Source organism: Nicotiana sylvestris, chromosome 6 (assembly GCF_000393655.2).
Source record: "Nicotiana sylvestris chromosome 6, ASM39365v2, whole genome shotgun sequence".
NCBI lineage: Eukaryota > Viridiplantae > Streptophyta > Magnoliopsida > Solanales > Solanaceae > Nicotiana > Nicotiana sylvestris.
Genome location: NC_091062.1, coordinates 118,998,155 through 119,070,243, shown reverse-complemented (window position 1 = coordinate 119,070,243; position 72,089 = coordinate 118,998,155). Strand labels below are relative to the sequence as shown.

General features: G+C 36.7%; 4 protein-coding genes, 1 long non-coding RNA gene and 1 other non-coding gene across 6 annotated transcripts; 2 read left to right on the top strand and 4 right to left on the bottom strand.

The window, feature by feature from the left end:
- The first annotated feature begins 440 nt into the window (after positions 1–440).
- On the top strand, positions 441–1,007 carry LOC104209947 (histone H4). Its single transcript, XM_009758724.2, has one exon. It carries the CDS (start codon positions 522–524, stop codon positions 831–833), a length of 312 nt encoding a protein of 103 aa, XP_009757026.1. The 5' UTR covers positions 441–521; the 3' UTR covers positions 834–1,007.
- A 22,151-nt stretch (positions 1,008–23,158) lies between these two features.
- On the bottom strand, positions 23,159–24,082 carry LOC104209945 (uncharacterized). Its single transcript, XR_706740.1, has 3 exons — positions 24,008–24,082; positions 23,693–23,838; positions 23,159–23,257 (listed from the first exon to the last, which is right to left on the bottom strand). It is a non-coding gene; the product is annotated as an uncharacterized lncRNA (long non-coding RNA).
- Positions 24,083–25,700: 1,618 nt separating this feature from the next.
- LOC104209944 (NADH dehydrogenase [ubiquinone] 1 alpha subcomplex subunit 2) lies at positions 25,701–27,184 on the top strand. Its single transcript, XM_009758722.2, has 3 exons — positions 25,701–25,904; positions 26,092–26,198; positions 26,900–27,184. The coding sequence occupies exons 1-3, from the start codon at positions 25,819–25,821 to the stop codon at positions 26,995–26,997; spliced, it is 291 nt and encodes a 96-aa protein (XP_009757024.1). The 5' UTR covers positions 25,701–25,818; the 3' UTR covers positions 26,998–27,184.
- A 5,564-nt stretch (positions 27,185–32,748) lies between these two features.
- LOC104209941 (protein yippee-like At4g27745) lies at positions 32,749–34,302 on the bottom strand. The gene is made up of 5 exons (XM_009758720.2): positions 34,104–34,302; positions 33,404–33,441; positions 33,220–33,325; positions 33,076–33,131; positions 32,749–32,997 (listed from the first exon to the last, which is right to left on the bottom strand). Exons 1-5 carry the CDS (start codon positions 34,218–34,220, stop codon positions 32,913–32,915), a joined length of 402 nt encoding a protein of 133 aa, XP_009757022.1. The 5' UTR covers positions 34,221–34,302; the 3' UTR covers positions 32,749–32,912.
- A 786-nt stretch (positions 34,303–35,088) lies between these two features.
- Positions 35,089–35,868, bottom strand: LOC104209940 (probable histone H2B.1). Its single transcript, XM_009758719.2, has one exon. It carries the CDS (start codon positions 35,724–35,726, stop codon positions 35,280–35,282), a length of 447 nt encoding a protein of 148 aa, XP_009757021.1. The 5' UTR covers positions 35,727–35,868; the 3' UTR covers positions 35,089–35,279.
- A 34,338-nt stretch (positions 35,869–70,206) lies between these two features.
- LOC138872250 (small nucleolar RNA R71) lies at positions 70,207–70,313 on the bottom strand. The gene has a single exon (XR_011400717.1). It is a non-coding gene; the product is annotated as a small nucleolar RNA R71 (small nucleolar RNA).
- Between the last annotated feature and the right edge of the window lie 1,776 nt (positions 70,314–72,089).

Below are 72,089 nucleotides of genomic sequence, written 5' to 3'. Positions count from 1 at the left end.
TGAGGCCAATTATTATTATTCCATTTCAAAAGAAAATGTTAACCCCTGATCAATTTGGATTACTGTAATTTATTACCATAATAAACTGCTCTCAGTAGGAAAAGATCAATCGACAACACTAGTTCTTTACACCCAGTAAATTGTCCTCTTTTAATAATAATAATTCTTCTTAAGCAAAATATGAATAGAAGAAATTAGATTCCGCATCAAAGTAACCCTCTTTTATCTCATGGAAAAAGCACAATCCGCACCTATACACAAAGCTGCACTCCGCACCGTAGATTATATTTCAATCTACGACTCATATTCAGTTTCCGCCTTTCACACGGATCACCATTATTATCCGTCGATTAACAACCAAATCCCCCCAAAATTTAGCGGCTACGATTTTAGCCCCGCCACATTTCAAACCGCCCACGAAATATAAATATCCACCACCCTTCACTTCCAAACTCGTCGAATACATTTCATTTCTGATTTCAACTCAAACCCAAAACCCTAGTTCAAATTTCTGTGTGAAAATGTCTGGTCGTGGAAAGGGTGGCAAGGGATTGGGCAAGGGAGGAGCGAAGAGGCACAGGAAGGTGCTAAGGGATAACATCCAGGGAATTACGAAGCCAGCAATTCGTCGGTTGGCTCGTAGGGGAGGAGTGAAGCGTATATCTGGTCTGATCTACGAAGAGACACGTGGAGTGCTGAAGATCTTTCTAGAGAATGTGATCCGTGATGCTGTTACCTACACCGAGCACGCCAGGAGAAAGACTGTTACTGCTATGGATGTTGTTTACGCACTCAAGAGGCAGGGCAGGACTCTCTATGGATTTGGTGGTTAGGTTGTTTAGTTTGTGATTTTAGGTTAGTGTATTGGTAGTAATTGTAGATTTTCTGGAAATTTCTGTTGTCTCTGTGTTGGTTTCTCAGCAGCTTTGTTCTAGTTGTCGTTCTTAAGGTCTTGATATTGTAATTTCTCATTGCAGATTCAAGGAACAAAGATCATTTTCTAGAAATTATAATTGTTGAATTCTGGCTCGTTGTTGTTGTTAATTGATTGATTCACCTATCGAACGACTGTTCAGCTTTAAATTTCAGAAGGTTACAAATACATGAAATTGTTGAATTGCAAAAGAGCCGAAAACCCCAAATCAGTGTAATATGAGCACTGGAAATAAATTGACCATATGCTTGTGGTCATTACTAAAACAGTTTCTCAAGCACTATCCATAGCAAAAGAGGAGACAACAGAAACCAAGATGATTATGAATGTTCACACTTATTGTGGATGGCTAGCAGGAGAAAAGAATGCTAGAGAACGGTAGTACCAGAGCTCAAACATATAAAAGAATTCATTGTCAATTGCTTTATTCCAACCTGAAGTAATAATATGTACTGTAATCCCAAATCCAAAGAAAGAATATCACAGTTATGAATTAGTATGCCTAAAGAATATGAGCTTTAGTGAGTGCATTCAGTGGAAGTTCTATTTTCATAATGAGCTGCTTCTAAATTATGATCAGTGGTTATCATTCATATAACTGGATTTAGATCAACGTTATCCATTCCATCTGCCAGCTGATCAACATCTTGATTAGGAACCTGTTCAATAGCGCCTCCATCTTGATCATTAGGAACCTGTTCATTAGCGCCTTCACCTTGTTCATCATCAAGTTGATCTTCATTATTCCAGTAAATAAGCTTGTCCCTGCCACAAATATACTAATTTGTATTATCAGATATGCATAGAGTTGCATTTTGCATATTTGTAAGAAACTTACAATTTCATTAAGAATCTTCCTTCTCTAACATACAAGACCGGTTGGGGGACTCCAATCTGGAGAAAGGAATAAATTCTGTATATGAAAAAAATATAAAAACTGCACATCCGAAAATCAAATCCTCTTTGTTATTAGTATCTTACAAGTTTCCACCCTAGTAGCATTCCACATCCGACACAGTAAGCATCGGCTATGGTATATCCATTATTTAGTCCAAGATATTTCTCGTCGTCCACTACTTGTACATTAAACCTGCGTATATAAAGGTATTCAGAAAAATTGCATGAAATTAGGACACTTACACTTTATGGTAGATCCCTACGAGTGGATGCCTAATACTTTCTGAAATGCAGAAGACCAAATATAATGGGAATGACAAGAGAATGTTGATATAGAAAATTCAGTTCTTGATTCTTGAATCCAAGTTCTGTTTAAACCGTTAATTCAGAGAGGAGGGAAATTTGAACCCAATTGAACAAATGTTGATAAATTTCCCTTTTTCTTTCATTCTTAAGAAGATTTTACTCTAAATTATACATTATTTCAAATTTCTGCTGTCTTGTTGACATTTTACTTTGCCGCCTTCTCCATATGCACCGACTTAAAAATGTACTCCCTCCGTGTCAATTTATGTGAACCTATTTCCTTTTTAATCCGTGCAAAAAAGAATGACCTCTTTCCCTATTTGGAAACGATTTACCTTTATGCCATGATTTATAGCCACACAAAATATATGTGTTTCATTTTACACCACAAGTTCAAAAGTCTTTTCTCTTTTCTTAAACTCCGTGCCCAATCAAATGGGTTCACATAAATTGAAACGGAGGGAGTACTAAAGAATAAAATACCATTGTGTTTCTTTTTCCTTTTTTCTTTACTAACTAAAGAGAAATACAGTTATATTTGGACCCGTCTCCTTTCCATTATAGTTCTCTTAAATTCCTCAAGTACCTAGTTAACTGAGCGACACTTGTAAAATTTAAATTTGAAGGTCACGATTAAAATGATCTAACAAGCATTAGTTCGATAGATCTTATCTCTAACTTGATAATAATACGATGGAGATTCCTGCAAAATAATAAAACCACGTTTCAAGTTCTACAATTAAGTATAATTTAAGTCTCCCGCTTTGGTAAGAAAATGGTTGGATTCCTGTCAAGTTAAATACATATATACGGTCAAAATCGAGGAGCATGATTTTAAAGTTTTAAATCGGGCTATAGGTTCGAGTCCGGGAGACTCGAAGTGGAAGTCAGATCCGGCTAAGAGATACCCACCTCGAGGAAGCTGATCGAAGGCCTGGCATGACCTACATCGAGGGCAGCATAATCTCAAAGTCAATCAAGAAAGAGCGGAAATTTTTCAAGAACACGTGGATCAGGGCATTAATTAAAGGATAAGGTTTGTACGAAATGGTAAAGGTCCGTACTAGGTCGTTATACACATGTAGCAATAGAATTCTTTACCACAATGAAGAATGTACTATATTGGGGTTTTCTTCTCCTATATAAAGGGGACCCCAATCATTTTGTAGGACATCAGATTATTCACTGCAATAGAACATTCTATTCTTCTCTTGTTTAACGTGCTCAACAATTATTCTTCGGCTTTATTGCCTTTATATTATTGTTCATACTTTATTGGTCTTAGCCGGACCTCGAGGTCCCTGAATAGACGAGCTCGAGGCCCCTACTGCTTCAACAACATTGATTTGGTTCACCATTTCTTCTTACTTAAGTTCAATATTACTTGTATAATCACTAGTGTCACACTCCTTTTTTACATCTCGAGGGTATAAGGGAGTTTTTCCAATTTAAGTGACATTATTCGAAATGAGATTATTTATTTATCAGAGTTGCCACTTGGGATAGTTTATTTGGTGTCCCAAGTCACCGGTTTATTTTTAAATCCCAAATCGAGGAAATTCGACTTTCCTTTTGAAGTCTGCGAACCAGAAATTCTAAGTTAACCCGGGAGAAGGTGTTAGGCATTCCCGGGTTCCGTGGTTCTAGTACGGTCGCTTAAACTATTATAATTGGCCTATTATATGAGTTATTACATATTTTAGACTATTTGTACATTTTTTAACTTATTAACCGCTTTTAATGATCTTAACACACTTTTAGGAAGATTCAACATCATTTAAAACATGCCTTGAACCATGCCACATGAAATGCACCGCGGTTCGCGACACGTTCTATTTAACGTTGTTGGGAAATGAATTTGGGTCACATGAAATGTGCACCCGGAGTTGATAAATAAAAGAAAATCAATTTATATAACGCGCCTAAAGCAACTACGAAATTTCAAATTAATAACAAGGTTTGTGAGGGCCATGGAAAATTCAATTGATGGCACACCCCGACTCTTAAAGAATTAATATTAATTAAATGGGGGCCATGGGATTGAGGGTTAGATTCGGCATGGCACGCCTCAAATTATTCTATAAGATTTCTTGATCCAATCTTCGAGAGCCATAAGTTATAGGTTTTGCTAATACGACGTACCTCGATCTAATTAAAGGAGTCTAATTAATTGATTAAAAGACTAGAGGAATTCTAATTTATTTTTAGGCTAATGTTCAAACTAAACCTAATAAATAAAGGATTAGTGTTGAAAGAAATCGGCATTTGGTTGTTTGAAGGGCCCAAGCTAGCAGCAGGCCCGATTGCCTTTTAAAAGCTCACATGTCAAAACACAAAAGGGGGAACCGGGCTCGCATGAAGCTCAGTACGCACAAATGAGCGTCAAAGGGGCATTTGACACAACTGGGCCAACGCCAAAGGCCCAGTTACGTGATTCAACACAGTCAATTGAGCAAAATTACAATTCTTCATGGAAAACAAAATTTGAGATTAAAACAACTACTGACAAACTCTTGCAAATTTTAGACAGATGCAAGGCATATTTTTTATGCCAAGTTATATTCTATAATGAAGATGCAATCTTAACTTTATAATGGCTCATACACAATTATCTCATCATTTAAAATATAATGGAATTCAAATTTCAGCCAAAGACTAACATGATTTCAGAAAGAATACATCTACTAGCATGGATTTAAACCTGTCCAACTCCGGATCTTAAAAAGAAACGAATGCTTACTGATTTTATCAAAGCCAAATAAAACCCAAAAAATCTAATCTAAGATCCAAAGCTGATGTTTTTCGGCAGAATATCTAACAGTAAAGGCTTCAGACTTTTACCTTTGACATTTACAAACAAATAATAAACCTTGAATTCATTTGAAAACCAAAATTAGAGCAAACAAATTCATAGTAAGAGAACCTAACATCACCATATAACTTAAATGTTCTCCATCTAAGTTATGTCCATATCACAGCAGTCCAAGATCAGATATACAATGATAAGAGTCCAAATGACAAAACCCAAATTCCAGCTATAGTATACTTAATAAGAATACTAGACTCACATGCTAAGTGGAGACTTAATACAACCCTTAGAAGGATAATGTCAATCAACACATGCAAAATACAATGGATCAGACAGTAAAAAGAACAATGTAGTGCAAAAAATAAGGCTAAATTCTAGACAAATAAGTTGATGCTATGCTTAAACTCCACATTTCAATTTCATGCTTCAATTCGTGCTTCACATTCAGTAAGATCCAAAAGGAGTGCCTGAGCATCTAGAAAACCAAATGAAAATGGAGATTTCAGCACTAGCAACAGATTTGAGTGAGTCAGTAGATCAAACACAACAAAGTTCAAACTTCCTCAAACCATATGTAGTCCAGACACCAACAATACTTTGAAGGTTTAAAGCAAATTTGACTAACTATGAAGTTTAAGGGCAGAATCAAAGCCAATTTCAAACAAAGAAATGCAGGGAATTTCAGTGTTCTTTCAGGGTTTTTAAAACTCAGCCGTTTCTCAGTTTTCAATATTGTATCCTCTAAAATTTGACTTGAGAAGAAAGAAACATGCCTTTTATAGAGACCTCTAGGGCAGCAGAATTGGTTTCAAGCTTTACCAATTACCTCTTCTTTAATTTTCATTCTTGCATTTTAAACCTTGATGTTTAGTTCTGTTTGTTAAAATTAACCCCAACCCCACCTTTCTAGCAGCTTCCTAGGCAGTTACACAAGATTCCCCTTATCCCTTTCCCTAAACTACCCTTCAAATGCTTGTTAATTACCCTCATGAACCAGATATGGGTCAAGTTGACCCAACAATCAATCCAAAACCCTGGTCTTGCAAACCCGGATAGACCCTTCCCTCATTGGGCTTCTGACTGACAGAACCCAAATCTAATTCCAAAACCAACATAAAACCAATCAAGAAATTGGGCCAACGGAGTTATAGAAAACTCCTGAAGCCATGAATCCAAAGAAAATAAAATAAAAAGAAATTTGAGCAAAATCGACCAACAAAATCAAAGAAACTAAAACAATGATGACTAAAAAAAATAACTTAACGTTAGCATACATACAGAACGATTTGAGAAACATAAAAAACAAGAAAGAAAAAGAAGAAGATGATGAGAATAAAGCGAGAGATGAAGGAAAGAATAGTGGTCGGAAAAATACCTAGACTAGGCGGATGGACAGTGGACTTGGACATATCTTCAACGCCTTTGCTTTCGAGCCGAAATTGACATTAATCGTGTGTTCTCGTTGAGAACAGATGAATAAAACCAATTTTAACCCTAATCATTCATCGAACTTGACGATTTGGGGTTTTTAGGGTTTTGGCCGGATTATTTCAATTGAAGATTCGAGACACTCTAGAGGGATTCGAGGGAAATTGGTCAGAGATTGGGAAAGGGGAGGTCATGAGGGTCTTGTGGTGTTAATTTGGTGGGGTTTTGAGGTGGCGCCACCACCGGAGGTGGTGAGGAATTTAGGGCGGCGCTAGGGTTTGGGTGTAGATGGAGAAGATGAAGTGAAGAAGTACATAGGTTAGAATGAACGGTGTTTGGACAATTATAAGTGAATTTGGTGAGGCTTCTACAGCCGTTGGATGAACTGAAACGGAGGGCCCAGATTGACTTATCATAAACAAACTCCAAACGGTGTATTATTGACCCCATACTACGTCGTTTGAAGTGTCTAAGACCGGATGGCTTGGACCGGGTAAAAGGGTGTGGGTTTGGGCCGGACTGAACGGATTTTTGGGCAAAATCGTTTGGGCTGTGGCAAAAGGCCCAATATCAGCAGCCTTGCTTATTTTCTTTTCTTTTCCAAATTAATTTAAAACCTAAATTAACTCTTAAAACTAAATTAATTACCAATATATAAAGGTAAAACTGCAAATGCTCTTGTACGTTCAGGAAAAGGAATAAATTTTGGTGATATATATATATATATATATATATATATATATATATATATATATATCTTACAAGTTTCACCCCTAGCAACACCCCTAGTATCAGCTACGGTTTTCCCACTTACTTTTTTATGGCGATTCTCCTTGTCCGCTTCTACGTTAAACCTGCATATTACAAATCATCTTTATTACCCAATTTTTCAGAATTACTGCATGAAAAGCATGAGACTTACACTTTATTAAAGACCGCTCTTCTCTCATCTTCCACCTGCAAAATGTATAATAAGTTGCAAAAAAAACTCAGAACGATTGAACAAAGAGATAATATAAGATATATGCAATTCATGAAAGACGCAGAGCGAGTAAGAATTTGTACGTTATCAATGTGATCCTCGACTAATCCAATTCGGGTTTTGCATATCCGACAAAGGACGAAATCCTCTTCTGGAAATTCATCGCATTCAACAAGAAAGATCCTTCCCTTGTATCAACTTTGTCAATCAAGAAGCAACTTCTTCAGCTGGTGAAAAATGGAAAAGAATCAAAGTTGAGTTTATCAATGGAAAATGACTAGCTTCGAACCAGATAAAGAATGTAACAGGAACGTACAGAGCTGGTGGACAAAAGAAAGTAAAGGAAATGAGTGGGCTTTTTAATAGAGTAGACGCCTGCTTAATTTTCAAATATTGAGACCGAATTGATATAGAAAAATTAGTTCTTGATTCTTGAATCCAAGTTGAGAGGAGTTCTATCGTTGGCCGTTAACTCAGAAAGGGGGGAATTTTGAAATAGCTTCACGAACCCCGATTGAACAAATGTTCCTACCTTTACTAGGGATAAACTTTCTTCTTCTTTTTTTTCCTCAAGAAGATTGTACCATTTTACCCTCCAAATTATATTAATTCTCTTTTTCGTTTCTGACACTAGTCTTATTCACATTTTACTTTGCCCCCTTCATCATATAATGCAGTTATGCACAGACTTAAAATTGTGCTAGTATAAAGAAAAAATCCATTATGTTTCATTTTTCTTTTCTTTTCTTTTCCTTTGCTAATGAGAAATACAGTTTCATTTGGATCCTGACTCTTTTCCCTTACAATTCGCTCCATTTCCTCAAGTACCTATTGGAATGATTGACACTTGTTAGATTTAAATTTTAAAAATTGAGATTAAAACAATCAACCTAAGAAGCATCCTGATCATAGTTAACGGGTAGATTTTAGATCTCCAATATTGATAAGAAATGATTTGTGTGCTTTTTCGAAAACAACTAATTTTACTATACTTAGGATACTTATTAGATGAATTTAATTTAGATATTTATACTTAACCAAGACAAATTACACTACTCATCCATACTAAAGTTTGAAGATATGGAGATGAATCGAATCCATAACATTTCAAAAATGCTACCATTGAATGTTGAGGTGTCATCAAGGGCGAGCTTAAAATTCAACTATTGAGGCACCTTTAGGATTGCCTAAGCGGAAAATCATGATGCCCCGAAGCTTGGGACAGAACAAACAATATCTACCAACAATGTGTAGCTGAAGCAGAAGCTCTCGATATTCGTCTCCTAAAGTCTCATTCTCTCTCGTCTTTAATCAATATCTTGTAACCAGTCGATTATTGTCAAAGGCTTAAATCATAAAAGTTGAATTTCATGTAAAGAAATGTGGTACAAGAGCTCAAACATACGGTAAAAAGAATTCATCGTCAAAGGCTTAAATTCATGAAAGTTGAATTTCATGTAAAGAAATGTAGTACAAGAGCTCAAACATACAGTAAAAAGAATTCATCGTCAAATGCTTTGTACCAAAGCTGAAGTAATAATATGTACTTTAATCCCAAAACACCCAGAAAAATATATCATATAGTAATGAAGTAAGTTTTGAAAGAATATGAACTATAGTGAGTACTGCATGCAGTGAAAGTGTGTACATTTTGATTAGTGGGTTGTCAATCTCTGCATTTTCATCAATAGATGGTTCATATGGCTGGATTATGATCATGTTCATTAGCGTCGCCAACTTGATTATTAGGAACCTGATCATCATGTTCAATATTGTATTCTTCAAAAAAAATTGGAACATCTATCACCCCAATAAACAAGCTTGTTCCTGCCGTAAAAATACTTATTTGTATTAATATCTTACAAATCATTATCACATTGCATTTTGCATATTCATACAATTTCATCAAGAATCTTCCTTCTCTAACATACAAGGTCGGTTGGGGGACTGCAATCTGGAGAAAGAAATGAATAAATTCTGTTAAACAAAAAGAAGTGCAAAATACTCTTGTTCATTAAATGGAAAATTGGTAATTTAGTACTGTCACACCTCCTTTTTCCGCACCCGCGAGGGTGCAAGGGAGTTTTTCCAATTAAAGGACAATCGAGACGGGATTGGTTTATTTATTTCAGAGTTGCCACTTGGGAGATTTAGGGTGTCCCAAGTCACCAATTTTAATCCCGAATCGAGGAAAAGAATGACTCCATATTACAGTCTGCGTACCAGAAATCCGGATAAGGAATTCTGTTAACCCGGGAGAAGGTGTTAGGCATTCCCGAGTTCCGTGGTTCTAGCACGGTCGCTCAACTGTTATATTCGGCTTGATTGTCTGATTTTATACAAATATGAACTTATGTGCAAATTTTATCTTTTAACCGCTTTATTATTATTGTTTTTAAAAGAAATATGAACATCGCTTAAAACACGTCTTTGGACTGCGTTACATGAAATGCACCCACAATCCGGAACACGTTTTATTTGATGTTTTGGGATTTGGATTCGGGTCGCATGAAATGCACACCCAGGCTTAAGAAAGTAAAATATTAAACACGCGCCTAAAGAGACTATCGCGTTATTATTTTGGGGAAGACCGTGAAATTCGCTAAACGGTCCTTCCGAATTCTAATTAAACCATACATTTTGTGAGGGCCCCGCAATCTATACGTTTTATTTGGCGAGGCTCGTCTCATTTTTATTTTTACAGGATAAACCTACAATGACTATATTTTCTATTAAGTTCGTCTCTAAACTAAAAGAAAATCTCTTAATTATTTACATGCTGAAAAACGTAACTTATTAGTTATTAGTTTACGGCTAATGCGAATGGAAAATTGCGATCGAGTTTGTACAAAGAAAAACTGCTTTCATTTTATATTCTGTTATTCAATAATACTAGAACATGAGATTGACCATAATATCAAAAACAGATTAATTATTCTCCGTAATTTAAAATAACATTATTAGATGAAGAAAGTATACATATGCAACCTCATTATTCATTAATCATTCAACTACATCTTTATACGAAGAAAGAAAAATTATATTCAACCACAAATCTAAACAGGAGGAATTCAACAGGAACAAAGCCTGATTAATATTTCATTTTTTGCTTCAAGCCGAGATTGTACAAATGTGTACCTGGAAACAGCAGTACAAGAACAAAAGAAGGAGAAGTCAGCAGCAGTAATAACACAGCAACAGCAGATTCAGCAACATCGCAAACCAGTACAGTAGGAATAGCAGAAAACCCAGGAGACTATAAACGACTCCAAGTATAGTGAAGAAGTAAAAGGCAGGAAGGTTCTGACTATTTCAGATCTTAAGCGAGGCAATAAAGCAGTAACTATTTTTTTTCAACTTCAAAACTCTCCAAAATGAATTCTGCCCCTGTATATTCAGTGTATACAGAATGTATATCGGGTGTATACTTCTCACTCCGCCCCCTCTTTTTTTCTTCTCTCTATCTAGTTTTTCCTCTCTTTTTTTCCACCCTTCTTCCTAAATTTTCTCTTCTATTTATAGCAAAATTTTCGAAATTTTCAGATTTGTTTTTTATTATTTTATTATTTTTTTAATTAAAAGAAATCCCACTTACAAATTGCTTTTATTTTTTTAGAAAAAGAAATCCCACCTTTATTTACTTTTATTTTTAAAATTCCAACTTTAATTACTTTATCTTATTTAAAATCCCACTTTTTATTTTTTTAAAAGAGAATCTCACTTTATTTAACTTTTCTTTAAAAAATAAACCACTATCTTTTCTTTTTCTTTTAAAAATGCTACTTTCAATTACTTTAAATTTTTTAAATTTTCAGATATCTTTATATTTATTTTTTAATTCCAACCTTCTTTTACTTTTAAATTTTTTAAAACTTTTTACTTTTTTTTTAAATTTTCTACATTCTTTTACATTTTTTTATTTTTTTATTTTTTATTTTTTTAAAATCATTTCCGAAATTACTATATATATATATATATATTTTTTTAAAATAAAAATAATAAATAAAATAAAATATTTTCGGATTTTTTTTATATATATAAAAAACAAAAAATAAAACTATTAATAGTGATAATTCACTTTTTTTTTATTTTTTTTTTGGTTTTGTTTTGTGTTGGACAAAAATGAAGAAGGGGTGTTGGGTTAATGGACTGGGTCGACCCAGTTCGAAATGGACTGGGTCGTAGGGAAGATTGGGCCATTTTTTGGGCCTATAGCTTGAAATTGAAGAAGAGGTCCAATTCCGACTTTCTTTATATTTTCGCTCTCTTTTCTTCTTTTATTTTTCTAAAACTAAATTATAAAAATACTTAAACTATTATTAAGAACTAAATTAAGTTATAAAGGCGCAAATTAACTCCCAATAACAATTAACGCACAATTAAGTATTAATTAAGCATAAAATTGTATATTTGGACATTAAATGCTAAAAATGCAAACGATGCCTATTTTTGTAATTTTTAATTTTTGTAAAACAATTTTAATTACTAACAATTGTAGAATTAAATCCTACATGCAAAATGCGACATATTTTTGTATTTTTTATTAATTTAGCGAATAAACACGCACAGACAAATACAAATAATTCTTCAAAATATCACAAAATTGTACACCAAAGAAAAATCATTTTATTTTTGAATTTTTTGGGAGTAATTCTCATATAGGGCAAAAATCACGTGCTTACAGCTGCCCCTCTTTGCCCGGAGACACGAAGGGTTTTCGTGCAAAGATAAAGCGAGCGATTTTTGCCCATCCGAGTACTCCGTTGAAGCATTTTTTTGAAAAAGATTTGACCGAACCTTTGCTTCAAAGGTTTCCTACATATCCTGGGCTAAACAGGAATCAGGTCAATGTAGTTCGAGAAATTTTGGTAGCTGGGACTACCGTTGGACTGCAATGTTACTGTTGTTGCATGTTATTACTACTGCTTACCGATCTCCTTGTTACACCGTGCTTAAAAAAACAAGAAGCTAGGCTAGAGTACAATTTGTTTTTGTTGCCTTGCTTCCTTGTCTGCTTGCATTTCTTTCGGTGCTTTACTTCTTTTGACACATGTACTTGAGTTTGTACTGTGACCTCTTGTTGCAACCTTCTGTTTCCCGGTGCCGGGGAATTTTATTGTTTCCTGCTGGGGATTCCTATTGTAACCCTCTGTTTTATTGTCCTCTGACTTGATTTTGAAATGTATGCCTCTGTTATCTGGGCGGGCTCCCAATTTTAATACTTGAAAATTAAAGACTTGAAATGTATGCCTCTGTTATCTGGGCGGGCTCCCAAGTTCAATGCTTGAAAATTAAAGACTGAAATGTATGCCTCTGTTCTATGGGCGGGCTCCCAACTTCAACAACAACTTTAAAAATGAATGTCATTCCTCTCTTCAACCAATACATCGCCATTCTGTTCTTCAGAGGGGGCTCCTGATTTCAACAACTTTAAAAAATAAAATCCTATTCGAGGGCGGATGAACCCGAAATATCCTATTCGAGGGCGGATGAACCCAAAATATCCTATTCGAGGGCGGATGAACCCAAAATATCCTATTCGAGGGCGGATGAACCCAAAATATCCTATTCGAGGGCGGATGAACCCAAAATATCCTATTCGAGGGCGGATGAACCCATATATCCTATTCGAGGGCGGATGAACCCAAAATATCCTATTCGAGGGCGGATGAACCCAAATATCCTTCTTCGAGGGCGGATGAACCCAAAATATCCTGTTCGAGGGCGGATGAACCCAAAATATCCTGTTCGAGGGCGGATGAACCCAAATATCCTATTCGAGGGCGGATGAACCCAAATATCCTATTCGAGGGCGGATGAACCCAAATATCCTATTCGAGGACGGATGAACCCAAATATCCTATTCGAGGGCGGATGAACCCAAAATATCCTATTCGAGGGCGGATGAACCCAAAATATCCTATTCGAGGGCGGATGAACCCAAAATATCCTATTCGAGGGCGGATGAACCCAAATATCCTATTCGAGGGCGGATGAACCCAAATATCCTATTCGAGGGCGGATGAACCCAAATATCCTATTCGATGGCGGATGAACCCAAAATATCCTATTCGAGGGCGGATGAACCCAAAATATCCTATTCGAGGGCGGATGAACCCAAAATATCCTATTCGAGGGCGGATGAACCCAAAATATCCTATTCGAGGGCGGATGAACCCAGAATATCCTATTCGAGGGCGGATGAACCCAAAATATCCTATTCGAGGGCGGATGAACCCAAAATATCCTATTCGAGGGCGGATGAACCCAAATATCCTATTCGAGGGCGGATGAACCCAATATATCCTATTCGAGGGCGGATGAACCCAAAATATCCTATTCGAGGGCGGATGAACCCAGAATATCCTATTCGAGGGCGGATGAACCCAGAATATCCTATTCGAGGGCGGATGAACCCAGAATATCCTATTCGAGGGCGGATGATCCCAAAATATCCTATTCGAGGGTGGATGAACCCAAATATCCTATTCGAGGGCGGATGATCCCATTTTCAACATCTTGGAATTGTCTTACCTCCGACTGTTTTTCTCCAAATCTTGTTGTCTTGCTATCTCTTAAAACTTGAATTGATTTCCTTGTTCTTCTGAGAAAATTTTCGACCATGGCAGAAAATCTTCTGCCCCAGTTTTGATGCTTTTCCTTGTTCTCCAGGTGGACGCCTGACTTCTGATATTTCAACTGTTCTTCCTTGTTCTCCACGTGGACGCCTGACTGTTAATTCAATTCTTCATCCTTGTTCTCCAGATGATTGCTATTTCTTTTCTTCATCCTTGTTCTCCAGGTGGACGCCTGATTGTTGTTTCTTTCATTGTTCTTCCTTGTTCTCCAGGTGGACGCCTGATTTCTGATATTTCATTGCTCTTCCTTGTTCTCCAGGTGGATGCCTGATTACTAATACTTCAACTACTCATCCTTGTTCTCCAGGTGGATGCCTGATTGTTGTTTCTTTCATTGCTCTTCCTTGTTCTCCAGGTGGACGCCTGATTTCTGATATTTCATTGCTCTTCCTTGTTCTCCAGGTGGATGCCTGATTACTAATACTTCAACTACTCATCCTTGTTCTCCAGGTGGATGCCTGATTGCTGGGGATAATACCACTGGGGAGTCTCCTTTCTTTCCTTCCTTCAAATTCAATTTTTTTTCTTTTTTTTCTTTCTTAACACTGCTGGGGATAAAAGTGTTATCTTCTTGGGATAACGTTGTTGAGGATAACGCTGCTGGGGAATTTTATCCCTTCAAATCGATGCTTCATTCTTCTGGAAGCTGCTGAGGATGATAATGGTTTTTGCTTTTCTGAGCACAAATGTCATCCCTTTGTTCTGTCTGCTGGGGAACAAATTCTTTTATTAAAACTTGTTATGCTGGGGGTAAAACTGGTTCAAAGACCACTTCCCTTGAGACTGGTGCTATATTCATTTTACCCTGAATGGGTATCTGACTTCCAGAAAATTTTCCAAATGAAAGGAAAATTTTCTGCCCCAGTTTGACAGTCTCCCTTATGGCCCGCATTTCTGTCATCAATGCCACTTCCTTTACCTGTTTCAATTTAAACAAAAATTGTTAGTTTAAAACGCGGTGGTTGGTTGTGATACTCCCACTGGGATGGTTTTCCCTTTTCCCTTCCTTGCTCTGCATTCCACAACTTGTTGGGGATGATATTATTTGCTGGGGATAATCCTTTTCTGCTGGGGATATCCCTCTTCTTTCGTGGCATGGCTCGGAAACTTGCATTTTCCCGACCTTTTAGTCTCGCATGAATTTCCCAAATCATGCTTATTGTTTTTCTTGTTTTGTCCACGGGCTCTGGTCTTGAGGTTTAATAACCTTTGATTTCGGCAAGGATATCCCTCTTGACACTCGTCAATCCTTTTGCTGGGGATATCTTTCTTGACACTGGCCTCGCGCTTGTTCCTTCCTGACTATATCACTTGGATGTACTAGTCAGATCTTATCTTGGAAAGCTGATGGTCTACTTTGAAGTCATTTCCCACTGGTCTTGACCAAACAGACTCTACTGGGGAAATTGCTATGAAAGGAAAAGATAAAAGGGAACAGAATAAAAGACAAAGGAAAAAATGACTCTTTAACAAAAGAAACTATAAATAAAAACCTATCAAATGAAAACACTGACTCTAATGGTCATGACATGCATATGTGGCCTATCCTTCGTCATCAATCGTCTTTCAAGGTCTTCCCTTGACTATTCCCCATCTGATTCCCAATCTTATTCGACTTGTAGTGCCCGAAGGGTTTTCACTATCAAGCCTCTCTCATTTTGGGTTTTTCTCTCAGCTTTCATCGCCTTATGGTGTCCGTGAAGATTTTCACCGATAAGACTCTCTCATTTATATCACTTTCTAGCTGGGGATTTGGAGTGTTGCCGGTATGACTCTCTCTGCTGGAGATTAGAGTCCTTTCTGCTGTGGAACAGAATGTTATGTTCGCTGGTAAGATTCTCATTTGTCTGACTTGGCATCTTTTGCAGACTGATCAGAAGGTCTTTCTTTGGACCGTAATGTGGGTTTTTTGGATAGGCTTAGAAAGAAAGGGTATTAAAGGCTAAAAAACAAATCAATTTGGGGTTCAAAATTACAACCTTCGGAACCAATTTTGCTTACAACGAGCATAACTCTTGCCCCAGTTTCTTGCTTGGGGATTATTTATTTATAATTAATTATTATTTTTTTCTCTTTTTATTATACCATGCACACCATGCACACTGTGCTCCCTATGACCGAGCCGTGAGGCGCCTACGTATCGTCTTTGAGGAATCAGGTCAAACGTAGTTCCCAATTCCTTTCATTTCATTTGACTTTCTTTTTTTTTATTTTTTTTGATTTTTTTTTCTTTTTTTTCGTATTTCCTAGTCGTTGCTATTGATTCCGAACGAGGGGTATGAAAGAAAATAAAATAAGGCTCAAAAGGGGTAACGAAAGATAAAGTGTTTAGGTAGCAGAATAAAATGCCTTCGTCATTCCAGTCTTTAAAACATGCCAAGTGCAAACAACACAATTGAACATAGATTTATAGCCTCTTCCGATGGTGCTGGACTTGACAATTATGTTAAACACTTGCTTTTTCATTTGTCATTTCTAAAGCACTGCTGGGCGACACTCTCACTCTCATGCACGACCCTCATGCCAATTTGGCGAATCTTGCATTTAACGGTTTCTTTATGTTTTACTTGCCCCGGTTTCACATGACTCGGGATTCAAATAATCTCAAACCGTTCTTATTTCCTTTAAATGCTTTGATCACCTTCCCAGGGTTTTATGATTAACTTTATAGACTAGGCCCAAACTGTGTGCGCATGTCATGTCCCTAGAATCGGCATTGAACGAAAATGACAAAAGGACTAAATAAAAAGATGACTGGAAATAATAAAAGACCGGCTTTTGTATTAAACTTCCGGCGAAATGGTTAGAAAAACAAACAAAACAACCAGAATAAAATCTTAACACAACATCAACGAGACTTAAACAAACTGATACGACAAAAAATGGAAAGATAAGAAGGTTTGACACAAGACAATATTCGGATTACAACCCTAAGAATAATCCGGATAACAGAAATGACAACAAAATAAACCACCAACAGCTTCTCTCTTGCTAACCAAGGAACGGAGCGTCCTCCCATTTTATCAAAATTGGCATCTTAGCCACTAAGCTTTGCATTAGTATTGCCAAAGACCATTATCAGCTTCCATATCATCAACCTCCGTCAACAAGTTCTCGATAGGGTTTGAGTGCTCCATGTTACTGTCATCGATCACAATCCGCCCTTCTTGGATCATTTTCTCTACTTCCCTTTTCAAATTACGACAACTCTCAATGTTGTGCCCTATGACATTGGAGTGGTACGCGCATTGCGCTGCCGGATCAAAGTTTCTTGCATGTGGATCTGGAGTATATGCGGGGAGCGGCTCAATCAAGCCAGCATGCTTTAGCCTTTCAAACAGACTTGCATAAGATACTCCGATAGGGGTGAGAGCCTTTCCTCGTTTGAGCAACCTTTCGTTCCTAAATGCTTGATTGGGCCGGAAACCTGATCCAGGGGGCTTCCGGTAGGCTTGTGAGGGTGGATAGGCCTTCTGTGGAGCTGGGTATTTGGAAAATGAAGCCCATCTTTGGGAACCTCGTGGAGAGAAGTAGCATTGGGAAGGGGAGTAGCGTGGACGAGTGATGGAGCTACTCGGGTAGCTAGGAAAGCTGTCATAAGTGGGTTGGGATGGAGAGTATGGGGGATGGGTAATGCCAGAGTTTGAAAAGCTTGGCGGTGGTGGGGGTGGTGCTTTCCCAGTTATCCATGCTTGATACATGTCTGCCACATGTTGTCTCAGCATTTTCACTTCTTCTACCAACCCGTTGTTCTGTTCGACCAATTGTTGTCGGTCATCAGTACCGACCCATCCTGTTCTGAGGTTCTGTGTCATTTGCTTTGCAGGGAGGAGTTACCACAACCAACCACTTTTCTATATATGAACACAGCAAAGGGAAGCCATGATGTTAGTGTCAGGGCATTTGACAGATAATCATATATTAGAGATGCAATGCACCTAAGCAGTTAAACTGTTCTATCAGAAATGCGATGCACTTGCGCTTTCTTTTATTTTTCTTTCTTCCTTTTTTTTCTTTTTCAGTGATGGTCGAATCTTATAGAGATTGCCTACGTATCATGACCCCGCATGAATCAGACCTTGCGTAGTTCGGACCAATAAAAGATAAACAATATTAATCACTTTTTTTCAATTTTCATATTAAAATAAACTGGGTTTTAAAGGTTTGAAGATGACCTACAAACTCGAAAATCAAACAACCCACATATTCTAATTAAAGATTTATAACCTCGAAACAAAAAGATCACCTTCCTTTCCCCGTTTGACAAATGCAACCAAATGGCTATTTTTGCAAATGTGGCCCCTTTCAAATCTCACATGAATTTTGAGGCCGGGGAGGATTATTTTGACACTTTACAAACTTGTTCGTTCTTTTACGAAAATAGCCTTTCGACAACTGAAAGATACTCTAAGGCTATTTTGGCAAGAACGGTTTAAGACACTGTCGAAGCTAGCTCGACTTATTTTTGACTAAAAGAAAAAAAAATTCACCTGACCGTTGACTCTTTATTTTTATTTTTTTACAATAAAAACTAGGTGTTGCAACACGGCCCTTCAGCGCCTTGGGGACGAAGATTTTTTTAAGGCTGTGTGGGTCAACTGGACCAAATTTTTAAAAAATGACCCAAAGGTGGCTGTTTATGCAAAGTCAGCTTTCCGGCGTCCCTTTCGGGAACATTTGGCTATGCCTTGATAAAACAGCGTCACCCGACTTCTTTATGACAAAATTAAAATTTGACATATATATTTATTTTTTTTGCTATTTTTTAGTAAATGGGGAGGTTGGACACCGCCCGACGTATTTATGATAAAAATTAAAATTTTGACACGTTTTTTATTTATTTATTGGTTTTTGGCTATTTTAGCAATAAAGGGGGTTGGACCCGATGAGGGTTGCCTACGTATCTCACATCCGGTGAGAATCAAACCGGCGTAGTTCGGGTCGGTCATGAATAAAGTAAATAAACTGATTTTAAATTATGATTTTTTTTTTTTGTAAAAGAACTGCTTTAAAAGAAGAAAGGAGGTATTTTTATATTTTTTTTTGGATTTTTGATTGATTTTCTTTTTGAAAGAAAGATTTCTAAGAATTCCTTTTCTTTTGATTTGAACTTTGAGAATTTCAAAAGTAAAAGGAAGATATTTTTTTTCTTATTCTAAGAAGAAAGAAAATATTTTTTTTTGGAATTTTACCTTTAATAAAAGAAACGCTTTCTAAAAAAATATTTTTTTAATTTTGAATTTTCTTTTCAATTTTTAAAGAAGAAGGACAATATTTTCGAATTTATTTTATTTTATTATATATATATATATATTTTTTTTAATAATTAAAAAGACTTTCTAAAGAAGTCAATAACGGAAAAAAAATTTGGATTTTTTTTTTGTTTTGAAAATTGAGAATCTAAAAAAAACTTTTCTAGACTTTTGGCACGACAAATATTTTTGCAACAAATAAAGATATATATACATTTTTTGGAAATAAAGAACAACTTTTTTGGATTTTTATATATATACATATTTGCAACAAATAATAAAACCACTTTCGACGCGACTCTTTTTATTTTATTAGTTATTTTTATTTTGGTATCTAAACAAATAAATAAATAAAAACTCATTTTAAAACAAGACTTTTTTTCATTTTCATTTTTTTTTATGGCAAGACAAACTATTTTTTTTCTAATTTGTTTTTTAAAAACAAGACAGAACAACGACTCTTTTTTTTCTTTCTATTTTTCCTTTGCTTTTAATAAAACAAACTAATAAAATATTTTTTTTTCATTTTCTCAAAATTTCGGCAGAGTTTTGACAGTTATTTGGGCATTGTTTTTTTTTTTCAAAAATAAACAATCAATTCCCTAACCGCTATTTTTTTCAATTTCAAAATATTATTCCTGATATTCAAAAGTCAGTCAACACAAAAGTCCGAATCAAATAAATGCGCAAATAGCAGCAAGTAAGATGCATCAGGATGGTCATTTTCATTTTTTGGTACACCTGTCCTAGACAGACCCAACCCCTGTGTTGAGCCTCCAAAGTCAAATGCACGTGATGCAAACAAACGTTCCTACTAGGGATCCGGCATGAAGCTGAGTTATTCTAAGTGAAAAAAAACCTGAGGCATATTGTTCTAGCCCTGGCTTACCCAAGTGGACAGCTTGAGCCGAAATGGGGGCAACGTACCGGGAGCACGAAAGTCTGCCCGGCCTAGTTACTTGTCCCAACTTCGTCTTATTTGGTATGACTTCTAACAGAAAGGTGGGTCACGCGCACGTGTACACCATAAATTTAGAAGACTCAGAAAGAAGAAGAGTTTCGTAGCAGTTTTATACACAATTCAGATAATATTAAAGCGGTAAAAGCATCATTTAGCATATTAAGCATAAACATGTAAAAATCAGATAATAAATAAAGCCAACTATAACAGTTATTTTAAGCTCGAATTTCTAACCCTGAACCAGTGGTTCTGGGCCAAGTCCCCAGCAGAGTCGCCAGAGCTGTCACACCTCCTTTTTCCGCACCCGCGAGGGTGCAAGGGAGTTTTTCCAATTAAAGGACAATCGAGACGGGATTGGTTTATTTATTTCAGAGTCGCCACTTGGGAGATTTAGGGTGTCCCAAGTCACCAATTTTAATCCCGAATCGAGGAAAAGAATGACTCCATATTACAGTCTGCGTACCAGAAATCCGGATAAGGAATTCTGTTAACCCGGGAGAAGGTGTTAGGCATTCCCGAGTTCCGTGGTTCTAGCACGGTCGCTCAACTGTTATATTCGGCTTGATTGTCTGATTTTATACAAATATGAACTTATGTGCAAATTTTATCTTTTAACCGCTTTATTATTATTGTTTTTAAAAGAAATATGAACATCGCTTAAAACACGTCTTTGGACTGCGTTACATGAAATGCACCCACAATCCGGAACACGTTTTATTTGATGTTTTGGGATTTGGATTCGGGTCGCATGAAATGCACACCCAGGCTTAAGAAAGTAAAATATTAAACACGCGCCTAAAGAGACTATCGCGTTATTATTTTGGGGAAGACCGTGAAATTCGCTAAACGGTCCTTCCGAATTCTAATTAAACCATACATTTTGTGAGGGCCCCGCAATCTATACGTTTTATTTGGCGAGGCTCGTCTCATTTTTATTTTTACAGGATAAACCTACAATGACTATATTTTCTATTAAGTTCGTCTCTAAACTAAAAGAAAATCTCTTAATTATTTACATGCTGAAAAACGTAACTTATTAGTTATTAGTTTACGGCTAATGCGAATGGAAAATTGCGATCGAGTTTGTACAAAGAAAAACTGCTTTCATTTTATATTCTGTTATTCAATAATACTAGAACATGAGATTGACCATAATATCAAAACAGATTAATTATTCTCCGTAATTTAAACTAACATTATTAGATGAAGAAAGTATACATATGCAACCTCATTATTCATTAATCATTCAACTACATCTTTATACGAAGAAAGAAAAATTATATTCAACCACAAATCTAAACAGGAGGAATTCAACAGGAACAAAGCCTGATTAATATTTCATTTTTTGCTTCAAGCCGAGATTGTACAAATGTGTACCTGGAAACAGCAGTACAAGAACAAAAGAAGGAGAAGTCAGCAGCAGTAATAACACAGCAACAGCAGATTCAGCAACATCGCAAACCAGTACAGTAGGAATAGCAGAAAACCCAGGAGACTATAAACGACTCCAAGTATAGTGAAGAAGTAAAAGGCAGGAAGGTTCTGACTATTTCAGATCTTAAGCGAGGCAATGAAGCAGTAACTATTTTTTTTCAACTTCAAAACTCTCCAAAATGAATTCTGCCCCTGTATATTCAGTGTATACAGAATGTATATCGGGTGTATACTTCTCACTCCGCCCCCTCTTTTTTTCTTCTCTCTATCTAGTTTTTCCTCTCTTTTTTCCACCCTTCTTCCTAAATTTTCTCTTCTATTTATAGCAAAATTTTCGAAATTTTCAGATTTGTTTTTTATTATTTTATTATTTTTTTAATTAAAAGAAATCCCACTTACAAATTGCTTTTATTTTTTTAGAAAAAGAAATCCCACCTTTATTTACTTTTATTTTTAAAATTCCAACTTTAATTACTTTATCTTATTTAAAATCCCACTTTTTATTTTTTTAAAAGAGAATCTCACTTTATTTAACTTTTCTTTAAAAAATAAACCACTATCTTTTCTTTTTCTTTTAAAAATGCTACTTTCAATTACTTTAAATTTTTTAAATTTTCAGATATCTTTATATTTATTTTTTAATTCCAACCTTCTTTTACTTTTAAATTTTTTAAAACTTTTTACTTTTTTTTTTAAATTTTCTACATTCTTTTACATTTTTTTATTTTTTTATTTTTTATTTTTTTAAAATCATTTCCGAAATTACTATATATATATATATATATTTTTTTAAAATAAAAATAATAAATAAAATAAAATATTTTCGGATTTTTTTTATATATATAAAAAAACAAAAAATAAAACTATTAATAGTGATAATTCACTTTTTATTTTTTTTTATTTTTTTTTGGTTTTGTTTTGTGTTGGACAAAAATGAAGAAGGGGTGTTGGGTTAATGGACTGGGTCGACCCAGTTCGAAATGGACTGGGTCGTAGGGAAGATTGGGCCATTTTTTGGGCCTATAGCTTGAAATTGAAGAAGAGGTCCAATTCCGACTTTCTTTATATTTTCGCTCTCTTTTCTTCTTTTATTTTTCTAAAACTAAATTATAAAAATACTTAAACTATTATTAAGAACTAAATTAAGTTATAAAGGCGCAAATTAACTCCCAATAACAATTAACGCACAATTAAGTATTAATTAAGCATAAAATTGTATATTTGGACATTAAATGCTAAAAATGCAAACGATGCCTATTTTTGTAATTTTTAATTTTTGTAAAACAATTTTAATTACTAACAATTGTAGAATTAAATCCTACATGCAAAATGCGACATATTTTTGTATTTTTTATTAATTTAGCGAATAAACACGCACAGACAAATACAAATAATTCTTCAAAATATCACAAAATTGTACACCAAAGAAAAATCATTTTATTTTTGAATTTTTTGGGAGTAATTCTCATATAGGGCAAAAATCACGTGCTTACAAGTACTATCTTACAAGTTTCAAACCAAGCAACATTCCACATTTGACACAGCAAATATCGGCAACGGTATTTCCACTATCTTGTTCAGCATACTTGTGGTCGTCCAGTACTTGTACATTAAACCTGCATATATATACAGGCAAATGACAAAATCCCAAGTTTCAAAAATCACGAGACTTACACTTTCCTTAAGACCCCTGTTGTTTCATTTTGAATCCACAAAATATACCAGACAAAAAAGTGAGTTTTGTGCTTAGTCAAGAAATATAACAGAATAAGCAGCTATAGAGTACTGAATTCCATGCTTAATCACAATTCATGACATAAACATCTGTTGAAATTAAACGATTGACTCTTTATGAACTCAGTAGAAAAATTGAGTAGTTGAGTACAATTCAAAAATAACAATTCAAGAAATGTATGCAACCCACAGAACAATTTGGTGCGTACAAATGAAATTGATAAAGAAAAACTACAAGGAAAACTCAGAACTTCAACAACGAAAATACAAAACAGATACAAGAGAGAGAGAGAGAGAGAGTGATGAGAAATCTGTACGTTTTCAATGTGATCCGCTGTTGTTCCTATTCGGGTTTTGCACACATTACAATGGATGAAATCCTCTTCTCGAACTTGAACGTTTTCAACAGTAAAGAGCCTTTCCATTGTATCAACTTTCTCAATCTTTTCTTCAACTCGTAGACCTGTCACAGAACCAAATTTACTTCAACAAAGTTCAAAATGGAAAAGAAAGATCAAAGATACGCTACTGAAAATCGAATTCACCAATGAAAAAACTCTAGCTTCGAACCAATGTAACTAATTCAAGAAAATCATAAAATGGGTGGGATTTATGATAGAATAGATGCCTACTTCTCAAAAGCTGTGACTGAAATAATGGGACTGAGAAGAGAATTTTTTTCGTTATATAGAAAGATCAGTTTAGCCGAGGGTCTACCGAAATAGAAGGATGAACTACTTAGTTTGTTGTTGTTGTATAGAAAGATCACTTCTTGATTATTAAATACAAGTTGAGAGGAATTCTGTCTTTACCGTTAGCTCGGAGAAGATGGAAATTTGAAAACTCTCTTCAGGAACCCAATTAAGCAATAGTTCTACTTTAAGGAGTTTGTACAATTTAACCCCAAATTATATATAGACTTTGGCTCTAGTCTTGTTGGCACTTTACTTTTTCACCATATGCACAAACTTTAAAGTTGTAATGAATAAAATACAGTTATGTTCCTTTCTCTTTCTTTCGTTCCTTTACTTATAAGTAACACAGTTGTATGTTAGTAATGTCACTGCTGTGTGGATTTCACAAATCAAAAGCAGATTATAAGGAATTATGAATTGTTGTAATTATATACGCTAGGAACTTTGGTAATTTGGGTCAGCAAAAAAAAATTCAAAAATTACTGTAAATTTAGAAATGAGGGGGGTGGGGGGTGAGATTTTTCTAAAATCCATTAGTCTAAGGTCAAAACGTACTTGCCTATAAAGAATCAATAGATGTATGATATTTGCCTGCACATTGAGTCAAAACATAAAGACCACCATGAGTATCATAATGTTAGGCAGTATTCTACATGTTTTTACCAATTTTCTAATCATAAGATAATAATCATTCATTCTAGATAGGTTATATTCTCAATAACCTCATTCACTAAACTATTTACTATTGTTTGTGTGGTTAATTGGGAAGAAAGCAAACCTGACTGACCAAAAATTCTTCATTTATTTAGTTAACGAATGAAAAGGGCCATATTTGGCCCAACTAAATGATTCTCAATGATCTAAAGACCGGTCCACAATAGGTACAAGGATAAACCCGTTAATCAAAATTTTGAGTACAGCCGTTAAAAGCCTAATAGCATGTTTGGCCAAGCTTCTTAAGACAAGAAAAATGCTTTTTTCCCCAAAAGCACTTTTGTTTCCTAATTTGAGGTGTTTGGCCAAGCTTATTTGGGGAAAAAAGTGTTTTTGGAAGAAGCAGAAGCAGTTTCAGAGAAGCAGAAAAAAGTAGCTTCTTTCCAAAAGCAGAAACAGAAGCAGTTTTGGCTTTTCTTCTTACCTAAAATACCCTTAACAAAATATAGTATATACCAAAATAACCCTTAAACCTAATACTTAGGATATTAATTTATAAATATTTCTTCTTATTTTTAGGAAACTTTTTAATATATAGTGTCTTTAGGGGTGAATGTTTTTATATTTGTTGAAGGAATTTTAATATATTTAACTTATATTAAAAGAATTAAGTACTTTTTAATTTTATTTTCATATTTTACTTAAATAAAATGATTTTTTTAATTATTGCATGTAATAACAAAATTTTGATATTATTTATTTACTTATAATATTAATTATTAAGTAAATCTATTCATGTCCTTATTTGTAATTTGACACTTAAAAGCACTTTCTAAAAAGTTTGGCCAAACACAAATTATTTCTCAAAAGTGCTTTTCAGACTGATTAGTCAAAAACAAACTCATTCTCTCCAAGAGTACTTTTTTCAAAAACAATTCTCAAAATAAGTTAGATTTTGTCGGATTTGGCCAAACACAACCCGTGAAACATAGAAAGCTGACCAGTAAAAACGTCTTTGGTATATTTATTTATAAAAGAAAGAAGAAATTGTGTGAAGGCAAAGGGAATAGTTGGAAGGTGAAGATTGTGGGAAAATGGCGTGGAGAGCAAATCTGTCTCGGAATCTGAAGGAGCTTCGCATCCTCTTTTCTCCATCCTCCCCTCAAAGTGCTGCCACTAGGTTTCTTCCTTCTTTTCCCTGTTTCTCAATTTTTTTTCTCATTTATCTAAGTAATTACCGGTTACTGCATTGAAATGAGCTCGAATAGTAATATAAAAATATCCTGAGTTACTTTGCGATTGAGAGGTAGTTAATTGATTAATAGATAAATTAATCCCAATAATTAATTGTTTCATGTTTTAAATAGGGCGTTCATTGAGAAGAACTACAGAGATCTCAAGACTCACAACCCCAAATTACCTATTTTGATTCGTGAGGCCTCTTCCATCGAGCCTCAGCTTTGGGCCAGATATGGTAATTTTCCTTTTCAGTCTTTTTTTCATTGTTTATATCTCTTCAAATTTCTAATCGGCTCTCAATGCAGTCAATTGAAGTGAGTTGTTGAGTTATTTGATGAACGATTAGTATTTTAGGCACTTATGGTTGTAGACTGAACTTCTCCATTAGTCTCTTTTAAAAAAATTCTTTCTTTTGCATTTAGTTGTTGAATTTAGCTCCTATTTATTGAGTTCAGATGAAATTTTCATTGTTGTTGTTGCATTGCATTTGGTTAATGCTTTATTAACATTTGATCAGGTAAGGGATTGATAGAAATCTGAATCATGAGTTACTCAAAGAATAAGTATGAAGGAATTGTATGTGACTGTAAAGAATATTCTATGACGTTACAATCTTATGGATTTAGTGATTTGAGTATAGTGAATACACTTCATAAGGGGTTGGGTTTTCTAGGTATGTAGCACTTCATTTTCCCATAGATAGCACTTAATCGGTTCTAGTTTATATGACATTCTTTTCACTTTGGGATTCTCCGAAGTATGTGATACTATTGCACTCGTTTGGTAAGTTCTTGTAGGACCAATTTGATGAAGTTCTATTTTAGCTTTTCCTTAGAGCCAAAGTTCATCAAATCTAGTATAGTTAGCTTGTCTTGAATTGATGTGTACCTCTTTTTGACCTTCTATTCATTGATTCTTTCTATAAAATTCTAATAGACCTAGGAGTTGAAAGGGGCATCAGATTGGAGGGCTTGACGGAGGAGCAGATCTCAAAGGCACTTGAGGACCTTGCAAAAGTAGGGGCTTCTCGTTAACTTGACGACATTGGATCTTCAGAATTGTATGTCTTTGCATTTAGCACTTTGTAGAGTTTTGTCCTCGCATTGTGCTTTTTAAAATAATCTTTTGGTGCTAGTTATCATGAATCAAGCTAGCAGTGCATAAACTTGAAACTATGGATATTTGGGTTTTATTTGTTGTTGGAAAGGCAAGTGTTTGAAATTCTCTGTTGTTAGAATTGGAAGTTTTACGTCATTCCTTCTGTGCTTTTAGTCTTGTTACAGTTGAGGTTTTATCGAGTGTATCTTTGTTGATGAAATAATCTATTCTCCTAGTTTATGCCAATATATATAACTCTTATAATGCAAGTCAACTAATCTGGTGCGTAAGATAACACATAGGTAAATGAAGAGCTGTTAAGCGATATCTTCACTTCCTTTCCTGGCTAATAAAATTTCAATCTAGTATACAGTACTCACTATTAGGAAGAAAGGAAAAAAACTACTCTTTTAGGAGATGACATTGATCTTCATTTTAATAATTTCCAGAAGATAATCCTTGATTTATAGTCCTGAGTTTGAGAAAGCTGACATGCAAAAAGAAAAAATTATCCTATATTTAAAAGAGGTGACAGTGTAGAAAACTTTGGAAAGTCTGCCCTGCTCTGCGTGAAATACTGATATTTAAGCTGTTCAATCAGCAGCTTCTCTTCCTTTGGGTAGTGTGGGATAGAAAGGGATAAATTAGTTGACTATCTCTTTGTCGAGCAACTGCTAGACTGCACGAGTCATTCTTAGTCTTAAGATGCAGAATTGCTTGACTACAGGCAATCCTATGAAGGCAGAAAACTAGAATGAAAAGTCTGTATATTTGATGAGCCTCCAATGGTGGAGTTTATATACAAAGGAAGTAACCAATTGTGCTAAGCTAACTCCTAGAAGGTAGGAAAATATAACCCGTACAAAAAATAAATTAACTGTAAAAGCTAAAATCCAGTGGATACTAAACTGTAGCCTAAAGTTACTGAACACAGACCCATTCAAACCTAACAGCAGTAGTACATGCGCTATTACGCCCCCTCAAGTTAGGCTTGAAGATACAACGCGTAACTTGGGAAGCATGCATTGGAAGGCCGGCTTGGACAATGGTTTGGTGAGTGGATCCGCAAGTTGATCAGCAGAGTGGATATGCGATATGCGGACTTGGTTACTAACAAAGTGAATATCAACCTCAAGGTGCTTCATTTTTGTATGATGTACTGGATTCTCAGCAATGTAAGTGACCCCAAAGTTATCACAAAGTATTGTAGGAGCAGCAGAGAGCGTCACATGAAGATCTTTGAGCAAGTGTGTGATCCAGTTTGTTTCAGACAAGGCAGAAGCAACGGCACGATACTCTGCCTCAGTGGAGGAGCGAGAGATAGTAGGTTGCTTACGAGAACACCAGGAGATAGGCGTCGTGCCTAGATAAACAATATAACCAGAGATGGAGCGGCGATCATTGATATCACCTGCCCAATCGGCATCAGCATATGTATACAGAGAGGTTAAAGGTTGTGGGGAAATACGAATATCATGCTGGGATGTTTCTTTAAGATACCGAAGGATCCATTTAACTGCCTTCCAGTGAATCACGGAGGGAGAGGTGTTGAACTGAGTTAGCTTGTTTACCGAATAGGTGATGTCAGATCGGGTAAACGAAAGGTACTGAAGCTTACCAAGCACAGATCTGTACTCTTTGCCATCAGTTTTGGGTGCTCCGTCATCAAGCAGTAGTTTCGTGGACGTGCTCATGGTTGACTGAACACCTTTGCAGTCTTGCATCTGAGTGTCATGTAACACCTCCTGTATATACTTAGATTGACTGAGAAACAAACCGTCGGCATCCCTGTATACCTCAATGCCCAAGAAATAGTGCAATAAACCAAGATACTTTAGAGAAAACTTTTTCGAAAGAGAGGTAATTACATGTTGAATGAGTGTTTCATTACTGCCCGTGAGTATGAGGTCATCCACATATATCAGAACATAAATAGTAACTCCCAGATTGTGCAGAACAAAAAGAGAATTATCACACTGCGACATTTGGAACCCCATTTGAATCAATGAATCATGCATCGTACCAGGCCTTAGGAGCTTGTCGAAGTCCATAAATGGCCTTCTTGAGATGGCAAACATAGTCGGGATGATCCAGATTTTCGTAGCCGGGAGGTTATGACATATATACATCTTCATGAAGCTTCCCCTAAAGAAATGCATTGTTGACATCTATCTGATGTAATGCCCAATTATTATGTACAGCAAGAGTGAGTATTGTCCGAATGGTGGTGGGTTTAACAACCGGACTAAATGTCTTGTGAAAATCAACCCCAAGCCTTTGGCTGAACCCTTTTGCAACTAAACGTGCTTTGTACCTATCAATGGATCCATCAGAGTTAGTTTTAATTCTAAACAACCACTTACAAGGGACAACATTTCTGGTGCGGTCTGGGGGAACTAATTCCCAAGTCTGATTTTTCATCAATGCATCAAATTCAGCATTCATGGCGGCTCTCCAATTTGAATCTTTTTGTGCTTGCTTGTGAGTTACAGGTATTGGATGTGTTTCTGGCTGGGAGATTTGCGCAGTGTAGTCAACGATCTTTCTTCTTTTGAAGATGTTGTTTTGAGACCTCGTTACTACACAATTTGGCTATATTTGTGGAACTTGAACAATGGGATCAGTGGGTCGGGACAAACTGTGTGATGAGTTTGGGCGACGCCGATAAACGTGAGTAATTGATGGTCGGCGAGTGGAGGAGATAGGTTGAGTAGAGGGGGAAGGGGGTTGGCTCTGGAAGACGAAGTGGGGCTGTAGGTTTTCAGTAGCAGGTGATTGTTGTACAATAGAAGCAGAAGATAAAGAAGCAGTTTGAATGTTACCTGGGTCATGAGTTGCAGATTGATCTGGTTGTGGATTGTTTCCATGTGCGGCACGAAGTGAGCATACATCTTGGCGTGTATCTCGCATCAACGGAATAGTGGGGGGCAGTGGAGTTATAGTTGGATCAACTGTATTTAGTGGTTGACAGAAAATAGAAGGATTACTCTGATCTAAAAGAGTTTCCCAATGTAAAGATGAGAAGTTCTATTTTAACTGAGAAAATATATTTTCAAATGGAAAAATATCTTCTAAAAATTTTACATCCCGCGATAGAAATATTTTAGAACTCGTGGGTTCAAAGCATTGATGCGAATGATGAGTGATGGAGAATCCTAGATAAACACAAGGTTTTGAATATGGTGCTAATTTATTTTGGGCATATGGCCGGAGCCATGGGTAGCAAAGACAACCAAACGTACGAAGGGAGTCATAAGCTGGTTTCTCATTGAATAGAACTTCAAAAGGTGACTTGTTACCAAGTGTGCTTGTGGGTAGTCGGTTTATGAGATAGGTTGCATGATGGCAAGCATATGTCCAAAAATTGGATGGTAAAGCAGCTTGATGAAGTAGCGTTTTGGCTGTCTCAATAAGGTGTCGATGCTTTCAGCCATGGCAACCCTTTGAGGTGTGTGTGGTGGAGAAACAAGGTGTTGTATACCATTGGAGTTGAGGTACGGTTCTAGGATTTGATATTCTCCTCCTCCGTCAGTGTAAAGGGTGAGCATTTTGTGACCAAAATGTTTTTCAAGCACAGGATGTATGCTAGTTTTACTATACCAGCCATCTTTTTCGTATTTCGTATTCTGTATTTCATATCTCTTGTATTGCTGTTATTTTATTATGCATTTTTATAGTACTAATATATCGGCTCCTGTTGCTTTTTGAGCCGAGGGTCTCCTGGAAACAGCCTCTCTACCCTTCGGGTAGGGGTAAGGTCTGCGTACATATTACCCTCCCCAGACCCCACTTGTGGGATTATACTGGGTCGTTGTTGTTGTTGTTGATGTATGCTTTGGAAAATTTTTTGAACTTCACTTTTGTTTTTCATTGTGTATAACCAAATGTATTTGCTATACTGATCATCAAAAAGACAATAGTATCTCTTTTTATCAATTGAAACCACTGGAGAGGGAATGTGAGCGACACACATTTGTTGTATGGCCAAAGCGGTCACATAGTTGATAGCGAACCCGTGGGGGTTGAACAGATTGGTTAGGAAAGTTGCGCCAGTGGGGATTAGCGTTTTGATTGGACTGCCTATTTGGGGTACGCCAGTTGTTATTGTTTGGTGGGCGTCGATTGTTGCGTGGAGTTGGTGAAGAATTCGTGACGCATTGAGCAACAGCTGTTGTGACTTGTGTGGTAGTTTTCTTAAGGTCCTCATGTTTGAGAAATATCTCATGATCAAGGAGTTTGTCAAGAAGTATCTCATAGCTAATTGGAGAGATGGGTGCCCGTATGGCTGCGGAGATCTCACGAAACTCTGGGCCGAGTCCGCTCAGTATTTTCACCACAAGTTCTTCATTAGCGACAAGAGAACCTGTGGCAAGTTCATCAGAGAGAGATCGAATCTCTCGCAGGTATTCAGCAATCGATTTGGTGTCTTTGGTGACCCGACTGAGATGGTGACGGAGACTAAAGATGCGAGTTTGCGATTTGTTCGCAAAGGAAGTATGGAGTTGATCCCAGGCAGATTTAGAGTTGGCTGCAAAAGCGACAGTGGATGCAATGGTGGCATCAACAGAGGCCATTAGAGCATTTTGGATCAGTGTATCTTGACGAAACCAATCCTTATACTCCGAGTTGGGCGTCTCACGGTTGTTGATGGTCACTGTTGTCGGAGGAGATGGCGTAGAGCCATCAAGATGACCATAGAGGTCATGACCATGGAGTAGCATGGCAATTTGGGCCTTCCATGTAGTGAAATTATGGTTGCCAGACAATTTAATGGGCAACTGAGATGATGGGTTGAATTGGATTAAATGTTTGAACACAGTGGTGTTGTCAGCATTAGCAACTGGTGTAGAGGAACCCATTTTTGCAGAGGAAAAAAAGAGAGGATCTTGGATAGTTTACTCGTTAGAGTGTTGTTTTGGCTCTGATACCATATGAAGGCAGAAAACTAGAATGAAAAGTCTGTATATTAGATGAGCCTCCAATGGAGTTTATATACAAAGGAAGTAACCAATTGTGCTAAGCTAACTCCTAGAAGGTAGGAAAATATAACCAGAACAAAAAATAAATTAACTGTAAAAGCTAAAATCCAGTGGATACTAAACTGTAGCCTAAAGTTACTGAACAAAGACCCATTCAAACCTAACAGCAGTAGTACATGCGCTATTAAATCCCAGACTCCCCTATACAATGTCTTTGTGTTAAAATGTTTGGCTGGGGTCGGGAATGCTGGAAATATGCTTATGAGCCAGGTTGGTCCTTGATTGTCTAGTTGTATAGCTTTGGGGCTTCATCAGGTTCAGATAGGAAAAAATACATAGTGATTAAATATCCAAGAACTGGGTCAAATATGAGGATATAAGCCAAGTTGGATAGACTATAATGGATACTTCTGGTTATCAAGTTGATGAGTTAACTTAGATCCAGTAGGTTCAGAGTTGCAACTTCATGCTCTAGAGCCCCATTCAGAGGCTATAATCGTGAGGCATGATAATAGTTTATCATGGTATCAGTGCAAACCTTCAGCAAATTGTGTATCAGTATTCTATACTGGTGTTTAAATCCCTCTTTTAGCAAAAAGAAACTGTATAAATCCCTCGTTTAGCAGAAGGAAATTGTGTAAATCCTTGTTCTTGCTCATTCACGGGTGTGGAATGTTGCAGTACCATAGTAGGGTACATATAGCAATGGAAAGAATTATAGAAAGTTCATGAAAGACTCCAGTGAGAAAAAATAGAGAAAAATACAAAGTAAAGGGTGTCTGAAGTTTCATCTTCTATAGAAGTCAATTGATTTCTTCAAGAGATCTCCTTGCAAGAGTTTTCTATGCTTTGGTCGGTTTATATTTCTTCAACTACTGGCGATTTCCTGTAGCTGTATTTGTGATTGGTTCCACTGCTTCTTCTATTTGATTTCCATTCCTTTCCTGCAGCTTCCCCCTGTGAAAAGATATCAGGAAAAATATTTTAAGTACTTTGTTAATATGACAGCATGAGTTTGTAGCATAATAATCTCACATTTGTAACATAACCATGTCTTTTCTTGCCACTGGATCCTCTTCAAAAACTTCAATCTGAAGGAAAGAAAGAACATCATGTTAGATATTTTTGCTCATTGATGGAATTTAACAAATCTGATGCATATGATTTTTTGTATCATACAAATTTCCATCCGAGAAGATTCTCGCATTTATTACAGTAGACATCTGCTACTGTGTGAAGACCAAGTTGCCTCTGCTGCTCTGCTTCGTTTACATGCACATTCACCCTGCATATTTCATCTTTTAGGTTAGTTCTTTGCTGTTCAGACAACTCCTATTAAACTATTCCAGGAACGAAAGCTTACACTTTATCAAATACACCTCCAGTCACCCCGGTTGCTGGCTGAAAAACACATAACAGTAGATAAATGAAATAAGAAGAATCATTTTATATATATATATATATATATATATATATATATATATATATATATATATATATATATATATATATATATATATATCACTGCATCAGTTACTAGTGCAGTCTAGTATAGTAGTATGAAGCTTACTCTTTGATTAAATATAGGAAAAATGTAACGTGGAGTAAAAAGCCCATAAATCACAAGATAGTACTGCTACTTCGTAAATGCTAAATTGGTATGCATTTTCTTGATCATTCTGTCCCTCTTTCTTATAGACATAAATTGATGTTGTTGCACATTCTTGCAAAATTAAAGAAGAAAGATAATGTTGGCGGTACTTGAGAAATGGACAGCAAAAGAAGAAAGGGACAAGAGACGGACCAAATTTCTGTGCGCATAAAATGCAATTAAGCCTTGAAACTTATCCAAATAGAATCGCAGCCGTCATTTTTCAAGAGAAGATTAACCAGAACATTGTAATCTCGCGAATACGATGAATATGCGCATTACGTATCTGATGTGTCTAATCAAAACATATTTTCATTTAATATTCGGAATTGAAAGATTAGCAACACTATTAGAGATGGTTCAGCTATTACAACGCTAAACTAATTTGACTCAAGAAAAAAAGATTACCTACCGTGTAGTTAAGGCTGAAATCTTGGGTGAGAGCGACATGGTTTTGGCAGATACAGCACACGTAGAAACGAAGACTGGGATCAGACACATCGAACTCAACATGAAATGACTTTCCCATACTTGCTTATGTATGTAGAACTATTTTGAAGCAGAGAAGAATGTAACTCACACGAACTTGGTAAGTTGTCAGTGGTGATGAGATCGAGAGCAGATGAAGAGGTTTAAGAGAACCGGGAACTAGGGGAGTTATGATCGACGCGCTCCTCTTTTAGAAAATAAAAGATGTTCAATTAATTCTGTATAGAATATTGATTGCGACGGATAAGGCAGTGAACTATATATAGCATCGTTTCTTGATTAACAGGAGAAAAGTCAAGTTATAGAAATTACAAGAGATTGGGGGGTTTGCGGAATTTCTGTTGTGCATAGTTAGTTACGTGTGTATATTTATATGGGATTAAACGGTCTTTGCCAGAAGGTAAGCTAATAAGGATGTTGGGAGGAAGAGAAATCTCTACTTAACTGCCAGTTAACCTCTTAGATGACCCATTTGGTTCAATGGCTCACTTCAATCTAAACCTGGTCCTAAAATGAATTTCACGAAGCAAGGCAACTAATAAGATACTTGGATCTACCTTTCATCTAATTCAATTTCCAGAAAGTTATGCTCCAACTAATAAGATACTGTTAGTGATTTTAATTGGCCTTTTTTTAATCAATTACTGCTTCTCATATAGCTGCTGGAGACCGAGGATCAAAGTTTTTAGCTATATCCACAGTTAAATAATAGCTCAACGATACATCTAGTTTCTTCAGAGGAGATCGCATTGGATTAAAGACCAAATGGGACTAGATCTCCTTCTCCACTTTTAATTGAACTCCAAAAATATTATTCCATTAAAGATAGAAATTTGATTGACAGTATTAATTGGAAAGCTTTAAAAAAAAGAAGAAAAAAATCATGTCACTTTGCACCAAAAGAAAAATTGAAACTGAATATAACTTTAATAGGATTGTATTGCAAATATGAACTACACATACTGGATCGAGAAGATCCATGGGTAAACCCCCAAAAACAAAAGAAAAAACAGTAAAGTACCATCCGATTTAACTAATCCTAAACAAACATGACCATAAACTCAAAAACTATTCTAACAACAATCCATCAGAACGAACTTCAAGAGCTAGTAAACTTGGTAACAGCCTTAGTACCCTCAGAAACAGCATGCTTAGCCAATTCTCCGGGAAGTACAAGTCTCACAGCAGTCTGGATCTCCCGAGAAGTGATTGTGGGCTTCTTGTTGTAACGAGCCAATCTAGAAGATTCCTGGGCCAACTTCTCAAAGATATCATTAATAAAGCTGTTCATGATACCCATGGCCTTGCTTGAAATCCCAATATCAGGGTGGACCTGTTTGAGCACCTTGAAAATGTAGATCTTGTAAGTCTCAACGCTCTTCTTGGCCTTCTTCTTCTTCTTATCTCCGGCAGCGGCACCGCCGTCTTTTGGGAGTTTCTTCCCGGCCTTTGGCTTCTTCTCCGCCGGAGCTTTCTCGGCGACGGTGGTTTTCTTCTCCTCCACCGGCTTCTTTTCTGCTGGCTTCTTCTCTGCCTTGGGTGCCATTGAAACAAAATGTGTTTACAAAGAAAAAAAAGTGAAGGGAATTTGAATGCTGCTGTTTGTAGGTGAACTGATATTTTGAGATGTGGGTAAGTGCAATGTATATATAGAGGCAGCAGATGAAATCTTATTGGTTAATGGTTGAGGCGCGCGGATAGATGAGTTGGCAGGATTTGGAGCGTCGGATTTATATGTTCTCGTGTGAGGATAAATGCGCGGTGGTGATAGAGTTTACCTTTTGGGCTTTTTATTGTATGGGAAAATAGTGGGAGGAGTTTTGGGCAAATTTCCACTTCGCGCCTCTGGCGTTGGCGGTTCCCTAAAATTCATGAAATTTCGGCGGATTTTAGAAAAAAGAAAACTTTTGGCGGATCTTTGTTTAAACTTTGGTGGATTAATTTACTGGGAAAAATGGAGAATGAGAATATAATATGGTTAATGTTATAAAACAATAAAATAAGAAAAGGAGTATTGCAGAGAAAACTAGAAAGAGAACTCTTATTCATTTGGGAGATTTAAAATGGAATATAATATCTCTATTTATAGGGAAAAGTAACTTAGCCACTAAATAACAAACCCTAAAATTTCTCTAAAATATAGACATTCACCTTAAAATATAATTCTATTTATAACACCCCCTTGAATGTCTATTCAACAGATAATGTGTCTCGTTAAAACCTTAAATAAAATAAAATCCAGTGAAAAAAATTCTAGTGAAGGAAAAAGAGTACACATATCTAACAATACGCCTTTTGGTTGTCTCGTTAAAAACCTTACAAGAAAAACCCAGTGGGACAAAACCTTATAAGGGAAAAAGAGCACAACGCGTATTAACTCCCACTGATGAGAGCATCAATTTACATGTTTAACAATTCGCATCCCAATCTGTACATTAGCTTCTTGAAGGTTGACGTCGGTAGAGATTTGGTGAACAAATCAGCCATATGAACTTGAATGAATATGTTGCACCTTGAATCATTCCCGATAGAGAGGAATTGTCTTCGTATGATCTTGTTGGAATCGTCATTTCAACATCATCGGCAAAAACTCTTGCTATCATATTATCATATAGCAAAATACATTTGTGCACAAATTGCACTAAGGATGTGGTACTTCAAGATCAAAAATTGTATATGCTTTAAGCGATTTAAATCTTTCAGAAATTGTCATATAAGTTAAGTCAAATAAGCTATATAAATAGACTTTAGGTGCATATCAAATTTTCATAACATGCTAGACATATAAGATAGATAAAAGTGATTGCACACTATGTTGACTTTATACTTTCAAGTGTTTGAATTGCATCTCCAAAACTATTTGTCTTACATATGAAACCAATTCTACTTGAATTGTTTCTCCAGATTTAAGATCCTCATATGTATTCAGCGTTATTTTAGATGTAGTGACGAACATCTTATACCAGTTCCAACCTCCCTTTTTTCATAAAGACATAACATAGAGATTTCTTTATTCATATTTTTAGGTACCTAAACCTCTCCTGAGATTTTATGAAGTGTTATATCATGTGATCTTTTAGATCACTTGCCTACTTATTATGATCATTTTGACCATTTGCTCATCTTCTTTATCAAGATTTTACTTGAAACCAAATTGTCTAAGCGTATCATAGACTTTGTCATTCTAGGACTTATTCTAATAAGAGCATTTGCATTGAGAATATAGTTACTTTTTGGGGTCAGCAAATGTTTCTATCATGCTTTGTAATATATTGCAGACGAATTCTCTTTTTATGAACTTCAAGTTCATATCATCTTATTCGAGGATCTAGGTATAGAAATGATAATTCATTCTGCATAACTTTTTCTCAACTGTTTATCCTTTCTCCCGTCATGTTAGAAAAATTAACTTGCTTCCTCAACTTTGAAAATCTAGCTTTGTGTGTTATGGTGTTAATTAAAATATACACCGCATACAACAATAATAAGATAAAATTATTTGGTTCCTGGCTCCGAACTACTTGTGAGGGGAGAATTTAATATACTTTCGAATATAACCTGTATCAAACTGATATATATAACTTTGTTCTCATAAACAACAATTTAGCTATTAAGTGGAGGCACTCAATAAATTATTTTGCTAAATCAATTGTGATGTAAACCAACTTATCAAGATGAACTGTTTTGAATAGAAAATCTGAAAATTATGCTCTAAATTAAATTATTGAGCAAAGTTACCTCGCAAACACCATGTTGCAGGTTAATAATAATCGCACATGTAATCATCTCATGAATGCATATTATGTGGTATACATGGCAGGTAAATGGGCCCATATTCACATTTGATATTTCCAGCATTCATGGGATTCAATCCCAATTTTAGTTGGTATATTAATTAATGAGAACAAGCAACATAAGAGAATTCATAAAGAACTTTCTAATTCTTTAATATTTACCCATGTAAATTCTCTTTTATTTTTGCACATCATACTTAAATTAACATGGCTAAACCAATTATACCAACTGGATAAATTATCAATATTGATAAACTTCAGGTTTACACCATGACGTGTGCAATTATCAATAAACTCCAAGTTTATTATGATATGGGATTTTATATCAATAAACTTCCACTTTTGTAACGACCCGATCGGTCGTTTTGAGCATTTACAATTCGCTCGGTGGTTTGAGGGCATGAGTAGATCCGTATGATGTATTATGACTTGTGTGAGTAGTCGGCGTTGGTTTTCAGGTTATTCAGAGTCGATTCGGAAGAATGAATTTTATGATTTAAGCTTTAAGTTGGAAGAGTTGACAAAGTTTGACTTTTTAGTATTTGACCTCCAATTGAAGTTTTGATGGTTCCGTTAGGTTCGGATAGTATTTTTGACTTGGGCTTATGCCCGGATTTGCATTTGGATGTTTCTAGAGGGTATCAGCATTGGCGAAAGTTGGAAATTTGAAGGTTTGGAAAGTTCACTAGTTTGATCGAGAGTTCATAAGTTTGATCGAGAGTTGACTTTGATGATATTAGATTCGGATTGTGGTTCCGAGAATCGGAATTGCTTTGTTATGTCATTTGGGTCTTGTGTGCAAAATTTGAGTTCATTCCTGGTTGAATTGATATGTTCCGACGCGAGTTTGGAAGTTGAAGATTCAAAGTTCATTAAGTTCGATTTGAGGTGTTACTCGTTGTTTCGATATTGCTATGTGTGATTTGAGGCTTCGAGTAAGTTCGTATTGTATTTTAGGACTTGTTGGTATGTTCGCACGGGGTCCCGCGGGGATCAGGTGTGTCTCAAGGTGAGTTTTGAACGAGTTTGGGTATTTCGGCACTTTGATGATGTTCTGGAATAGTTGAAGTGCGGAGGACACATTTTGGAGTGCTGAGGCAAAGCCTCATATGCGGACCATAGAGGAAAAGTGTGGACAATAGAGGATATGTGCAGATCGCAGAGGAAATGTGCGGACCGCAGAAAGGAAAATCTGCAGGTTTGATGGTCTGACTTCAGAAGCATATATCTTTTAATCTATAAGGAATTTGGAGATGATCCAATACAAAAGTTGTAGCCCTTTGAGTCTAGTTTTCAGAAAGGTAAACCATTCATCATTTGGACATTTGTACAGAAAGTTATGGCTAATTCTCGAAAGGTTGGTAGTGCAGTCGCTGCTGAAGTTCTAGTTTATTACCCAATATTGAACACCACCCACAGCATTTTTACGGAGCCTCTAAGTATAACAGAAGACTAGTATTGAGTGCAGGCAACAAGGCCCTGGCTATACCTTAAAACACAATGTGCAAAATCAAATGGCATAAGGCCCCGAAGTAAACTAGGGTTCACCAAGTCTGCTGAGTAAAGGGTAACTAGTGACGAGGATCAAAGCTACCGCTGACGAACCACTTACATCCATTAAAGATGCAGCGCCCCCGGCAAAATAAATATTAGTACATATAGAATAGTACTAGTATGTAAAGATAAATACCCTCTCATGAAATAGAATACCAATATAAAAAGGAAAAAATCATGAAATGCAACAAGGTAAAACCAATGATATCCAAATGCCAAGTTAAAACACAATTATTTTCAAAATGAGAAATTTAGGTTTTTTGGTTGAGAGATCATTAACCTCTGATTATCACACCATACACGAGGCATGGATTCCGATCACAAACCCGATTGGTTGAGCCATCTCTCCACGAATCAATATGGATTGATATGGTGATGAGAATAAAAGGTGATACCAAGGATGAGGAACCACCATGCGCGCGACATGGAGTCCGATCACCACCCGATCGGCTAGGTCGTCTCCCCACATATAACATGTGAGTCGACATCAAATCCAAGGCCAGCAATAATATCATCCCAATCAAGGGGAATAATCTAAACACATCAATCTCATCCCAATTAAGGGGAATAATCTCAATCAACTCCTACACCGGCACGTGTAATTTCAGGTGTGGGTCGTTACAACTCACCCTTCATCGGCTCGCTAATGATACTCCCAAAATATTTTTGTAAACAAAAGAAATAAAAATACAAATGCATTCATGTCATAACCGTTCATACCATATATAGCTTTATTAGTACTTTCAACCACTCACTACATTATTACTTCATTGGCTCTCTTGCCCTTACATATGATCCTTCATTCATGGCACAATGGCCGTATTTCATACTTCACACTTTCATTTCTTTTCTTTCAAGGATCATTATCATAAAGATCAACATATAGAATATCCCAAAATCATAACTTTAAGTTTATTAGTAATGAAGGCTTTAAACACAATGGATTTTCTTCCAAATAATGGAGCAAAATGACTAGCAATGAAAGCACATGTTAAAATCATAAACGAGTGATACACCATTTATCCTTCAAATATTTTTCCCAAAAGGGTAATACACAGTTTCAACTCACGAGTATGTAAGGACTCAAAACACATTGAAAATAATGCTGATTTACGATTGAAACATGGATTCAAATCATATGCATTATTCACAACAACCATATTTGAACATTTTCACTAACGGAAGTATAATAGGGTAGGATCAATTCGAACGTGACTCGATTACATAAGGATTTTGGGCAAATAAACTTTCGGAATTAATTTGGAACAGTTGAAATAAGAGTTTGAACAAACCACATTTAGAACTTACAAGGAACTCATGGATTCCGATTCTAGAAAGGGAGTTTAGCCAACATATCTTGCTTGAGCTTTCCTTAGATTACTACAGTGTCCCAAAACTTCTAGCAATTTCAATCTATGGGAAAATAGGGAAAATCAAATACTAATTATAAGGATTCTCATGATATATTTGGAAAATTTGTCAAACACCTACGATGCAAAATCGACTACAAAGCTCCACAATGGTAATCCCTTTCTTCCTCAACTAATTTCAACAAGAAACTACCCGAAATAGTTCAACAACCCTTCCATACTACATCCTATTGGCACATGCATGTCCTATCTCCAGCTCCGCAACACACTTAAGCCCATAACTTCTTTCATGAAAGCTTAGGAGAAGGACTTACCCGGATAGATGATAGTCTAGTGATTGGCTTCCTTGATTGTTGAAGATTGGGGCAAGAATGAAAGAGTAGAATTGCTAGGTCTTCTCCATCTCTGTCTAAGATACTCCCTTTTCTCTAAAAAATCTAATTTTTGCCTTCAAAACGAGCCCCAAAGGCTTTTAATCAAAATGAGGTCGGGTTCTAAAAATAGAAAATGGACCCTCCGAACTCAACTTTCTGCGACCGCAGAACAAGTATGTGGCCTGCAAAATGGACCACAAAAGCAATTCCAAAAACTGGGCTTCCTAGATAAGTCTGTGGTTAGCAAACCAGTTATGCGGCCGCGAAATGGACCGCAGAATCATCCTCCAAAATTTTTCATGCTAAATCTGTGACGGAAGTGCGGACCGCAAAACAAAAATACGGTCGCAGAATGGACTGCAAAACGACCTTCAAAATCCAACTATTTTCCTGCTCAACTCTGCGATGGGTATGCGGCCCGTGGAATGGATCTGCGGTCGCGAAACTGATCACAAAATGGCCTCCTTCAACAAAAATTTCCACCAACTCCTCAATGCAATTTTCAACCCAAAAAGTCCTTACCGCGGTTCGAATACATTTGCCTACCTCGGGACTATAAATTTCGAATTTTCGGTAGAATTTTACGGGGCCTTACAATATTGTAAACATAACATGTTTTGACTGCCAAAGAAAGGGGAAACAATATTTGGGAATTCAAGAAATAGTACCTTGAAGTTCCCAAGAATATCTTAGGGTTTCAACAATTACTTTATATATAAAGGGGTAAAAGATAAATATTAAAATTCTTAATGGTTTATCCGATAAGAAACTTGAGTAATCCGCCTCCAAATCGTTAAGTCGTTAATTATAAAATCTCAATCCGTTCACTAATTGTTATCCCGATAATCCGATACCAATAAGTCAATAAGCCGTTTTCCGATTCTGTTAATGGATACGGTTTAATTTTGAACAACCCTATTCAGTAGTAATGGAAAAGTGTTTGGCAATTGGCACTTCAGAATTCAGAACACGGTAAATCATGTCATTCTTAAGTTTATTTACTTCTTTTGCATGCATCTGCCGGGAGAAGTTTTATAGTGTGCCTCACACAACCGACATTAGTTGTGTGAGGCCACTTTTTATTTCACAAATTTGGGGATCCATATTTCAAACTATTGGATCTACAAAATTTTGGGTCACAAAATTATGAGACAAACTAATTGTGTGAGGCACGGAACAAAAATTTTCATTTGGCGGCATCAATATTGGTCACGATGAAGCTCGAAAAATAATGCTTGTGTGGCAAAGTTCTAAACTTTCTTTTACTAAATAGAGCTAATAATTAGTAGGAGTGATATTTTTCCATATTTAGTTTCTTCATCTTTCTTAGGAATTTGCGATTTTTTAAAATTTTGCATAAACTGAAGAGTTTACATTACTTGAAACTACATATATTGTATACATTCAAAATCATATGCCTCCGATTTTGTAGGTTCGAGAGGTCGCATCGATAACATGTTCAATATAGACCGAGTTCAAAGGCAGAATAAGATGCTCGAAGATCTAAGTGCTCGAGGAACATCGGAGCCAAGTATGACCAACCCCGGGATGACGTCCCCAAGATCATGGCATAAATTCCGAAATAGATTTGTACGAGTTAGTACAAATCCGTACTAGGCGGTTAGACAATTGTCCCAATAAGATTCCTTATTGTAAATAGAAATGTACCTTATATGGGGTTCCTCTACTATATATAGGGGACCTCAATCATTTGTAACCATCATCAATCATTGACAAAAAAACCATCATCAATCATTGACAAAAAATATACTCTCTTACTTTCTTGCTCATTACTCATCAGGATTGACCTTTAACTTTATTGTTCTTACTTTATTGTTCTTGACTAACCTCGAGACCACCTTAGCTCGAGGTCGAGACTGTCTTGCACACTTGTTTGATTTTACTTACATCTTTCATTTATACGTTAGATTTCTTGGTTATTAATTAGTATTGAACTAAATCACATATCTTTAAAATCATAGACAAGTTTAATTGTTTCTCGTATTTTTGAGGTAAACAGTTTGGCATCCACCATGGGGCTAAAGATAACAGTGGGTATTTCAGTACTGATTTTGATAACACACATTATTTTCACACTTGTTCTTCTCAAGAATTTTTGTTCTCGGGTTAAAACATGTCAAACTCACAAAACACACCCATACACGGCGGTGATGGTCTTGGATTTAATGGGGAAAACAATAATGTAGGGCTCGGTGTACCACCAATTAACCCTGGGAAGTGCCAAATGTGGAACTGATAGATGTTAGTTCACACATTGCATTGAATGCATATTTAGGCGTAGACCCTGGAGGAAGTGTATGCATGGAAGCTCGATCTGGCGGCCAAGGAACACAGAGTATAAGAGGTGGGGTGTTACATCTCGCTTTTTTGTACGTTAAAATTTCGTTTTCAGTTAACCGACATAGACTCAGGGATGATACCATCTTGATGTTAACGTACTTACGCTATTTATAACAAGCGATAAATAAGTGTTATGAAGGATAAAGAGGTACATAGATTAAAAGAAAACGAGTTTCGTTGAAAGTGACCAATTTGGAATAAAATACGGGTCGAGCGATAATACCCGATAATTATGAACTAGTACCATGCAAGGTACCATAAGATCACGATAGTATAATATATAAAATATATATGAAGTATTTTAAAAATAATTAAAATTTTAAGTAATTTATGATAATTTTTAAATTATGTGGGTAATTGGTTAACTACCGGGTAACGAAACATTACCCAGTTAACTAATAAGTGGATAAAAAATTTACAAAATCACACCCCCAAGAAACGTGGCAGCCCCCCTCCCTTTTTAGTTTAAGGTGACTAACTATTCACCTTTACATGTGTCATAAGAAGGCTTAAGGGGATAATTTACAAGTCTTATCTAATGAAGACTCTTGTGAAGCATTATCCAAATAAAATTGGTAAAGATCAGACAACATTCATTCTGCCTTTGGTTTTAAAATCAAGAACGTAAGAACAGAGTCCATTTCGTCCAAAAATTTAAAAAACCAAGCCAATTTTGTTCCTCAAGTTCAAATGCGCAGAAGCTTAAATCCGATTTTTGGGTTCTAAGTTCAATCCACTAAGGTTTCCAACGAGATAATTATACAGAGCTGTTCCTACTCCAGGTATGTTTAGGCCCTCCCTTCTTTCTTTTGGCATGGTCCAAGTTATATTGAAGAAACGAGCAAACACGCAATTTCCATAAATTACTCTATTCATAAAAATAGTAGGGGTGTCTATATTCTTGATTCCCCATAAAAAATATTATTATCTTCTGTTCATGGGCCTCAAAATAATACGCAGTTGGAAAAGTTTATCCGGGAGGAATATTGAGATTATTACGTATTTTTCATGCATTTCACTCATTTATACATGTGCATCGACCCATGACCAAATACATGTATATATGTAAATATATGTATATGGGATATGGGAAAATGTTACGATGTTATATACGCACCACCATATGATCAGCTGGTATATGTTGATGATGTTGCCCTCAGTGGCCGAGACGATATGATGGGATGCCCTCAATGGCTTGATGATATTATGTACACCCATACCTATGTATTCTGCCTGTATACGTACATATGCCTTGAAGGCAGGTTTCCTTCTTGTATGTTACTTTCGTAATTCAGCAGATGTTACTCAGGTTCATATCTTAGACATATGCTTAGGGGTGTTTGACAGTTAGGACTCAGACACCCGTCGCGGCCCATCGGTTTGGGTCGTGTCAAAAGTGGCATCAGAGCAGTTCTGTCCTAGGGTTGTCTACAAACCGTGTCTAGTAGAATCTTGTTTATGGGTGTGTCGTGTACCACACTTATAAACAGGAGGCTACAGGACATATAGGATGTTATCTTCTCTTTTTATCTTAGATTGTGCGATACAAGAATTCATGTTCCTAATGATACGTTATATTTTCAGCGATGCCTCCAAAGAGTACCGCAACCTAGAAGGGAAAGTTCGTGGCTGGTGAGACTACTAGTCGAGTGCCACGAGTTACCAAGGCTCGGGGAGAGTCTCATGATGAGGTTCTATCTCAGACTTCACATACCCCGCCCTTTCTAGAAGAGCTTCGAGGGGCACCAACTCCAGCGCCCGCCCCTATACATTCAGCACCTCAGTCGGATACACCGGGTCAGGAGATGAGAGATGCTATTCAGTTATTGACCCGATTAGTAGCCGCATAGGCTCGGCGTCAGGAAGTAGGTATTGGTCACGCAGATAGGTTTGTGAGTGCGATGGTTCATGACTTTATTAATTTAGACCCTTTGATATTCACTGGAGCAGATCCAAACGAGGACCCTTAGGTATTTATTGATAGAGTGCAGAGGACGTTACGGGTAATGAAGGCCACTGCGATTGAGTCAGTTGAGTTGGCTTCCTATAGACTCCGAGATGTTGCAGTTAATTGGTACGAGTCTTAGGAATTGTCCAGAGGTGAGGATGCCCCTCCAGCGGTATGGCAGGAGTTTACAGAAGCTTTTCTTCATCATTATCTGTCACCAGAGCTTAGACGGGCCAGAGTTGATAGGTTCTTGACCCTTTGGCAGGGTAACATGAGTGTTCGGGAGTACAGTCTTCAGTTTGATTCGCTGACTAGGTATGCTCCCACTATTGTATCTAAGATAGAGGACCAGGTTCATCGGTTCGTGATGGGATTAGATCCTTACTTGCTTAACGAATGTATATCGGTCTTACTTTAGCCAGACATGGATATTTCTCGTATGCAGGTATACGCTCAGGGTATAGAGGCGCGTAAATAGAAATAGAGGGCCGATCGTGAGCATGATAGGGCCCAGAATAAGAGAGCGAGGTCTTCGAGTCGTTCTGGTGAGTTTCGAGGTGGTTAGAGGCAGCAGTACTCGAGGTATCCATCCCAGCCCTCGGCTAGCGCACCCCCTCAGTTTGGCAGTAAGAGATTCAATCTTCCATATACTTAGGGTCTGGTCAGAATTTCAGGTCCTCAGGTTCTCAAAATAGAGGTGAGTCAAATCAGATGAGGCCACCCTTTCCACGATGTACTCAATGTGGTAAGCATCATACCGAGCAGTGACGTATAGGGTTAGGTGTTTGTTATACTTTTGATTATCCAGACCACGTTATGAGGGATTGTCCTATGAGAGGTGATGCAAGCATAGCTCAGCCATCGGGATCTGCAGCTGGTTCATCATCATCAGTACGCCCCCCTAGGCAAGGTCCACAAGAACCAATGAATCGTGGTAGAGGCAGAGGCGGAGCATCTAGCTCGAGCAGCCCTCAGAACTGCATTTATGTGTTGGCAGGACGACAGGACCATGAGTTATCGCCTGATGTTGTTACATGTATATTATCAATCTCCTCATATGATGTATATGCACTGATTGACCCAGGTTCCACCTTATTATATGTTACTCCGCTAGTTGCTGGTAAGTTTGGAATAAAACCTGAATTGGTTAAACCTTTTGAGGTATCTACACCTGTTGGGGACTCGGTGATAGCTAAACAAGTATATAAGGGTTGTATAATAGTAGTTCATGGTCGACCTACCATAGAAGACTTAATCGAGTTAGATATGGTAGAATTTGATGTTATAATGGATATGGATTGGTTGGCTTCTTGTCATGCCAACATTGATTGTAGATCAAAGATAGTCCGATTTCAATTTCCAGAGGAGCCTGTTTTGGAGTGGAAAGGTAACACGACATCACTAAGAGGTAGATTTATTTCCTATCTCAGGGCAAGGAAGATGATCAGAAATGGCTGTATTTATCACTTAGTTCAGGTTCAGGATGTGGAAGTGGAGTCACCAACCATTCAGTCCATCCCTGTGGTGAATGAGTTTCCAGATATTTTCCCCGATGAGCTTTCGGGTCTCCCGCCAGAGCGAGAAATTGAGTTTTCTATTGACCTACTACCAGATACTCACCCAATATCTATTCCTCCCTATAGAATGGCCCCCGCAGAGCTGGAAGAGTTGAAAGAACAATTAAATGATTTACTTGAAAAATGTTTTATCAGACCTAGTACGTCACCGTGGGGAGCACATGTTTTGTTTGTGAGAAAGAAAGATGGTTCCTTACGAATGTGTATTGATTATAGACAGCTGAATAAGGTGACGATCAAGAATAAGTACCCGCTCCCGAGAATTGATGATTTATTTGATTAGTTGCAAGGTGCCAAGTGTTTTTCAAAGATAGACTTGAGGTACGGGTACTATTAGGTAAGGGTTAAGGATGAAGATATTCCGAAGACAACATTCAGAACTAGATATGGGCACTTTGAGTTTCGGATTATGTCGTTTGGTCTGAACAATGCCCCAACAGTATTCATGGATTTAATGAACCGTGTGTTCAGGTCTTTTTTAGACTTGTTCGTAATTGTATTTATTGACGATATATTGGTGTATTCTCGTTCAGAGGATGAGCATGTTGGTCATCTGCGTACTGTACTTAGAGTTCTACAATAAGGGAAGTTGTATGTAAAATTTTCTAAATGTGAATTATGGTTGAACTCTGTAACTTTCTTTGGGCATATCATTTCGGGTGAAGGCATCCGGGTGGATACACAAAAGATTGAGGCAGTAAAAACTTGGCCTAGGCCCACAACACCGATAGAGGTTCGTAGCTTTCTCAGTTTGGCAGGTTATTATAGGAGATTTGTGGAAGGATTTTCTTCCCTTTCAGCACCTTTGACAAAGTTGACTCAGAAGTGAGCAAAGTTTCAATGGACCGATGCTTGTGAACGAAGTTTCCAGGCATTAAAGGACAGATTAACTTCAACACCGGTTCTAACGTTCCCAGAAGGGATCGATGGTTATGTTGTCTATTGCGACGCTTCAGGCATTGGATTGGGTTATGTTTTGATGCAGTATGGTAAGGTTGTGGCTTATGCTTCTAGACAACTAAGAAAGCACGAGAAGAACTACCCGACCCACAATTTAGAGTTAGTTGCGGTGATTCATGCACTAAAGATGTGGAGATACTACTTATATGGCATTCATGTTGATATCTATACGGATCATAAGAGCCTTCAATACATCTTCAAGCAAAAGTAATTGAATCTACGTCAAAGGAGATGGTTGGAGCTACTTAAAGACTATGACGTTGATATTTTATACCATCTAGGGAAGGCGAACGTAGTAGCCGACGCCCTCAGTCGTAGATCTATGGGTAGCCTGTCGTATTTACAGCCAGTAAAAGGGGAATAGCCCATGAGGTTCATCAGCTAGCTAGTCTTGGAGTTCGATTATTGGACTCAGGTAATGTTGGAATTACTCTTCAGGATACGGCAACATCCTCTTTAGTAACTGAAGTAAAGAAATGCCAGTACGAGGATCCCGTGTTAGTTCATTATAGGGATACCACCATTCAGAAGGAGAAAACGACGTTTGAAATTACAGGAGATGGGGTCCTCAGATATCGAGGACGATTATGTGTGCCTAATGTTGCAGGGCTGCGTCGGCAGGTTATGGGAGAAACTCACTATTCTCATTATTCTATCCATCCAGGGGCAACAAAGATGTATCATAATATCAGGGAAGTGTATTGGTGGGACGGAATGAAAAAGGATATAGCAAAGTTTGTTGCTCAGTGTCCTAACTGTTAGTAGGTTAAAATCGAGCATCAAAAACCCGGTGGGTTATTGCAGGCTATGGAGATTCCGAATTGGAAATGGGAAGTAATCAATATGGACTTCATCGTAGGCTTACCTCGTACCCAGCATAAGTTCGATTCGATATGGGTGATTGTTGATAGGCTTACAAAAGCAACCCATTTTCTGCCCGTTATAACTACATATTCCTCAGAGGATTATGCGAGACTTTATATCAAAGAGATAGTATGACTACATGGTGTTCTTGTATCTATTATCTCGGATAGAGGAGCTCAATTTACAACTAACTTCTGGAGGTCCTTCCAAAAAGGATTGGGGACTCAAGTACGTCTTAGTACAACATTTCATCCCCAGACAGACAGACATGCTGAGCGTACTATTCAAACACTGGAGGATATGTTACGAGCTTGTGTAATAGACTTCAAAGGTAGCTGGGATGATCATCTGCCACTTATTGAGTTCGCATATAATAATAGTTACCATTCCAGTATTCAGATGGCTCCATACAAAGCTCTTTACGGACAGAAGTGTAGGTCGCCTATAGGGTGGTTTAATGTTGGATAATCTAGATTACATGGGCCAGACCTGGTTCAGCGATCCATAGAAAAAGTAAAGTTGATTCGAGATCAACTATTGATAGCTTAGAGTCGTCAGAATTCATATTCTGACGTGCGGCAGTGAGACTTAGAGTTCGGGGTTGATGACTGGGTATTCTTAAAGGTGTTGCCTATGAAGGGTGTGATGAGGTTTAGTAAGAAAGGCAAACTTATCCCATGGTATATTGGGCCTTATAGGATCATTCAGAGAGTGGGCCGAGTAGCTTATGAGTTAGAATTGCCCTCGAAATTGGAGTCTATCCATCCGGTTTTTCACGTATCTATGTTACGGAAGTGCATTGGCGATCCTACCCGAGTGGTGCCTATGGATGATGTACAGATTACAAAAGACTTATCATATGGGAAAATTCCAGTTGCCATCCTAGACCGACAAATCTGCAAGCTACGAAATAAGGAGGTAGCCTCCGAGAAAGTACTTTGGAGAAACAGCAATGTGGAAGAAATGATTTGGGAGGACGAGGAAAATATAAAGTCTAGATATCCCTACTTATTTCCTCCTCCAGAGAAGGGTCCGACTGCGATGTCATAATCATAAGGTACGTGTATAAATTCTTGTGTTGGTTATTGTCGTTGGTCATATGAGGCCATTGTTAGTATTGATAATTGTGGTCCGGTGTGGAGTTGGATTATTAAGCTTCTACAGGGAGAGTTGGTAGTAGTGTTGTTACAAAGGCGACCTTGCCAAAGTTATATGGATCATGGGGATTTGAACATTCGAGGACGAATGTTTCTAGGGGGGGAAAGATGTTACATCTCGCTTTTTTGTACGTTAAAATTTTATTTTCAGTTAACCGACGTAAACTCGGGGATGAGATCATCTTGACGTTAACGTACTTATGCTATTTATAATAAGCGATAAATAAGTGTTATGAAGGATAAAGGGGTACATGGATTAAAAGAAAATGAGTTTCGTTGAAAGTGGCCAATTTGGAATAAAATACGGGTCGAGCGATAATACCCGATAATTATGAACTAGTACCATGCAAGGTACCATAAGACCATGGTAGTATAGTATATAAAGTATATATGAAGTATTTTAAAAATAACTAGAATTTTAAGTAATTTGTGATAATTTTTAAATTATGCGGGTAATTAGTTAACTACCGGGTAACGAAACATTACCCAGTAACTAATAAGTGGATCAAAAATTTACAAAATCACAACCCCCATGAAACGTGGCAGCCCCCCCCCCCCTTAGTTTAAGGTGACTAACTATTCACCTTTACATGTGTCGTAAAAAGGCTTAAGGGGCTAATTTACAAGTCTTATCTAATGAAGACTCTTATGAAACATTATCCAAATAAAATTGGTAAAGATCAGACAACATTCATTCTGACTTTGGTTTTAAAACCAAGAACGTAAGAACATAGTCCATTTCGTCCAAAAATTTCAAAAACCAAGCCAATTTTGTTCCTCAAGTTCAAAAGAGCAGAAGCTTAAATCCGATTTTTGGGTTTTAAGTTCAATCCATGAAGGTTTCCAACGAGATAATTATACAGAGTTGTTCCTACTCCAGGTATGTTTAGGCCCTCCCTTATTTCTTTTGGCATGGTCCAAGTTATACTGAAGAAACGAGCAAACACGCAGTTTCCATAAATTACTCTATTCATAGAAATGGTAGGGGTGTCTATATTCTTGATTCCCCATGAAAAATATTATTATCTTCTGTTCACGGGTCTTAGAACAATACGCAGTTGGAAAAGTTTATCCGGAAGGAATATTGAGATTATTACGTATTTTTCATGCATTTCACTCATTTATACATGTGCATCGACCCATGACCAAATACGTGTATATATGTAAATATATGTATATGGGATATGGGAAAAGGTTACGGCATTATATACGCACCACCACCTGATCAACTGGTATATGTTGATGATGTTGCTCATAGTGGCCGAGACGATATGATGGGATGCCCTCAGTGGCTTGATGATATTATGTACAGCCATACCTATGCATGACACGGTAGTTATACGCATGTGCATGACGTTATAAATATTTTAGAATTTACAAAGTTATTCAGATTTAAAGATATGTTTCTATATTCCTTGTTTTATCTATGTCTTTTATGTACAAATTTTCATGCCTTACATACTCAGTATATTTTTCGTACTGACGCCCTATTTCATGGGGCCTGCATTTCATGCCCGCAGGTGTAGGTAGGCAAGCTGACAGTCCCCCTTCTTAGGATCCCTGATCAGCAAGAGTTGGCGTGCTCCATTTGATCCGGAGTTGCTTTTGATTTTGGTACTATATATATATATATATATGGGTATGATGTTTCTCAGTGCCGTCTTTGTACAATTATGTTTCTATTAGAGGTCTGTGGACAGTATGACTAGTTGGGTTGTATGTGGCCTTGTCGGCTTTCAGTTTTGGATATATAGTTGTCTATAACAGCCTTGCCGGCTTGCCCACTGTATTCTGCATGTATACATATATATGACTTGAAGGCAGGTTTCCTTCTTGTATATTACTTTCGTAATTCAACAGATGTTACTCAGGTTCATATCTTAGACACAAGCTTAGGGGTGTTTGACAGTTAGGACTCAGACACCCGTCGCGGCCCATCGGTTTGGGTCGTGACAGGGGGAGTCAACCTCCAAGTAATATTCGAGATGCTACAAGCTCAACAGGTTGCTATCGCTTAGCTTCAAAGTCAGCACAAAACTCCAAATATGCTCGAACCAAAAATCACTTGTCGTACTGAGTCGGTGCCAGAAAGATCAAACGGTAATGGCTCGGGGACTAATTCCACGATTATGAGGAAGCTCGAGGATCTCACCAAGAGAATCGAGTCCGGGGAGAAAAAGATTGAAGATAATGACAAAAAACTGGAGACTTATAACTCCCGTGTTGATCAAATACCAGGGCACCCTCGATCTTGAAAGGTTTGGACACCAAGAAATTCATACAAAAGCCATTACCTCTGAGTGTGGATCTGAAGCCCATTCCTAAAAAGCTCATGCCCGATATACCTAAATATAATGGGACAACCGATCCCGATGAACACATTACCTCGTACACTTGCGGGATTCAAGGAAACGACTTAAATGATGATGATATCGAGTTAGTATTATTAAGAAAATTTGGGGAAACTTTGTCTAAGAGAGTCATGATTTGGTATCACAACTTGCCATCAAATTCTATCGATTCGTTTGCTATGTTAGCAGACGCCTTCGTGAAAGCACGTGTCGGGACCATAAAGGTTGCGACAAGGAAATCAAACATTTTTAAGATAAGACAGAGGAATGATGAGATGCTAAGGGAGTTCGTATCCCGATTTAAATGGAGCGAATGGAATTACCACCGGTCTCGGATGATTGGGCAGTACAATCTTTTATGTTGGGGTTGAACGAGCAGAGTTCGATCGTGTCATGGCAGTTGAAGCAGAATCTGGTCGAGTATCCAGCTGTGACTTGGGTAGATGTACATAATCGTTATCAATCAAAGATTAGGGATGAGGACGACCAGCTGGGAGCCCCCTCGGGCTCAATTTATCCAAATAGATTGGCGGTTAAGGCCCCGAGGGATACAGACAGGGAACCGAGATCGAATAGGGAATTGTATCAGCCATATGTCTCAGATCAAAGAAACAACGGTTTGGGGCGCAATCCTCCTCGGAACGATCGGAGAAACGATCGAGGACATAATTTTTGGGGACTTATGAGCAAGCATGGTTTTATAAACATACTAATCTCGCAGAAGCACCTCGGTTGTCGGAGTATAATTTAAGTGTAGATGCATTGGGGATCATTTCAGCTATTGGAAGAATCAAAGACACCAGGTGTCCCAGGCCTATACAAATCGATCCTCTCAAAGGAATCCAAACTTGATGTGTAAATATTATGGCACACATGGCCATAAGACCGAAGACTATAGGCAGCTGAGGGAGAAGGTAGCTCGATTGTTCAACAAGGGTCATCTTCGAGAGTTTCTCAGTGATCGGGATAAGAACCACTTCAGGGAAAGAGATGCAAACAGAAAAAATGAGCAGGAAGAACCACAACATGTAATTCATATGATCGTTGGCGGTGTCGATGTTCCACAAGGGCCTATATTCAAATGCACCAAGGTGTCGATCACCAAAGAAAAATGGACTCGAATTTATGTGCCCGATGGCGTCCTATCGTTCAATGACGATGAAGCAAAAGGCATATCTCAGCCGCACAATGATGCCCTCGTAATTTCTATTTGGTTAAATAAAATTCAAGTTAAACGTGTTCTAGTGGATCTAGGTAGCTTAGCAAACATAATCAGATCGAGGTCATAGAGCAGCTCAGCCTGCAGGACCAAATTGTACATGCATCTTGAGTCCTAAATGGCTTCAACATGGCAAGCGAAACAACAAAGGGGGAGATAATCCTACCAATGAACGTGGTTGGGACCATCCAAGATACAAATTCCATGTCATCGAAGGCGACATGAGATATAATGCACTACTCGGGAGGTCATGGATCAACAACATGAGGGCAGTACCTTCAACCCTTCATCAGATGATGAAGTTCCCAATAGTATATGGTGTGAAAATGGTTTATGGAGAACAACACGTTGCAAAGGAAATGTTTGCAATCGATGAGGTGACACCGATACCAGTACCTTCGACCTCGGAAAAATCAAGCATCAAAGATAAGCAGATGGCCAAATAGCAACCACTGTTCCCAGCCTCGATCAAATTAGAGGAACAGGTAATCGAGGAAGAAAAAAAGGATTTCCTTACTCTTCGAACTTTCGTTGTTCTCGAAGAGTCAGATGCAACCAAGTCAACGGTCGAGGAATTGGAACAAGTCATACTGATCGAGTATATGCCCGAGAGAAAGGTATACCTGGGAATGGGGTTAACCCCCAAACTTAGGAAAAAACTCATTCAATTTCTTATCGATAATATGGATTGTTTTGCTTGGTCCTATTTAGACATGACAGGGATCCCACCAGAAATAACAACACACCGGCTAAGCCTCGACCCAGGTTCAAACCGGTAAAGCAGAAAAGGAGGCCTAGTTCGAGGTGAAGCATGTATTCATAAAGGACGAGGTAACTAAACTTCTTAAATAGGGTCTTTTCGGGAGGTAAAATACCCTGAATGGTTAGCCAACGTGGTTGTAGTCCCTAAAAAGGGAAACAAACTTAGAATGTGCGTAGATTATAAGGATTTGAACGAGGCATGCCCTAAAGACTCTTTTCCACTACCTAACATCGATCGCATGATCGATGCTACGGCCGGCCACGAGATCCTTACCTTTCTCGACGCCTACTCCGGGTATAATCAAATTCAGATGAACCCGAATGACCAGGAGAAGACCTCATTTATCACTAATTTTGGAACATACTATTACAATGTAATCTAAAAAATACTGGAGCGACATACCAATGCTTAGTTAACAGAATGTTCGAGGACAGATAGGTAAATCAATGAAAGTTTACATTAACGATATGTTGGTTAAGTCCCTGCGTGTAGAAGACCATTTAACTCATTTGCAAGAAATATTTAAAACTTAAATAAAAGGTTGAACGATGCAAAACGAAAATGGAGAGAAGTTCTACCTGAGGTTCTCTGGGCATATCGAACAACATCGAAGTCTAGCATGGGGGCAACCCCGTTCTCTTTAGTATACGACTCTGAGTCCTTAATTCCAGTCGAGGTCAGGGAACCTAGCGCCAGATTTCAACATGCATCTGAGGAATCAAATCACGAGGCTATGAATATGAGCCTCGAGCTATTAGATGAAAAATGAGAAGCTACACTTGTTCGGATGGCTACGTAGAAACAAAGGATCGAGAGATATTATAACAGAAGGACCAACCTTCGACACTTCGGAATCGAGGACTTAGTTCTACAAAAGGTCACCCTCAATACTCGAGACCCAAATGAAAGGAAACTAGGCCCGAATTGGGAAGGACCGTACCGAGTCATCGGAGTTATCGGTAAAGGATCTTATAAACTTGGCACGATGGAAGGCGAATAATTACCGAACAATTGGAATGTATTACTACTCAAACGATATTACTACTAAGGTATGACCTTCTCCTTTTTTTCCATTTGAATTTAAAACTAACTAATTGCAGACGTTCGATCGAAGATGTCGAGGGCACCTTTATGCACGAAGGCCTTAGGTTTTAAAGCACGCGTTACACTCTTTTCCCCTTAGATCAAGTTTTATCCCAAATGGGTTTTCCCGGCGAGGATTTTAACGAGGTAACAACTATGTGCTACCTAAGGAGAATTCAACAGTATCCAAGACTTCTTTTCAGTCAACCTCGAATACTGGGGGGTATCACCCTCAGAGGTTATATTTTCAAGGAAAATACTTCACGCCAAAGAGGGCCTCGATAGGAGAACTTTATAATGGGACAAACAGTCAGATGAACCGTGTCCATATAGAATAGTCAAGCCCCGATGGCAAAACATGTACGCATGTATCAATTATTCAAAGAAGCACTCCTTCTATATCAAAACACTTTGTGTCTCAAAGAAGTCTACTATTATACAAGCTTCATACTTGTAATTCTGTGAGAAATGACTCAAGGTCCAAAATGCAAAAACACCTCGAATACTCGGGGACTGTCATCGATAGTCAACACATCCAATATCTAAAACTCGAATTTATAAGACCTCAAAGAGGCCCCCCCGATACAAAGGCCAAAGCCATCATACTCGGGGACTAACCTTTCGGACAAGTTCGAAAGGTTATCGGGAAACAAGTCTAAGAGACGCACCCGAAGGATACGATCATATTAAAGACTACGGTCATATAAAAAGGTTACGGTCGAAATAATGTGGCTCGAAGATGTTCGACTTCTACCATAAGCTAAAGGCCTTCAAATACTTTGAAAAACCGATTAAATAAGGCTACCCTTGGCAAAGCAAATAAAAAAGAGCTTCGATAAAATCAGTCCTCGAATAAAGACTTCGATAATATTAGCCTTCGAAAAATTCTCAAGAGGTATTAAATTATCTTAACACAAACAGGTTAAGAAAAAATTGGGTTCTGATCGATTGAACCCTCGAAAAACCCAACGGGTACAAAAACACATGCTAAGGCATAAAGAAATTTTCACTAAGTCTTTCAGCCGAAAAGAGGGAAAAATTATAGCCGTTTTAGAGGCCGAATTGGCCCAACTTAAAGAGCCTAAAGGACAACCTAAAAGAGCCTAAGGGCCAATATAAAAGAGATTAAGGGCCGATTTAGTAAGCCTAAAAGGTCGCTATACTTAGAGTTTGAGACCTTGTTCTCACTCAAATCGGACCTAAGGGTCCCCTCATCCCGAGCTCGCGTCAAATCGACTTAAGAACAACTCGAGGATTCATAAAAAAACCTTAAGAGGTATTCCATTGTAAGTTCAAAGATCAACCCATTTATTATTAAAAAACCTAAGGGTTTGTTATACTCTGATGCCAAGTTACTGCTCGCTCGATCATTGAAGTTATAATTTTTCACAAAACGAAGATGAAGCAGACTTCAAAATAAATCGGAGATAGAGCGGAAAGAAAAAATTCCTCATATTCATAAAGGGTATTTATAATACCCACAAGGGGCCTTACACAAAAACAAAAAAACAAAAGAGCCTAATCTACTTTGGGGGCCACGTCCTCGAGAATTGCATCCTCGAGAGCCACATCTTTGAGGGCCCTATCTTCGGGAATCTCCTCCTTGGGAACTTCATCCTCATCTATTCCGCTCTCAGAGCCAATGGCAGAATCTTCATCATCAGAAAGTAAAGTGGAAGCCTCGTCCTCCAAAGTTTTTGCCTTTTCAATATTAGCTGAGAGGTCGAAGCCTCGAGTGTGCACCTCCTCAAGAGTTTCTCTCCGGGATTGTCGCCTGGCTCGGTCGAGTGCACATGATAATTTAACTTTAGCCGCAATGAAGATCTCCTGTGCCCGAATGTTAGAAGCTTCGGCATCAGCTCGATACGAGGATACAAATTCCTCTGCCTCAGATTTGGCCTTCGCAAGCTCAGCGGTTGATTTAGCTTTGAGCTCCCCAATCTTACGGCTCCGGGCCAAGCTTTTCTCCTTTGCATTTTGAAGCTGGCGTTCGATCGAAGTCAGCTGGTCCTAAAGTGTATCTTTTTTCGAGGCGAGACGATCCATGTGTTGCTTCTACCCCAAGGTCTCGGCCTCTTTCGCCTTGAGCTCTTCTCGAAGATGCTCCACCAGTTCGCCCTTCTGCTGGGCCTGCAAAGTTGAAGTGTTAATCGCTAAATCGAGTGAATATACAACAGACCCCCAAAGGCTATATTACCTTTTTAATGAGCTCAGTTTGTTCTTGATGAGCCTTTGCCAATTCAACTTGGAGATCCCTGACCTCCTCCTCTTTCTATACATAGAGGCGTTTAAGGCTGTCCCTCTCTTCCACCAGCTTCTTGAGCTCAGCTTCGCATCGGTCAAGCTCAGCTCGAGACTTGGAAAATTCTTGTCGATGAAGTGCCACGGCATTCATACAAAGAAAAGGAGTCAGACTTAGAAGAACGAGAATAAAACTCGAGCATAATTACAAAGCCGAGAACTTACTTGTTTGAGAAGCCTCTGAGCCTCATCAAAGATAAACAAGGCGTCGGGGTCAGGGCCATCTTCAACCCCTGCAAGGCACTCCCAAAAAATATCACTCCCTTCATGAGTCATTCCCACATCAGGAGTCCTAATGGCCTGGGCATCTCGAAATTGACCTTCGGAGAACACAGGGCCCGGCGGCGAGTCATATACATTAATTATCCCAAGTGATTCACTTGGAATATTATCTTCTCTTTGGAGGGCCTCAGAACTAGGCTCCTGGGGCTCGTCTGGCAAATGTCCTCCAGGACAAGAAGCACTTTTGCCACCCAATGGCTCGGGGACTCTACTTGAGCTGCCCTCTGAGATTTCTTCGGTTCGAGAATGAAGCACATTAGCCATCACCGGTTCGGCAGATTTTGAAGCCTCAATTCTTCCTCTTTTATGAGCTACCAACATGCAGTAGTCATCTTCTCTCTCTTCCTCATCATCCCGAAGACGTTGAGCCACTTTTGCAGATAGAGTCGCAGGATCGGCCCTAGGCTTTCGAGCCTTACTTTTCTTGGGCTTCGGGAACTTGTAGGCGAAGCCCTTTTCCTTTTCTTCTCCTTTGTTGTCTTTAGGACTTCCTCTTCACCGGGTACGTCTCCGAGGCTTGCATAATGGTAAAGCGAGTATTTCACTAAAAAGCATCAATAAGTGAACAAGAGAACTCACCATAGTTTTTAGCTTCCCATCGACCCTTGGCCAAATCACGCCAACTGCGTTCCGCGTATGATAAAGTAGAGGCCAGTTGTCGGACCCAGTCTGCGAGGTCCGGAATCGCACCAGGGAACCAAGGGGCAGACGCATCATCAAAAAGGAGTTAAATTGATGAAGAATAGGGAAAGCAAAATATTAATAGTCACCGATAAGTTTGTACTTACGTTTTATGTTCCACTCCTTGGGGAATGGCATCCTGTCGACAGGAATCAGATCGGAAGTCCTGATTCGGACAAACCGGGTCATCCACCCCCGGTCTTTGTCCTCATCGATACTGGAGAATAACGACTTTGAGGATCAACGCTGGAGCTTTATCAAACCGCTTCGATAGAGGCGAGGGCTATATAGCCTGATTAGGTGGTCAAGAGTAAAAAGCAACCCCCATTCGACTTTGCCCGAGAAGAACCTGAGTAATTTGACGATACGCCAAAAAGAGGGGTAGATCTGGCCAAGGGTCACCCGATACTGGTGACCGAAATCGATAATGACTGGATTTATAGGACCTAATACCGGATCTGCGGGACCCAGTGTAAAAGGATAAGTATACACACTTAGGTGTCTTTTCACATGGGTAGTGATATCCTCCTCTAGGGGAAGGTATCACCACAGTCCTTTTTCACCTGTTCAAGTTCGTCTTCAGTTATCAAGCAGAGGTATCGATACATGGGCTCACATCGACCTGGGACCGACGCAAGATTATCGATCTTGAAATTGGAAGATAGCTCACATGGCCCGGGAATGCACTCCTCGATATGAGGTGGCACCACCGTTCTACCACCATCTAGACGTGATGAGGAGGCTTTCTCTTTCTGGGGAACGATTTTAGATGTTTTAGCCATTTGTTGTTGTTGAGAAATTCGAAAGAAGAGAAGGAGATGATGCTGTAGCAAGAACAAATTTAGGAAAAGGTAAACTCAGAGAAGATGAAGAAGCTAGTGAGTTTTTGAGAAGTAAAACATGTAAATGTTGTGAAATTGACCTATTTATAGCGGTCGCCTTACCAGTTTGGAAGCTAATGGACGACCATCAGTCGCCTCCAATTAATGGCCTTGGGAACTATGCAAAAGCGACCTTTCAATCACTTCAGTCGCTGACATCACGAGAGTGACATCATGATCGGGGTATTGGAGCATCGAGGATCAAATCATTTCTTATCATTTTATTCTAAGAAACGCGGGGACTATCTGTATACAATCAAAATTATATGCCTCCGATTTTGTATGTTCGAGAGGTCGCATCGAGAATAGGTTCAATATAGACCGAGCTCGAGTTCGAAGGCAGAATAAGAAGCTCGAAGATCTAAGTGCTTGAGGAACATCGGAGCCAAGTATGACCAACCCCGAGATGATGCCATTATGAATTTATATTAGAAAGAGCAAGATTCCCGCCACGTCCCCAAGATCATGGCATAAATTCCGGAATAGATTTGTACGAGTTAGTACAAATCCGTACTAGGCGGTTAGACAACTGCCCTAATGAGATTTCGTACTGTAAATAGAAATGTACCTTTTTTGGGGTTCCCCTACTATATAAAGGGGACCCCAATCATTTGTAACCATCATCAATCATTGGCAAAAGAATATACTCTCTTACTTTCTTGCTCATTACTCATCAGAATTATCCTTTAACTTTATTGTTCGTACTTTATTGTTCTTGACCAATCTCGAGGACACCTTAGCTCGAGGTCGAGACTAGCTTGCACACTAGTTTGATTTTACTTACCTCTTTTATTTATACGTTAGTTTTCTTGGTTATTAATTAGTATTGAACTAAATCATATATCTTTAAACCATAAACTAGTTTAATTGTTACTCGTATTTTCGAGCTAAACACATATCAAAACCAACTTGATATCAAGACGAATGGCACTTAATTTTGGACAAACTTGAAAATGGGGTCGTGCAATAATTTACTACTAGCAAAATTCAACTTCTTATGTGATAAAAACAGAAGTCTTCAAATAATATATACAAATTTACTTTTTAGCACGGATTAAAAAAATAGATTTACACAAATCGAAACGAAAAGAGAAGTATATCAAATGTAAATAAACTCAAACCACAAATAAGAAAATGATAATGGTGTCACCCTCCAACATTTGCCTCCTCTCTTTCAAGCAAAAAAAGAAAAAAGAGGAAAGGAATTAACAAACCTACCTAGCAAATGAAAGACTATATATATCTCGTTAACATGCTTTGAAGAACATCGGTGGTTGCTTAAACTGCTGGCATTAGCATATAACGACAAGTAAAGATCAATATTTTTTGTTTAAGCACGGCATTGTTTTGTGCGGCCTTGAAACTAATTAAAGAACTGTGTATGGAAGATTGAGAAAGTATCCTTAAAGCTACATCAAAAACGAAATATGAAATCCAAGGAAATAATTGAAGGCCACATCTCAGTGAACAGTGTTGAATTACATTTGGAATACAGCAAAGATATAAAGCAGAAAAAATAGAAAAGAAAGAAAATTAGCCCCCTCTCTAACACGAAAAACTATATTTCTAAAAAAGAAGAGCCTTGAATCTTGAACTGGTATGTATATGTTACTGCATATAATAAGCCATATGTTGTGCATTGCCAAAGGATTAGTAGTTGCCCAAAGAAAGTCACTTGATGATGCGTCATCAAGAAGAAGAAAAAGAAGAAGATGAATCATCATCGTCATCATCATCACCATCATCCTTCTGATCTTCCATTTTTATGGAAAAGGAGAAAAATTGAAGGAGAAGGAGTAGGAGAGGATGATCTTTAAAGAGAAAAAAAATGAGATTGGTACATTAGCCTTATTTTAACTTTTAAAAAGTGACTTGCTAGTTGGTGCATAGAGGATCTTCTAAGCATATGCTTCCACTTTTAGCTTTTTCTTTTTAATACTATACTCTACTATTTTTCCCTTTTTCATATTCAAAAGAGATCAACATTTGTTCTTCACCTATGGCCAAGGCCGGATTTAGTGAAGAGGTTATGGTGTGTTCGAACTCAGTAATTTCTCTTAGACCCTACATATATATTTAAAAGAATTACTAAATAATTAAGTATAACTAATATATTTTAAACCCAAGAAATTAGATGGGATATGTTAAAATATCTAATTAACTAAATGCATAAAGTTCAAATCCTCTCCGTGTTGCTAATGTGACCTAATATTTTCACCCGTAGTTTAGTGGAAGAGGTGTTGAACCAATTAAGTCAATCTTCTCGTTCTTAATTTGGTTTCCCGAATAATTTTCTTGTTATTCTATTTCTGTTTCTTTGTTTACGTTTATATGTGAAGTTGTATTGTAGTCGAAGTTCGTGTACGATGCAATTATTTGTCACCACAAATTTCTCTTTGACGTAATGCCCTCCTCTTCCATTGCTATTGCTCCAATATAATGCCTTTTTCTCGCGGTCTGTGGAATCATCTTTAGTCTTGCTTAGCCATGCATTAGTTAGCTTATTTAAAACATAAGTACATGCATCAGTATCACTAAGAGAATATGCAAATTATATATTATTCTTTACATGTTCCTTGAAATTCCCATTAATAATCTTTTTTTAAAGGACTCCTTTAATGGAGTAACAAATGTTAGATCATAATGTCCTAATTATGCCTTTTTCGGTTCTACTCGAATAAGCTCGTGCACTTTTAGCAAGACAAGATATATAGTTTCCTGTAGTCAATTCACCTTTTAGCAACAATACTTATTGGTTTCCATGAAGAGTGAAAAACCATGTCCTAACAAGTACTTACTTACTTGCTTTAGATCGATGTTAATTAGGAGAACGCATTGTCTCACTTATTATTCTCGGTTTCTCATACATATTGTAGTGGAGGATGAGAATGAAGATGTGCCAATTTTATTTGTATGTCTTTGTTTTCTTGTCGTATTAATAAGGAATGCACCAATGATGTATTTTCCATGTAGTTGCAGACAGGTTGATTAAATCCCACGTGGAATTAATTAATTTTTGGATGGAGCTGGCAACTAGCTTATCATGTTTTTACTTTTGGCAGATCGAATACGTCAAAATTAATACAGTCCTAAAGAGTGGAATTTCCCTTCAACTAACAATAAGGGGTTCATATGTGTTCCAACGCTTGTGGGTGTCAAAAGCTGCTTTTTGTTCCGACGATTAAAAATCTATATTTATCTATATTATTATAAAAATACGAATGTTGAAAGACTAAATGTTAAACGACAAAAATATTTACTAAAAATTAAATAATTTTTTTGTCCTTTTAAATTAAAATTTCTTCCATCTAGCAACTTAATAATGGGTGTAAATGTAATTTTATATTAGGACTAAACAAAACATTTTTCTATTGGGACTAAATTTCTCTTTTTCTAAATAAAAACTAAATAGAAGTTCGTCGCGAAGAACTTCGAATTCCTCGTGGAGAACTTCAAATTCAATTAGATTCTAATTCATAACATACACAATTATACTCAAATAATAAATTTTAGGTCGATTTGAAGTCCTAAATATTGAAAACAGTAACTAACTCACTATTTTATCAAATATTGAATTGTTTAAAAAAAATAAATATCTAGCTTTTAAATATAATTTCTTCTTCGCTTGTGAGAATAGCTTAGCCAATCAAAGATGGATGACCTCGGCTATGTACAGTGTATGCTGCATCACTAAACTTAAATTAATGATGTTAGAGTAATATTTGTGTTTGTTCAATATACAGAAAGAGTGACAATATAGATTGAATTAGCAGTATATTGGTGAAATTTGGCGGCCAATTACATTTTGAATTCAATTATTAGTTCACCATCAGTGGTCATTCATTATATACATTAATTAACTATATTTATACAGTATATATATATATATATCCTAATCTCTCGGCCGCAACACAATAGATGTATTTTTCTTAGTAAATTACTTTAAAAATTAATTTTAAACTCAAAATAATCATTTAATTGATTTTCTAATTTTTTAGGACTTTAAAATTATTTACTTATTAACTTTTTTTTATTTAAACTATATAAAAACTTGATATATAGGATTAACTTACGTGTAACATATTTATTAAATCAAAATTAACGTAACTTTGCCATTAAAAGCAAAGCTAAACTGCTACATGAATTCAAAAGTTTTAAATATCATCTGGATCATCAATGAAGAAGCATTTAGTTAAGTCAGTTAAACATTTTTAATTACATTAATCTATCCCATAAGATACAAATATAAAATAGTCATATCTTACTTAATAGTCTTGGTGTATGTTTTTTTACCAATGTGGTTGTACTGTTTGTTAGTATCAAATTAAGTTAGTACTCTTTGATTCTTTAATCACAAAAATTTAACTAAATAGAATGAGTGAATGAAAGAATTACAAGGAGCAAAAAGAATGACAAAAAGTGGGAATTTAGAATTACTTTAATCTCTAAAGTAGAATGTTTGGCTTTTGGAGAGTAGCCAAAATATAATTAAGGTTGTGTTTTTAGATTAACCAGCGGCTATTTAAAAATTCAATTGGGGTAGTTACTAAGAAGAAACACACCCTTTAGTGAACTCACTGCAAATGGTTCCTTCTTTTCCTTTTAAGAAAAATATTACTATTAAATATCTTTCTAGTTTTTATGAAATTATTATTATTATTAAATATAAACATATAATATTAAAAGGGTATTTTGGTTCTTTTTACTTTTTCAAATATTTTCTTATTTAAATTCAAGAATTAACAATAAGTTCCTACAAGATGAAGAATCAATTCAGTATGTTTACAAATTATGTTTATATAATCCAGTTCATGATAATGTAATTAAAACATTGATAATAAAAATTTAAGCATAATGCAATGCTAATAAAACAATTAAACCTAAAGTCATATAAATCCTTTTAAACATAATGCTATACTTTTTTGGTAACTTAATTTAATTCAAACCTTTTTAATTTTCATATGATTGTTATAAGCTTGCATAAACTTTTATACTTTGTATTTGTTCAATAGTTGATGATGTTTGACTGTACTTTGTCCTTTATGAGGATATTCATATTAAAACTATTTTCATCGAACACATCAAAATGATAAATTACAATAGTAACAACACAAATACCTAATCGCTAATTTATATATATATATATATATTTTTTTTCTTTTTCTAATTTCGAATTATACTCTGAAATCCTTCTAAATATTTGGATCCTTATAAAAAAATTGTGATATTTTATATGCTCTATAAATTTGTCTAAGAAAGGATATGATGAAAAGGTAAACATAATTTTTCTATTAACGATTGATAAAATTTTCGGAGCGGAAGTACTACCACCTATCATTTGTTGGTGATAATAAAGAAGCATCATATATTGTGTAAATATTAAAAAGAATATGTTTCTCACATACCTTCATAAAACCTCATTAGATCTCACTACTCCAATTGCCAGTACGAAGTAGTACTTCAACTGATAAAACCTACAAGCTCTAATTTCCAAACTTTTTCAAGTTTTTCTTCTTCTTCTTCATCCTCGATCACATTTGAATACATTTCAAAAAGTGAATTTAGTTACTTAAATGAAAAGACACTTCAAAATAAATTAGTTTTTATTTTTTTATTTTTATAAATAATTAATTTTTTAAAAGAGTATTTTAGTAATTTAACTTTCTAGTTTACGTCGTCCACTATATATATATATATATATATATATATATATATATATATATATATATATATATATATATATATATATTATGAGATACTTGACTTGAAATATTCGTGCAACGCACGAGCGTAGAGACTAGTACTATATTAAAAACTCGAAGGCCCTTAGCAAAATGTCGTTTGCTTTTTTTACCCTTTAAAAATAGATTTCGTACTGAATAAAATAGTAATTTAGTTATTTTCCTAATATTTTAAAATTTAAAATTAGCTAAAATTTTGGTAATCACCTTCCTTATTTAAATTATATAAAAATCCTAATATTTAGGAATTTAAATTGAAAAAAACTTACTTATATAGACAACTAAGAGAAAAAGCATTACACGTTAGAGCAAGTACAATTTTCTTCTACATTTGTCAATATATTAAAAGCACGAAACCCCTCCATTTTTTTACTCTTAAAAAATATATTTGACATTAGATAAAATTATAATTTAAGTTATTTTTCTAATATTTAGGATATTGAAATCAACTAAAATTTAGGTTGTTAAATCTTTCCTTATTTAAATTAAGTAAAAGTCCTACATTTATGTCACGACCCAAAAATCGACCCGGTCGTAATGGCGCCTATCGTGAAACTAGGCCAGCCGACACAACTCCCGAATCAACCATTTTCCAATAAAAGTTATTTTTATACTATTTATAAACCAATAATCTCATAATGAAACTCAAAAGAAAAGTGCGGAATAATTACACAAGCCCGACATCGGGGTGTCACTAGTCATGAGCATTTACCAAGGTCTGAATACAACAAGAGTCAAAAAAATGTACTAAATACAATAATGAAAATGAGAGGAAGGAAAGTAGTGCTGCAAACGTCGTGCAACCACCTTGCTAACTCTGATGACTCTGCCTCTGGGCAATTCACACCCGCTACCGGGTTCCGAAATACCTGAATCTGCACACGAGGTAGAGGGAGTAATGTGAGTACTCCAACCCAGTAAGTAATAAGAGTAAATAAAGACTGAGCAGCAAGAAAACACGTCAGCCACGTCCTAACACCACAGTGATTACAACATGTTCCCAAATCAGGATACCATTCAAATCATTTCGTTAAACTCCCAACTTCAGTAAAATACTTTAAAATTATCTTTCTAACCTTTTCAATATAGGTTTAATGAAATATATACATAGTGAAAGTGATGAAAATCATAATCGGCCCCTCGGGCAAAGCATATTTTGTAAACAGTCCCTCGGCAAAACAGAAATTCATAACCATTTCATAATTTAAAAACTTTAGTTTAAATGAAAGTTGTTTAAAGCATTTGTTCAACCTTTTCAATAGAGGAATGGCCTAAAGATGAGTGAAAGCAATAATTAAATCAACATATTCGATATAAACTCACTTTAAGGAGAAGTGAAAAACACTAAGTTCATAACCAGGCTCCTCAGGCAAAGCATCACTCATGTACATGTATATATATAGCCCCTCGGCAAGCCTCTCAGTCACTCATGACTCAACTCTTACCAATCATCGCTCACACTCAGCACTCACGCTCGGATAGGTACCATATAGTAACCGCTGCGGCGCGTAGCCCGATCCATATATCGCTGCGGCATGCAGCCCGATCCATATATCTCGTTGACGGTGCTCACTGGGGGTGTGCAGACTCCGGAGGGGCTCCTACAGCCCAAGCGCTATATCGCTGCGGTGTGCAGCCCGATCCAACATGTCGCTGCGGCGTGCAGCCCAATCCATATATATATATATATATATATATATATATATATATATATATATATATATATATATATATATATATAATTTGCTACGACGTGCAACCCGATCCGTAAATATATAATCCTCACAATCAGGTCCCCGGCCTCTCTCAGTCATTAACCTCACAATTAGACCCTCGGTCTATCTCAGTCATCAACCTCACAATCAGACCCTCGGTCTATCTCAGTCAGCAACCTCACAATCACTCGGGCCTTCGATAAAACAAGGAACTCAACCCAAACAGTTTTCACATTTTAAGAAGTAAAGTGATAAAACCAGATTTAGACAATAAATAGGTAAACCCTGACTGAGGATATGCTTTCAAAACAAATAGAGTGAGAAAAAATAGTGAAAATGCCCCTAAGGGTCTCAGCAGGTCGGCACAAGGCCCCAAACATGGCATACAACCCAAAATATAATATGAATCTCTAAAATATGGAATATCATAAGATTTCAAATCAATTACGCGACTTAACAGTCGTACGGGACGGACCAAGTCACAATCCCCAACGGTGCACGACTCCACGCTTGTCATCTAGCGTGTGCGTCACCACAAAGTAGCACAACGATGTGAAATCTGGGATTTCTGATGAATATAAAATATTTACTTATTATATATTATTAATATTCAACTTTAAATAATATACTTAAATTATATTTCATATTTTGCCTCTTTCTAACTATTTTTGCACAAAAAAAAGATTATAAATAACAGAAGAAAAAGATAAAATGCTCGATGAAAGTCTGCTATGGTAAGCACAAGAATTGAAATGGGAAACGAAAGCCTATAATTGAAGCTTGGACACATCCATGCTCACTCCTCGGACACATCCAAGCTCACTCTTCAGACGTGTCCAAGCTCACTCTTCAGACGTATCCAAGCTCACTCCTCGGACAAATCCAAGCTCATTCCTTGGACACGTCTAATCATTTAATGCTTGCAAGATTTGGCTATAAATAGAATTCAATATTGACATCGGAGAGGAGAGAAGAAGAAGAACTACTTTTATCTAAAATTTTGTTTTAACTTCTTTCTTTAACTATTTTATTTTCTTTTAGTAAGTTTTAGGATTTTCTAAGAGTATTAGAAATATTCTAGAATTCCTTTTTGTTGTGAGATTTAAATACTCCATAATGGAGTAATCTCTTTTGTTGGGATAGTTGATGAAACTTGATATATATTTTTATAATATTATTTCAGTTTTAATACATCCTTGGCTTGAAATTTTTATTGTATAATTCATATTGTGCTGAAATAATGGTTTCTAACTAATCATTATTATCACTTCTATATATTTTATTTAAGTTATTCTTATATTACTTTTGTAATTCCCATGGAGCAAAATTAATATATAATAACCAATGAATAAAATAGTAGAGTGAGAATAATTTTTTGTAAAACTCTTATTTCAAATCTGTAATCTTGTTTGTCTCAATTTTAATTCTCACGGAAGAATTGTTGTAGGCAAGATAACTGATTTTTAGTAAAAATATTCTCACGACGTTTTTACTACCTTTTAGCACAATTCAAGCAAGAAAATATTTCGGTTTGATCGTCACTAGTTTTAACTCAATTAATTAAACAACCTCACGGAGTGCTATTAATTGACTTTTTCTTAGTGAACAAATATAATTGTATTCGCAATAAGCAATTATTCTTTAGAGAAATACATTGTAATAATATTATCAAGTGAATTCAACGATTCCCAACTCTGTAAATTATAAATCTTTCAGAAATTGTTTGCTTTGCTTTAATTAATTAACAAGTTTTAAAACTCACCTTTAATCAATTTGGTTCTCTCAAATAGTAGTAAAAATATTAAAAGTCTGTAGCCTAGATTAACTAATCTCTGTGGGACGATATCATAAACTATACTAGAATTTGACTGAGTACGAGCAGAAAAATCCTATGCACATTGGTCTCGTCAATTTTTTGGCGCCGTTGCCAGAGATTGGCATACATCTACTTCAGATTAAATATTTTGGTACTAATTTGGGAACTTACTATTAGTATTATTATCTTTGCTATCAATATTTACTAAATATTACTACTATTACAAGTACTAACATCTTATAGAAGTGTTATTATCATTTATCCTTCTTATCATCATTATAACATAGCAGTTACTATTATTAATACTAGTACTACTTGTAACTATATTCTATATTAGTATTATATTATTATTTTCTATCATTAGTTACTGTTACTACTTACTGATTTCGTTTACCATTTTTTTTCTTCATAACATCTATTGCTAATTAGTACTAATATAATTACTATTATCATATACTAATAATAATAATAATAATAATAATAATAACAACAACAACAACATTATCATACTACTATTTTTATTTAATCGCTTATTATTTTTGTCATCTTTGTAATCTTTGTTGTCCTTGTTATTCATCACTTTCTTTTAATTACTCTCTTCTAAGTACTACTACTACTACCACTGTAGGAGTTAAGTTCAGTTTTTTTTTTTTAGAATTTTGAGTAGTTTATGACATGCTCTTCTATAAAAGAGTTGGTCAATTACGATCCTGAAATTGAAAGATCTCTTCGATTGCGTAGGAAAGGACAAGCATTATATTTCCAAAGCATAGCTTGTGAAGGTATGGAGAATCAAGAAGTAGAAGACATTCAACTACCAGTCCATGTAGAGGATCAGTTTGATGAAGTAGCACAAAGGCCAACAAACAGAATCCTAAGGGATTATGCTAGACCTGACCGCTTCAATTGTGAATCTAGTGTTAGAAAACCTCCAGTGGCAGCCAACAACTTTGAAATTAGGACTGGCCTGATTCAAACGATTCAACAGTCTTGCATCTTCAATGGAGACGCAAGTGAAGATCCACACAGTCATTTAATTGACTTTTTGAAACTTGTTGAAACAACTAAGTATAATGGAGTACCTCTTGAAGCTATCAAGTTAAGGCTATTTCCTTTCTCTTTAAAAGGAGATGCCAAGACTTGGTTGCGAAGTTTGCCACAAGGTTCCATCACCACATGGGATCAAATGACTCAGACATTTTTAAACAAATATTTTTCCCCTGCTAAAACTACAAAGTTAAGACAAGACATCTCTAATTTCTTATAGACTGACACTGAGTCAATTTATCAAGCTTGGAAAAGATTAAAAGCAATGTTAAGAAAATGCTTACACCATGACATTCCTGAACATATGCAGTTGTATATTTTTTATCACGGGTTAAAACCCTCTTCTAGAAATGTGATTGATGCAGCTGCAGGAGGTTCTGTAATGGGAAAAACCACGGAGGAAGCATTGCAATTGTTGAACGAGATTTATGAGAATGCCATCCAATGGCCATCTGAGCGTGTAATCATCAAGAAGGCTGCTACGGTAAATCAGGTCGATGCTTTAAATACGCTAACGCACCAAATTGTTTCTTTGGCACAAAAGTTTGAAACTTTTCAGGTGAATACACAACAACCAAGTCAATCTGAGGCTTGTGACATGTGTGGAGGAAACCATCTGAACCATGAATGTCAAGCAAACAATCATAATGACGAACATGTCCATTCTGTCGGTTATAAACCGTACCCTTTTGGGAGTCCAATGGCACAAAAACATCCAGGATTTCAATGGAACAATCCAAATGGTGCAGAGAACTCTCAAAGCTTCCAGAAGCAACAAATACAAGGTCCACCCGAATACTAGAATCCAAACCATAGTCAATCAAACTTCAGACCTTATCAGCAAGCAACTCCATATCAGCAAAGACCTCAACAAGCTCATTCAAGTCTTGATGATCTTTTGTATAAGTACATTAAGGTCACTGATGAAAAGATGGAGAGCCAAAATTCATCCCTCAAAAATCTGAAAATACAGTTGAGCCAATTGGCAGCTCTTGTTTCAGAAAAGATTTAGGGTCCCTTACCAAGCAATACAGAGAAAAATCCAAAAGAGCATCTTAAGGCCATCACCTTACGATCAGGTAAGAAGCTTGATGAACCCTATGCAGACCAATCAGAACAACAGGTAAACAACGGTAAGAATGTTGAAATACCCACTGAACTATCTGAAAAGAAATAAGTCAAGAAAAAAGAAGAAAAAATATTGAAAAATTAACTCCTCTCCCTGTGACAATTCCTTTTCCACAAAAATGAAAAGAGAAAAGTTTGATAGTCAATTTGCAAAATTTTTGGATATTTTAAAATAGATTCAGATCAATATTCCGTTCACTGATGCTTTATTGCAAATGTCTTCATATGCTAAATTTTTAAAAGAAATTTTGTCAAACAAAAGAAAATTGGAAGAAGTTTCTGTGGTAATACTTACTGAAAAATGCAGTGCTATACTTCAAAATAAGCTAACGCAAAAACTTGGTGACCCTGGTAGTTTTACAATTCCATGCACTTTGGGAGGATTATATTTTGAAAAAGCACTTTGTGATTCTGGGGCTTCAATAAATTTGATGCCATTTTCTATCTTTAGAAAATTGAATCTTGGTGAAATGAAAGACATATGTGTTTCTCTTCAGTTTGCAGATCAAAGTACTAAGAAACCTAAGGGAATAATTGAAAATATGCTCGTAAGAGTAGATAAGTTTGTTTTCCCTGTAGATTTTATATTACTTGAAATGAAGGAATGTCCTGATGAACCAATCATTTTGGGTAGACAATTTCTTTCCACAGGTAGAGCAATCATAGATGTCCATCAAGGACAACTAATTTTGAGAGTTGATGAAGAAAGAGTCATTTTTGATATGCAAAAGATATTAAGATTTTCAGGAGATGAGACGTCATCGTCGTGTTTTTCGATTGACATGCTTAATTATCTTACAGATGAATTCAAAGATGATCAATTAATTCTAGACTCAATGGAAAGATGTTTGGCCAAATCTGGCACAACACAAAATGATGATCCTATCATCAGAAGAGAAACCGAAATACTAGAAAAAGATTCTGAAGATGAGAAGATCCAAC

Excerpts from the sequence above, each read along its gene's own strand:
- LOC104209947 (XM_009758724.2), top strand. The coding sequence starts at position 522 with ATGTCTGGTCGTGGAAAGGGTGGCAAGGGATTGGGCAAGGGAGGAGCG.
- LOC104209944 (XM_009758722.2), top strand. The coding sequence starts at position 25,819 with ATGGCGTGGAGAGCAAATCTGTCTCGGAATCTGAAGGAGCTTCGCATC. Across the intron at positions 25,905-26,091 it reads CCTCAAAGTGCTGCCACTAG|GGCGTTCATTGAGAAGAACT; the intron begins GTTTCTTCCTTC and ends TGTTTTAAATAG. Across the intron at positions 26,199-26,899 it reads TCAGCTTTGGGCCAGATATG|ACCTAGGAGTTGAAAGGGGC; the intron begins GTAATTTTCCTT and ends AAATTCTAATAG.
- LOC104209941 (XM_009758720.2), bottom strand. The coding sequence starts at position 34,220 with ATGGGAAAGTCATTTCATGTTGAGTTCGATGTGTCTGATCCCAGTCTT. Across the intron at positions 33,442-34,103 it reads ATTTCAGCCTTAACTACACG|CCAGCAACCGGGGTGACTGG; the intron begins GTAGGTAATCTT and ends TGTGTTTTTCAG. Across the intron at positions 32,998-33,075 it reads GACATGGTTATGTTACAAAT|GGGGAAGCTGCAGGAAAGGA; the intron begins GTGAGATTATTA and ends ATCTTTTCACAG.
- LOC104209940 (XM_009758719.2), bottom strand. The coding sequence starts at position 35,726 with ATGGCACCCAAGGCAGAGAAGAAGCCAGCAGAAAAGAAGCCGGTGGAG.